Source organism: Lepidochelys kempii, chromosome 14 (genome assembly GCF_965140265.1).
Source record: "Lepidochelys kempii isolate rLepKem1 chromosome 14, rLepKem1.hap2, whole genome shotgun sequence".
NCBI lineage: Eukaryota > Metazoa > Chordata > Testudines > Cheloniidae > Lepidochelys > Lepidochelys kempii.
This window is the reverse complement of record NC_133269.1, coordinates 9,665,884-9,737,972: the sequence shown is the minus strand read 5'-3', so window position 1 is coordinate 9,737,972 and position 72,089 is coordinate 9,665,884.

Below are 72,089 nucleotides of genomic sequence, written 5' to 3'. Positions count from 1 at the left end.
ATGTCTAACTGAAAACTCTTTAGTAGCCATAATTAAACTCTGATTATTTATAATTATTTAACTTGCTTTTTCTAAAGGGGAAGAACATTCAACATTTCCTTACCAGAGTTACCTACCTCAATCACAGCAGGTAATTGGGAATGTGCTGCTCTTGAAAATAAATATTTCACTTACTTTTTTTTTTTCACACAGTGAAACCAGTTATTACTGAACTTACAGAAATAGTGTATTGCATGGCACATCCACGGTGCACAGGAACTGAACTCTGGTCCTTTCCCCTCTATCTCTCAAAATACTCCAACTTAACTCTCTTTGGATTCAAAGCCCTTTGGAAGCACCAGTCAATCACTCCATGCACCAACTCTGGGATGAAAGAATTCTCCATACTGAGCTAGATTGTACTTGGATTTCTTATCCATGCAAGGAAATGAAAGGACAAGCTGGACCATTGGGCCATGGAGTACCCAGTTAGTCCCCAAAGCAGGTGAGTGTGGAGTGGGTAGTGACGGGCAAGGAACGGGCAGAATCTAGATGTCACCTCACACTTCACTCAGCACAGCGTGTACATGTCGGTATAGGCAGGGCTGGCTCCAGCGTTTTTGCCACCCCAAGCAGCAAAAAAAACAAAACTAAAAACCTTGCCGCCGAACACAGAGGCAGAGTGATGGTGCGGCCACCGAATTGCCGCCAGTGACCGAAGAAGAGTTGTGTCCCTGCCGCCGAACTCCTGCTGCCACCAAGGGCGGATTGACGCCCCAGAGCCCAGCGTCCTGCCTCCCCTTTCCCCTTGGTTCGCTGGTGCCTGGAGCCGCCCCTGGGTATAGGGAAGCGACTAATTACTGTAGTCTTTCCCCCTAAGCAAGGAGGATGCAGAGAGAAACTGTGATACAGAGAAGTGTCTACAGGTCAAAATGGTTCTTGGGATGGTGCAGCTTACGCACCGCTTCTTGCTCAGGGCTGTGCTGAAAATCACCCTCTAGCCCTAAGGACTTACCTGAGGTGACAGAAGATGGCAGCCTCAGAGTTGAAATAAGAACTAGGGCGCTCCGGGCGTAGTGCTGTGCTCGGCACTAGCCCTTGCCTTGCCCACAGATGCAGCTATACTTCAATATATATTTGTTCTCTTTTTGTATGGGTGGCTTGCATCACAATAAATTCTCAACAAAGATACGTTATCAACTGCCAGTTTACCCCTGTGCTCTCTGGGTTTTTTCCCCTAGCTTGAGGGCTACTATAACTTACACTCCACTTCCCAGAGCAGAGAGTAGCTGTCAGGCAGGGCACACTAGTATGTACCTAACATGTCTCCTATGCCAGGGTTTGACAGGGGGGCCAGTGTAGCTCTATATTGGCTGTAAAAAATCTCTTCACATGGGTATTGGTGGGTGGAGGGTTGGGGTGGCATTCCTGCCTATTTTAAGCCACCTTAATGCAAATACGGAATTAGTATAGGAACCCATTTAAAGGTTATATTGGGTTTTTATAAGATTTAGGATACATTACCAAGTCACCTGCATTTACTAGCTTCAAAGTAGAGCTGAATGAATAATTGATTTTTTGGTTCAGCTTGCAAACCAAAAAATTTGGAAAAATACATTTGTTTCATTTCCAACCAAAACTGAATTTTTTTGTTGTTGTTTTTCTCTATGAATTAAAAGAACAAAAAGAAGTTGTTCAGGTTGAAGAAAGCACTTTTGACATTGCATTTTGAAAATGGTGATTCAAAATGACAATGTCAAAATGGTTCATTTTGATAATTTTGAGCTGAACCACTTCAACATTTCCGAAATTTTTGTTTTCAGGATTTTTTTTTTTTTCAGTTGAAGCCATCAGCCAAATTTGACCCAAATTTGTAAATAGTTTTGTTATCCTGTGTCAATTACATTTTCAATAAAAATTCCAAAAAAGTGTGAACTTTTTAAAAACAAAAAACAAACAGACAACTGAAAACAACTTTGATTTGAGTTAGATTTTAGCTAGGATAGTGGGGTCAGCACCCTTAGTCTTAGGAAAATACCTGTACTACTTAATACATATCTTAGAGGATTTCTCCATAGATCTCAGAGCACTTTGCAAAGAGAAGGGTTATTAGTCCCATTTTACAGATGGGGAAACTGAAGCACAGATATGTTTATTGACTTGCCCACAGTCAAACAGTGAGTCAATGGCAGGGCTAGGAAAAGATTCCAGATCTTCTGATTTACAGTCTGGTACTCGATCCACTGGATCACATTCCTACAGGATTTTGACTTTTATTCTACATCTCATCCCGACAGCAGCATCTCCATCAGCACAGTCTCCTAACACCATGTTGGGCAAGAAGAGCGCCACCTACTGAATTAGCAACCCCTCTCCCTTTGGCAGCTGGATGGCATCTAGGAGGTTCCCTAAGTCAGGCAGGAAGTTTGGTGCTTAGTTTGGGGGAGCGGAGAAGTTTGCATCATGAACTGCCAGAGCTGCAGTTAAATCAGAACATTTTATACCCTCACAAGTTATTATCAGCCAGAATTCTTGAACAACACGGTGTGCCCATGCGTATGATTCCTTCTCATTCAACCTGTACCAGTTAGTAATAGAGAACAGCTCAAGCTGCAAAATAAAGCTCTGGAGATTAATCCTTCACCTCTCCCATATTCGGCTCTGATGGTTTTAGACTCAGGTCCATCTCTCATTAGTCCAGAATGTATTTATATACCAGTCTTTGGGGAACAGCAATGCTCAGTTGTCCTCAGATGTTCCTGTGCCTGGGGAGAGGTTTCCAGTTACACCAATTTATTGCAGTGTGACACTTACAGATCTAATTTCTTGAGAGAGATAACTAGATCCAGTGCTTTCTGGCAAGGAGCTGAAATGTCAATGTGACAAGCTGATCGCTTACTGCATCATAACTTAATACATCCTGTGCATGTTTGGGAGGATGTTTTTGATGAACTAGCAACTTAAATTAGCAAGGAATTCTCAGCATGTGGATGGTCTTCTCATACGTCAGGTATCAGGATTCACCTTGAACTGGGAGATCATTCCATTGTCATGACTCCACTTGCCGTAGCATTGATTTATGTCTCAAAGGTTGGTGGGGCAAGGGGAGAAATAGACACAATTATTCAGGGAAAGATGACGCTCGCCAACAGACAAGATGGCACCATTAGCTTTCAAAACGCACAACCGCCTTCTAAACAGACTAGCAGAAAGACGGATGACAAGTTCTGCTTCTTGATGATTGGGGGCGGCCGGGGGGAGGGGGAGGGGAGGGAATCCCATATTATCCCATGCCAAAAAATGAGTAGAACAATTTCCCCCTGTTTGTGATGCTCTTGATTTCAGACACTTGAGCAAATATCTTCAGGATCATGCAGCCAGCTTAGTGGCTTTTTGTACTCTTCAAGGCAAAGAATCTTGAGAGGAGAACTAAGAGGATACTGTAATGATCAATTACAGCAGGATCAAACAGGATGGTTGATACAGGGTCATTCACATTTGGCACCACAGAAAAGCAGGACTAGATTTGGACCCAATGATTTCTCAATCCTTACCCTGGCTTTATCCAACTGTAATCCGTTGCTGTTTACAAGGTTGCTGCTGGGTTCACTCTACCTCTAGAGACGTGAAACTGTTTACCGTTAGCAAACTGCTGATGGCCACAGCTTTTGTCCCATGTACTTCTCATGTTGCTACCCCATAATCCAAATATAGTCTTCTGTGATAGCCAAAAATCTGCCAAGATCTGGAAGCATTTTAAACAGGAGTCTCCTCCCAAAGGGCAGTACGCAATACAACTTAGAGTTGGAATAGTTTGTCTCTTTTCCTGTTGCTGGCATTCAGGACTCAGAAAGAAACAATCCTTCTGGAGATGAGACAAGAATACACAAACTCACAATCAGGAAGGTTAATTACTAGTATTATCATTACCAAATCTGCACACAATGGTGGGAATCTACCCTGCACTTCACAAACTTAGATAAAGGTGCATTCCCCACACACTAATGAGTTTACAATCTCAAGAAGATATACTCTAACCAGAATAACCAAGATTTCATACAAAATTTTAGAAACTTTTTTGTCTATTTTACACACACACACACACACAGGCAGGTGAAATCTCTTTCTAAAGGCATTCAGATACTACAGTGATATGGGTCATGAATACCTTGATAGGTAGGTAGATTAAAAAGACTTATCCACTTCTTAGGCACGCATATGGGTTTATGACCATAGTAAATTCTCATTGAACATGTGGTCTACAGAGAGGCATGATCATGTATTCTTAGCATATCACCGAGCTCCTGCAGTTCTAATCCAAGCTCTGATAATGATTGCCTCTGTGGCCTTGAGAAAGTCACTTAGCTTCTCTACTTCATTTTCCCCATCTATAAGATGAGTTTTGGCACTGAGTTCAATGGGGCCAGATTTCACCCTGGGCCACTGTTTCCTCCATTCACAATAACATAACCAGTCCCACTCCATTATAAAATTGAAATGTGGCCACGGCATTGTTAGTGAGGGGCGGCTGCTGTTATAGGTGGTCACCTAGTGTAAATAAGGCTGTAATTCTTTGGACTTTACCCTTATGAACGTCTTCCCCCTGATTGGACACACAGGTTTGATACAGAGCAAGGGTGAATACGCTGACATTTCAAACCTCTTGGGGCACACTGACATGGAAAAAGAAATTGGTGTCAAAAACCTAATGTCCACCCTTAGATATGAGATCAAGCTATTTTTGTTCTGCAGACCTCCAATGTGAAAATGTATATATGTAGGCCTAAAAATAAATACAAGGTAACGCTATTAGCATTACTAAAAAATGCCCTATAATATCTCCCCTGACCTGCTCATTTCAATCAATGGAGATATTTTTGGTAATCCATTGACTTCTTTTTTCAGCTTGCTCTAGTGATGAGATCTTCCCCCTTATCACTCTGAGCAGGACCCATTCTGAACCATCTAACCCCTTCCAATTAATGCACTGAAACTGTTATATTGCAAAGGTGCACTTACAGCTTTAAAGGGACCCTGTTAAAACAGCAGCCACAAAATTTGATCTTCCCTTTTTTAGCCCTCCCCAGATTTATATGTTTGCAAAGTCCACATCATGTTGTGTGGACTGGGAGGAACAACAAAGCAGGCCAGTGTTTATGAGCAAATTTACAATAAAAAAATGGCATAACAATTTGCAGAACCAGCAGAGAAGAATGATTCCACATTACCATGCCAGACAGCATGCAGAGAAGGTAAAGTGTAGTTGGTAAGGAAACAGTTTCAGTTGAAAGTTCCTGCGGGTTTTTCTTTTTTTTAATAAAACAGTAGTAAAAAAAATATTTGTAAAATTGTGAAAGCCAGCAGTGTCCGTTTAAGAGAAGGTAAGGCCTGGTCCAAAGCTCATTGGACTACATGCGAGTCTGAATATTGACTTTAGTGGGTTTTGGATGAGGCTCATAGCGATCAAGTCTGTGCAGTTCTGAATATTTGTGCAGAGGGAACACAGTTCAATGACCTGATGTGCTGCTAGCCAGAAAGACCTATCACTATGACTATACTAGTGAACGTACAAGTACACTGTGAATGGTATGAATCCCGTGTACACAAATGCACAACTGATCACATTTTTTAAGACCTCCTGATCCAGATTCCAAATCACATTCAGAGCCAACATTGGTTCCTCAAGTACCTATTGATCTGCTCTCCCTTTTCCTCTCCACAAAATTTGTCCCGACTTGTGTTGGTGATATTGCTACTGGCCATGGGTGAAGTTCTGAGTCAGTTGGTGTGATGCAATTCACACAGTGATGCTACCGATGATCCCTGGTCTCTAGGGCTAGACTAATTTGCAATCCTGTCAGGATGCTCTACCAAGAGGCCTGATAAAGTCAGAGCTGGTAGGGCTTTTTTTATAGGCCTGATCCAAAACCCGGGGACATGAATGGAGTTTATTCCTTGGACTTCACTGTGCTTTGGATCATCCACTATTAGCGCTAGTCCAGTGATCTTCAGATAATTTATCTGATAACAATGCTGTTTTTATTTGATGAGTATAAGCTCTCCACTGGCTAAACAATAACGACTGAATAATGTATTTCTTGAACAAAATCCTGTTAGTTTCCCATATTATTTATTTCCAGCATTATTGTAGCCATGTTGGTCCTAGGATATGAGAAAGACAAAGTGGGTGAGGTAACATCTTCTACTGGCCCAACTTTTTTGGGTGAAAGAGACATGCTTTTGAGCTCCACACTGACCTCAAGCGCTCTGTGGAGCTTGAAAGCTTGTTTCCTTCACCCAGATAAGTTGGTCCAATAAAAAAATATTACTTCCCCAATCTTGGCTTTCTAGTACATTACTTGACAACAACTTTTATCCAGTATTTGACCAGCTGTATTCTATAGAGCAACATTGTAGGGCTGCACAAGAGCTTGATACGAAAGGGAAAATATATACGGTATGTTAAAATTATTTTTTATCTAAAATGCTTATGCTTTTGTGGGATATTGACAGGTAAACAGACACTTATGCACACTGGCATTTGGTACAGTATTATAACAGTGTATAAAAGCGTACAATCATTTTTTATTTGGTCTACAAGTATGTCTAAAAAAATGTCAAGAACCACTTATTCTTTTTCAAGAGTGAAGCCAAAATTTATTCTGTTATTTTGGTCAGCTGCTATTTATAACAGAATACAAAAATACTTAAAAATAGTGCTCAACAATGGCAATCTGGGTTCAAGTTATTTTGAAAATGTGTGTGTATGTGTGTGTGTTGGGGGGAGAGAGAGAAAGAGAGAGAGAGAGAATACCGTAGCCTGAAGTAGTTGGCATCTAATGCCCCAAGCCTGCAATTGACAGCGGGCAGAGTCAGACGGACTGCTATGCCCACACAGAACCTTGCCGATTTCAAAGGGGATCTGCACAACAATCTGCCCACATGCTACCAATTGCAGGAACGAACGTTAAAGGTGGGAGAGAGGATGTGGCAAGCTGCAGAAGGTATTTAGTTACCCTATGTAATTTCAGACAGCAAAACATGGAGACGCTTTGGCAGGAGTTGGCTGCTTTCCCGTCCAGTGGACATTAGGGCACTATATGTATATTAAAGAAAGAACGGATGGTCCACTGTGTGATGGGCAACATCCAATCTAGGCCATTCTGCACTATACTGTAGAGGGGTAGATGAAACCAAAGCATGACACATTCATCATTGGCTGAGAGACTCACAGACACTACAGAGACAATGGCCATAGAAGCCAATAGAAAGCTCAATATCCTTTACATTACTATTGATGGTGAACATTGTTCTTTCAATAGCATTGTGCACAAAGAACCAGCTCCTGCTCCCCTCCCATCAAAACCAATGGCAAGGTCCCCACTGGCTTCCCTGAAAACCAGGCCCATAATGCTAAAAAGAAAAAAGTGAACTCAGAAGCTTTAAAAGACGCCAGAGGGGGTTTTAAGATGGTCCCTTATTACTTCAGAAGCAAATGGATGATTTCTTTGGAGGCGCAAAGGGAGAATTATTTAAAAGACAGATTCTCCACCCCTCCATGCCATCCCTAAGCTTCTTCTGGATGGGGACAGGAAGGAATTGTGCCCTGTGCAATGCAGGTGACATTTAGGGCTGGTTATCTAACATTTTAGTGGCCCCTTTGTCCTGGGCACTGTGCAAACACCTAGTCAGAGACTGGCCCCTGCCCCCAAAGAATGTACAAACAACACAGATGAGGAATAGGAAGGGAAACAGAGGCATAGAGGGGGAAGTGACTTCTCCATGGTCATACATCAGGTCTGTGGCAGAGAATGGACTAAACCCGAGGTCTTCTGACTCCGAATTTTGCCTCCGGATTCTCAGCTGCTATAGTTTGGCTCAGCTCTACTGACATCAGAGTCACTGGAACTGCACAGATGTACACCAGCTGTGGAGCCGGCCCCCTGTGTCTTAAATATATTGAGGAATTAAGTGGTGGGATTTTCAAAGCAGCTAAGGACCTTAGACGCCCAAATCCTATTGAAAGTCAATGGGATCCAGCCACTTAACTCCATTAGACTGCTTAGAAAACCCCAGCTGAAATGGAGATGTCAAAGGATGGCTATTCGGCACATGAACAGGTCACCAACTGTTTCTATAAAAAGCGTATTTAGTGTTCACAGCTCTGTAACAGGTTAGTCTCTTCGTTAAGCTTTTAAAACAACCCTGTTTTTAATGAAAGGTTCTGCAACCAGGCCTAAATCCCGCCCTGAGCAAAGAAGAATGGCCACATTCCTGCTGCACAAGCAGGGGTAGGAGGAGCATCATGCTGTGGGGGCTCCCTGTGCCCTGGGGTCGAGGAGTGTTTTGTGGACGGCAGGGAAGAGGACGGGCAACTCTGCAGATTCACCAGCCAACCCCTTCGTGTCGCAAGAGCAAGGAGTGCAGCTGCTGCAGGGGATGACTGACGTCAGGGCCAGAGAGTGAATGGGAAGGGGCTCACCCCCCTGGCCATCCCCCAGGAGTCCTGTACTGGGTCCAAGGTCTGGCCCCCAGGGAACAATTTCAGCCAAACAAACACCTCTGGCCCCAAAACTTTATTTCCATTGACTTAAAAGGCAACGTTATTTCCACCTAAACTGCTGCAGATGCTCTTGAAAACTGCCTCTTTGCTTATCCTGAAGAACACGGGGGCCTAGTGCATACGGAACAAAATCCACTTCTGTGCAAAGGACCAGCTCAAGGTCTATGCACCACTCATGGCCCACAAATGGATGCAGAAGTCTTGTCTGTACTCTCTGCACACAGCATCAATTGCATGTATCTGTCAGAAAAGGCCTGGCTTCTGGAAACTACTGGTCTGGTATAACACAATGCCCCTCTAGTGGCTCTCAGCTCCCAGCACAGCACAGTCTCTGGCTGCCCACTATCCCCGCAACCGTTTATCTGGAAACCCTGCTGCTCAGCTTTTTCTTTTTGGTTGTTGTTAAATGGAAGTTGTGGGAACTTTTAAATATTCAAACTCAGGCACAGCCCGCCAGATTTCAGAAAAAGCTTGGAAAACACCAGCTTTTCACAGGGTTGGCTTAGCCTCCTGTTTTTCTGGGATGGGTTCCAGGTACCTGAGGACTGAAAAGCAGAAGAAAAAATGGAGAGAGTCAACAATTCACGTTTTTCCAGGACAAAGCTCAGATAAGCCCAAGCAAATCAAGTCAGCCAGGCACTCTACTAGGGCTTATTTGTTTCGGCTCTTAAATATTTTTAGCTGACAGTATCTTTTGAGTTCTAAGGGAAAATTAAGAGTGTCAGTTGTTTTAAGAAGTCCTTCTAATCTCTTTCCTTTGATCTCCCCATGTACTCTGCATGGGTGTGTTCTCATTAAAACTAGGAAAGACCTGAAGATCTTGTTTCTAAGCTCCTAAGTATGGGGCAGGTTTGAATGCCAGTCAGCAGAAAATGGAAACAGAAGAGGTCCAGACAGTGAATGCTTTTGCCATACTACTTGATTCTGCTCTGAAGGATGCAATCACATCTGGGTGAAATTGACTCTGGAGCAGAGGGCCTGCACCATATACGTCCTCCTTAAGCCCCTGGATTGTGTTATCAGCCCAGTTTATTAGCTGGTCAAATCATTTGAAAGCCATACATGTTGGATAATTATTTCAAAAAAACAACCTGGCTTCCGGGTTCCAGCAAATCACGTATTTGATGAGTATTACTTGACCTGCTCGCAGGATATTAAAAGCTCTTGTGGAGCTTAAATGGTGCACAGGCTTTGTGCTTGTGTTCTGCACAGAGATAACTTGTAGCTTTCCTGAGCAAAAAGCCAGAACCCTCCCAAGAGCAGCCAAGGTGCAAGGATCATTAACGCAGGTCACAAAGCCCATGCATGGAATATGCAAGAGTGTCTTCAATTAAATATGCCCAAGCGTTTCCCTTGCATTAAATCTAGAATAATTTAGCCTCGCCTGCCAGGGTATCGTCCACAAATGGTCTGTGTGTTTTTGTTGGTAGAGATGAGCAGTTTTCATGGAGTCTGAAAGGTCAGAAGGGACCACAATGATCATGCAGTCTGACCCTCTGCATAAAACTGGCTATAGAATTTCATCCAGTAATTCCTGTAACACATGGAATTAATCTTCTCTAAATAAGTAACTGATCCTCATCAAGCCAAGTAACTTGTGCCTGAACTATGGCATATCTTTCAGAAAGACCTCAGCACCTAGCACCGTGGGGTCCTGACCCATGCTTAGGGCTCCTTGTTGCTACACAACTAATAATCTGAAGACTCCAAGTGATGATGATTTTGCTTCTTCCTTTGGCAAGCTGTTTGTTGAGCCGTTATGGTTACAACTCCTATTATTAAAGAGTTGTACTTTATTTCCAACTTGAATTTTTCTAATCTCAACTTCCATCCCTGGTATTCGCTTAGGCTGCAGTCACCATACTAGCATGGGAGGGATTGCTGCCATTGATCCGGGTGCGTGAAAAAGTCCTCGTATGTATCAGTAAGGGTGAGCTCTCACAACTTCCATTTAACAAACCCCTCCCAAGTCATTCAGCAGCGAAGGAAAGCAACACAACGGTGGGAAACAATTTCAAGCCACAGTCCGAAACTAAAATCCCAGTCAGAGAAAAGAAATCAATAGAAGTCTAATTGTAGGACAGGATTTTGAAACTAACAACAGGGAATTACCTAGCAGAAGTTTTGATCTCTCCATAGGACAGGCATTTTGCTTAATTAAAGAAGAGGAGGCTAGCATACCCAGTAAGCACCACTAGGGAGCTTCAGTATAGACACTACAGTGATGGAGAACCCCTCCCTGAGAGGCGGAAGAATTCTTCTGTCGACCTAGCACTGTCTGCATCGAGGGTTAGGTCAGCAAAGCTTCGTAGATTTTTCACACTCCTGAGCATAGGTGCCGACTCCAGGACTGGAGCACCCATGGGGAAAAAATGGTGGGTACACATTGGAATTTACCAGTTTAAGATTGTTGCAGTTCTCAGGGCCAACAGGTCTACGACCTTCAAGGGATTTCAAGGTCTTGCCCCATGGACTAGGTGATTTCTTTTTAACAGGCTACTCTGTTAAAAAGAAAGAAAAAAAACCAAGAACTAAAATAGACCTTATTGTGGAAACCTTGGAGTGGTCAAAAGGAGATTCTGACACTCAGCTGAAACCATCAACTTTCACATGATTATTTTATAGCACTCATAATGTTCACAGCAGACTAATGCAAGCAAGGACTCATTTCTTTTACATTCAAGAAACTGTTTATGTTGGCAGAAAATGTCTCTCTTCAAAGCCTATTAATGGTGAATTACAAAATAAGACAAAACAGTAAGTTACTTAAACTGGTAATCAAACCTGTTTACCTTGATGAAAGGAATGGTTAAGGGCAATGAAGGGTGTAGCAACACATGAGAGACTACTACATTGAGTCCAATCCTTCAAACACTAACTCTTACACTATGAGTAGACAAAATTCAGGATCATTTAGATGGGTATGAATACACATGGAAGACCTCTTTTTTTTTTTTTTTTTTACCAATTGTACTTAGTAAGGTTAAAACTGATCACATTGTCTGACGAGATAAATCCGTGTCAAGCACAATGGCATAGGCAAAAATTCTGTGCAAATAAGTACCATAAATATTTGGTTAGTCTTGCTAGTTTTAGGCTGGCAGCCTTATACTTGCTAGCCATAGGCTGGCAATTTCGGAATAGGGTTTCGCGGGAATTGTAACATGGCAGGGATATTTTATGCACATAGATCAATATTTTGTTAATTGTCTGAAATTAATTTAAATCAATAGGAAAGCACTGTGATGAACTGCCGTCACATTTGAAGTTTCATGGAGTAAGGCCAGAGAGACCCCTGTGAGCATCTATTCCAACCTGCAGCGTAACAGCGGCCAGAGTGTTTCACTCAGTCATTCCCGCATGAAATGCATAACTCCTGTTATGAAATGCACAGCTCAGCACACCACTGACTCTAAAAGCCCATTAGCCAATGCAGTGCTGTGCATTTGTTGCTGTTCATCACCCAGATGGTGACCCAAGACGTTTAGTTACTAGGGGTCATTTTTGGCCTGGTAGCCAACTCTTTTTTCATATGATCACTACACCAAATCCAGAGAGGCGCTGCGGACATACAATCCCAGTGAATCAAGCAGAGGTTACAGGGGGTCAGGCCCTTAAGGATTTGGCTTCAGCTTTTTGTAGCAAGTTTCTTATTTACAGTGGGCTTAATCTGGAAGCCCTGACTCAGTTTCTATTGAAGTCAATGGGGAAGGTGGGGAGTTTGCCTAAATAAGGGCTGAGTCAATGCTGAATCAGGGTTTATGGACTTGGCCCAATACACACACATGTGTAAAATAATTGCTCTGACTGTTTGTATATGTTTTCCACACCACTGGGGAGACCTGAAAAATTCCCGTCCTCTGGAAAGATCCAAAAATGCAGGGCTCATCCTTGCTCTCCAGCTCAAGGGCACCATGCAGCAAAATCACAGAGATTGCTCACTTTCTGGGCTGAGAACCCCAACCCAGGGATGTCAGGCAGTGAAATCACAGCTGCCCTTTGATGTATTTCATTGCACACAGTTCTTGTGTGCAAAGAAATAGGATCGCTCACACTCTTTTGTTCCCAAGGATGAAAGCCAATGTCTTTATGCTCTCAGCATGAGTAGGATACCTGTTCAGGGAAGAAACCCTTAGACCTAGATTAGTCATATGCCACTGTCACTTAAAATACCTATGCTGCCTGGTTATCATCCCAGAGAGAAGATATCAGAATACGATCAAACAAATGAAAACTACATAGTTGCAAAGGATAGAGGTTTGGTGTGAAGACCTGGTGTAGGGCTATGGATGTGGGTCCAATCCTCTCCTCCGTACCCAGGCAAAACTCCCACAGAGCGCTCATCTTTTTTAATCGTGTGGGAAAACTGAAGCAGCAACAGGACTTATTGTTCATATTCCTGTTTCATTACTTTCCTACCTGTGACATCTTGCCCTAGCTTGAACAGCCTCCGGCAGGCCAATTACACTCATCCAATGGAGACAGTTCCTAATTGTTGGTACGGCGTGAAAAGATCCAGAGACAGAACACCATTTAAAGAGTTGGTTTTCTTCACAAGATCCCCAAATATGCCTGTTCAGTACTAACCTGGAAACTCATGCGATGACATCTAAAAGTAAAGCCTTTGGCCCAATTCCTGTTTACACTGAGACGATGTTTCACCATTCTGATAACGCAAACGGGCCTTCTTATATCTTCAGAATTTGCTCCCACTTTCTGTTGGGTCCCTTTGCACAACTAGAGCAGAATAAAATGGCCTTTGTGTAAATGAGAAACAGGCCCAATGTATCTGTTAACATTGGCAGGGAAATTTTTATTATTTGTATTTTATGTCAGGGGTCAAGCATGGGCTCAGCGGCATCTCAGCACATTGTTACTATTATTTGCATTGCAGTAGCGCCTAGGAGTGCCAGTCACGGACCAGGACCGTATGGTATGAGGCAGTGTAACACCAACCCCCAGCGCTAAGACACTGAAATCCTGCTGAGCCAGTCAACACTGTTGTTAGATGACTGTCAACCTAACTGTTACACATACGGAAACTCCATTATCTGAGACAGGGCCATGTTCCCAGTACTAAAGGATGGAAGGGCCCCTATTCCATACAGCAGGAGGTTTTGGATACTCTGATAATGGAGGCTGTACTTTATTCCAGTACTGGAGGAACATATATCTGGGTGCAGCCCATTGTAAAATGGACAAGTTCTCCATCCAATTTTTGTTGTCCTGGGCCTTATTATCTTGGGCCTTCAGTTCCTTTGTCTTCTTGACAACTGGTGAGGCCTAGCTCCATCAGACGGAAAACCCCGTAAGATACAGAAAACGTTCTGGATTATTATTATTTGTATGGCAGTAGCTCTGAGAGGCCAGGGACCCATTGTACCACATGCTGTGTACACACACACACACACACACACACAGACAGAGCTCCTGGCCCAAAGAGAATACGGTCCACAATGTTGCCAATTCTTGCGATTTTATGTTTTGCAATACTTGCTAGTTTGCTTAATCCTCAGTTCCTAGAGTCAAGAATCTCGGCTGTCATTAAAACAGAAAACATTTCTAGCCCTCAAGATTGCAGAGAAAAGTGTGAAAACATATGACCTAAGTGTATCCAAAAAGCTGACAAACAGGACAGCAAAGAAAATGAATCCCAAATTTATTACTTTTTAAAAAGAGCCCAGTTATTTAAAGCCAATCTCAAGGTTTTGGAGTCTTGGCAATTCTGAGTATACAAGTAAAGAGACAACAGGGGGGTCCAGCAAACAGACAGGGGCGCACTGGGTAACAGCGCAGCAAATAGAAGAGTGCAATAAGCAGTGGTCACTACACACCAGCTGCCGAACCACCGTTCGGGTTTTATTAGGCAGCACTAATATGAGCATCTCATAATGGGGACCATGCTCCATTTTCACATTGGATTACCACACTTGGATTCCGCAAGGAATTCCTGGCATCAGAACAGAGCGTGGATCCACCAGCTCAGGAAAAATCCTTTACTGAGGACCCCAGTGGAGAAACTCTTTCACATCCTGAAGAGTGGACGATTAATCCTGACTTTACATTGATGAGCTGTCATGACATAGGCCCCGGCCCTGCAAAGCACTCAAGCACATGCTTAGCTGTAAGCCTGTCGCACTACTCTCAGGAAAGTTCAGAGTGTGATTAAGTGCTTTGTTGGAATGGGACCATACTTTGTAACTGTTCAGCCTCTCTGGTTGTTTGCATGGGCATCAATTAAAATGTTACATTAAATAAAAAAAGGGGGTGTTACATGGAAGGGAAAGGGGAGAGAGGGTAAATCAGTGGTGAAACTTGGTGGCTATGGGAGAGACAGGGGCTGCAGAAAGACTTTCTGGTTCCTAAAATAAGTAACAATTACAAACCTTCCATGGCTCCCAGAAGGGAAAACTCAAATGGTTTGCACTATATAGCTGTGACTTTAGTGTTTATAAAGGTCAGTGTGGCCACAAGTCTGCAGGGCCGGGCTCAGTCAGAGACTTGCTATATGTTTAGCTCTGTGAGCTGTTTACAGCAAATAAAAATAAGCAAGAACAGGGAGCATATTGTGACATTCTCTACTGCAGAGCATGGAGGAGGCTGCCTGTGTTCTGACCATGCTTGCAGCTCAAGAGGAAAGGCCTCTGGGAGGGGCCAGGCATTCATTTAACCAGACCTCCCCAGCCACATCACATTTACATGAAATAAGGACACTAACATGGCTCCTGAGCCAGCCTTGGAGATTGTGGTGTAACTGCACTGACATTAATGGACATCAGCCCTTGGATAATAGGAACCACGAGCAGGGGAAAGGCAATCAGGAGATGCTGTACATCTTATTCACACAAGGGAAAAACAGGGGCTAGGAAGCACCAGAGGGATAAAATCTCTCCTTAGTATAACTTTCTTTGAAAGAGACGATGGTCTTGTGGAAAAGGCATTAGGCCAGCTATTAAGAGACCGGAGTTCAATTCCTAGTTCTACCCCACTCTTCCTGTGTGACCTCAGGCAAGTCACTGAATTTCTCTGTCTCTCATTTCTCCTTGTGTAAAATTGCTTTCTTCATCCGCCTTGTCTATTTTGTTGTAAGTTCTTTGGGCCAGGACTGCCTCTTACCAGCTGTGGGTAGAACACTCGGCGTAATGGGGCTCTGATCTCTAGGCTCTAGAAAGAGTCTATTAAATTAATAAATAATTTGTGCACTAAAGTCTGATCCTTCACATCAGCAAACTATCAGAAGTGTGACCAGACAGCAGCAGTAGGTTTTTTCCCTGGGGATTGAGGGGGCTGTGGGGGACAGGACGGATCCTTGTTTACTAAACGTAAATCCACAGACCGAGTATCCCTAAACACTCCTTGTGGGAAACATAAGCTTTTAATCTAGTCTGTGTGTACAAGTGGGATGAGTTGGGCGGCACAGGATTTATGCCGATGGGGTGGAATTTGAAGATCCTATAGAGAGTGACTCAGACCCCCTGAGTCATTCAAGATCACATGTATGTCTCCGAGAGCAGAATCTAACCCCGTCTTTCTGAGCAAGTTTCCAGATGTGTTGCACTCATCAGGCTGGATCCAGAGCTGTACTGAGCTGCAGGGGCTCAGCATCTCTGAGAATCAGGAACAGCATGGGTGGTTGGAATGACTTCTACCTCCTGGATATTATTCTAAACATGTTACCAAGAGTTATTTTACCCACACTAGCAGCTCTGACCCTTCAGTTCTTTCATCCCTTCCTCTTACTTTATAAGTCCCAGGGGCCAAGCCTTTAAGTCCAGAAAGTTGGACTTAACCTTTTTCTTCTGGAAGACAGACTGACAAGAGTGTTGAAAGCAAGGCTTCTTGGAGAGAAACCTTGCAATGGCAAATAGGCTAGGATCCCCTCTGCCCCCTGGAATTTGCTAATACATTTTTCTATTATTGAAAGCTCCATTCTCAGAAACACACAAGAACCATTGTCAAAATGATCAAATGCCGGGGCTTAAAGTTAGGGACCCAAATCTACAGGCAAGCATCTAAGGTCCGTAAGCATCACAGACACCATGGGGAGTTGAAGTGACTTGCCAAGGTCACCTAGCAGGCTAGCGGAAGACATGGGAACAGAACTCAGCTTTCCTGAGGTCAGCAGGGATTTTCAGCAGCACTCCGTGCTGGCTAACATCTCCCATTGAAGTCAATGACCGATCTCCCCGAGACTTCAATGGGAGCGGAGTTAAGCCAATGCTGAGTGTGTTTGAAAATCCCACCCCTCAATCCGGTGTCCTGTCTGCTGGGCCATGCTTCCTCCCTAGAGCCTTTCAATGTAGACCCCATCAGCAAATGTTTGACCAAAATGATTAACCCTGCCCTGTGCTTTAAAACAGAACAAACTGAGGCTCTATCTGAGGGAGCAAACTTCACAGCTGGGTGCCCTCCGCCAAAAATGCTTACCCGTAGTCCTCAAGAAGGCATGTTTTCATGATCTAGCCTGAATCTCAACCATCATCTACCAGGCAGTAAGTTTCCCTCTAGCTCCCCTGAATGGATCACAACCATTTCCCCTTCCGTACCACACGCTTAAGAAAAAGGCCGCTCTCTACCAATGTAGAATCCTTCCACCAGCCAATACAATACAATTCATACCAAGAGAAAGACATCTAACAAATGGAACCCTTTGAAATAAAACAGAGCTAGACACAGGCATAACACATAAAGCACGTTGATGCAATGAAAGCAACAGATCAACATCCACAGAAGATTTCACAAAGGACTGTATATACGATGTTTATTTATCTATTCATTTAGGTATTGGATCTCCCATTATTCTTTAAGGCATTTTATTACCACATTAATTCTAAAGGTATAAGCTGTTTTGCATTAGATGGGTCATTAAACATCTATCTGTCAGCTGCTGATAAACTGTGGGAAATGTTAACACTAGGTAGGCATCACTGGAATGCAGACAGAGCCACACGAGGGGCTAAGGTGAGATCAGTGGCTGCAGTGTTAGACGAGACAGTGGGAATTCTGTCTACAGTAGATTCCACTGTTGCCACCAGGAGTGGAGCTGAAGTTATTTACAGCTAAAGGTAATAAATACTGTTGCCACTGGATTCCCTCTGGCTGACCAGCCTCAATCTTGGAGAGCATTTGCAATTTGCCCCTGGATTGAGAGCTGACTTTTGCAAAGAGCCCCCATCTCTATAAAGGCCAAAGCAAACCCCAGGCATTTGGTGGTGCTGGAAATCCAGATGCAAAACTGGCAGTTTGGACTCATCCATAAGTACCCGGGCAGAAGAACTGGGGCATGATTTTTAACACCAGATGCGTCTTTCAAATGACACAGTGGAAAGGGTTTCGTCACCATTCTGCCATTTAACAGCTCAGAAGTTGCCCACTATTGTCCGAGTCCAGTAGTTCATGCCCTTGTCAATTCAAGATTAGATAATGGTTGCAGGAATCAAGCTGCACTCATTGTTAGCCCATGTAGTTGTTTGATCTGATCTCTACCCTCACCCCCTCTTCCTTCCTATTGTTTGCGTGTATCTTGCATCATGTCTTAAATTAGACTGCAAACTCTCCAAGCAGGGACCGTCTTGTCTCTGTTTTTGTACTGCCTAGCACAATGGGGCCCCAATCCTGACGAGGCCTTTGGGTGCTACTGCACTATAAATATTTAACAGTGCCCAATCTTATGGTGCCAGAGGTTGCTCCTGGGACAGCAGTGCCACTCTGTGACTGAAGGAATTTTCAGCATGCTGTAGCCTAACGCCGACCAGAGTTGCATGCATTTAAACTCTGTCTCTTACTCATCTCCACCAGTTTGCACTGGCTCTGTCATCAGTCTCAGCTAATTACTCCTCCACCAGGCACAGCATTGCATCAGCTGCGTCTCACTTATCTTTGCAACCTTATGACATGCGCTGTTCTGTGTCATGATTTTGGAACTGCCCTAGCAGACTCAGCGATCTGGCTTTGTGATACTAACAAAATTTCAGCTTTTTACGCTTCAACCTCAAGTATTATTTGTTTCGCTCTTGGCACTTCCTCCATGTCTGAGCTGGAACAGGTCCTGCGCTTGTGAGCATATCCGTGGCTAGCTGCTTCCCACCAGAGACTCCAAGGGCTGTTGGGCATGTCTCGCTGAAATCCCAAGACTGTGAGATCACTGACACCTCCTGGTGGGGTGTCAGAGGAAAGAACAGAGCCTAAACAATCCACTTGTCCATTAAGTTTGTTATTCATCGAAAAACCTAACAAAAAGTCTATACTTATGCTGCTAAATCCGAACTGCCACAGGCATGATGTGCACTGCACCGTCATGGCATCTTCTAAAACATGAACCACCACAGGGGCATCACAGAGATTAACAGCCAGCATCTACACCAGCTGAATGCAGGAAGGTTGCACTGATGATGCTGATGGCAGCCAAGCAGATTCACACAGTGCCTCACAACTGAGCCCTAAGGGAGGTAGAACAGAGTTCCTTTAGCTTCATCATGTTTCAGTGGTCCCTACAGCACCGTTCCTCCCAATGCATTTCACAACTATAGACATACAGCACCACCAGAAGAGAGCATAGCACAGTGTGCTGCACGAAGGGAGGGGGTGGGAAAGGTGGGCTAAGGAGTCTGGGGCTTTAATGTTCACCATACAAACAAGGCCTCAGGCCTGACACTCCTCTGCCTTATACTCTGCCGTAATTCGCGCCTACCCAAAGCCTTTCTGATCCGACGGCGTTTCGCATCCATGCTTCACGTCTGGAAGCGATGTGCAGCGTACAAGGTAGCGCAGAGTCAAGCCCTCTGCTTTGTAAAGACTCCTCCACCACAATGAACTGCCTATTACCCACTGTACCTCAATGACTGGAGTCAGCCTTGCAGGGCTGGGACCCTCAGGTCCCACGGAGGCTTAGAGCACCCAGCCATTCCTTTTCTAGTCCAAGGGTGAACCTCATTCCTGTGCACAGTGTGAATTCATGCCACAATCTATTGTACTCTTCCACCGTTGATGCAAGAGCCTTCTCCTCCGCAGCTCTGGCCATCTAGAGCCACCTCCCTGCAGCTCTCGTCTTCATTCAATCCTCCATTTAACTTACAAGATCAGCTGAAACTGTCTCTTTTCTTCCTAGAATATCCCTTAATATCTCTAATGTCTCAGAGCTGGTAGAAATTTTTCCAATTAAAAATTATTTTGGGGACAAAAAATAGCCTTTAAAAGAATGAAAATGTTCAGGTTTGGGGAGTTTTCAGATTTTTTGATGTAAAAAACCAAAAAGCCTAAAATTGATACTTGAGAGATGCCTCCCTTTTCCTCCTCTCTTCCCTTTTTCCATTTTGCCGCTGAAAAGGGGAGGGAAGGAGGGAGAGAACGAGGGAGGGACCAGAAACCATTTGGATTTTTGGTTTTGGTAGTAAAAAGTCTGAAAATTTCTTAATTTTTCATGAAACACGCTGTTGATTTGTCGAGCTTCTCTCTCTCTCTTGCATTTCCCACAGCAACTCTATACAGCTCGTGAACACACTGCATGCAAGACACTAAAGAAAATAAATTGTATTAGAAATGGGCCACAATCAGAAAGTTCTGAGCTGAAACTTCCTTCAAGTTAAAGAATTGGGTGGGCTGATCCAAGCTCATCTCTGGGAGCCTGAGCCAGCTTTCACTGAAGTCAGTGGAAACGTTTCTGTTATCTTCTGGAAGACCTGGATCAGGCCCTAAATACATCGTAGTGGGGCATATTTCTGACAACTTTGTTTTGTAGTTTTTAAATCAGTTTTTGGCTCTGTTCCAAACTAGCCTCGACTTTCTCTCTTTGTCAAAGCCATTTCCCCACTGGCTTTTGGACCTGAAACAGATTGAATTTCAGCACTGCAAGCTATTTGAACTCAGATCTTGTATGTGTTGCTTGCAATCACTGTAAGGGATCTTGGGGACTTTTGATATGAAATCCTCTGGCTCTAAATCAGCGTTTGCACGCTGCCCTTTCTTTCTTTTTTTTTTTTTGCCTTGAGGTGGAATGTACTTTCTTTGGATCAGAAAAACCTGTCTGCTACCATTAGAACTTCTAATACATTGTTATTAAATCATTTAACATAAGATAATAAGCTGCTACAGCAAATGTAGGTGACATGTCTACTGATTCAAAACAAACACTGTAAATTGATGGCTCAATCCACATGCGGTACTCACCATCTCACCATCTATGTACATGTCCCTCGTGTTATCCTAGGTGAAGGTTTACACTCCAAAAAAGTTATCATAAAAAGGTCTAAATGCCTGCCAAGATTTAGAATACATTGTTATTGAAACACAGTGCTGCAGCACTGGCTAGTGCATTAGAAACACTTCATATTTTTGGTCACATGGTTATTTCTTACTGTTATTAAGAAGCCTCTTTTATTGTAAATATTTCCATACATTATAGCTGTTTACCTGTTCAGAGCTAAGAGATTGTCTGAATTTCAGGCTCTTTTCTCCGAGATGCAATTCATAACCTAGGGAAAATTTAGTTTGCTTAATACATTGGGGGAAGGGGTGGGATCAGGGGAGGAAAAAACCTTCAGCAGTTTTGTAACTAATTTTGCTCTATTTTATTGTTCCTGATTTTTATGGCTGCCTGACTTTGCAGCCCAATTCTTTATCTTTTCCTCATGTACTGCCTCTGGAAAACTCAAACAGGAAATGTCTGATTGCTGAGTTACCAGCATGCCAGTTATTTTCTCCTCAATGTCCTGCAATGGTGGACATTTTAAAATCACTTAAGGGATCTGAAGCCACATGTCATCATGGATTTATTTAGTGCCTCTAGCTTTTTAATTAAGCCAGAGGGGACAGCTTAATGCCCTAGGTATCAGCTTTAGAACACTTTATGGTATATGCAGCTATGAAACCAGAATATCACTTTCCTTTGTGTACTGCACCTTCACATTTCCAAGAATTCACCCTGCGTGTAGAATTCAGCAGCCACTTTGTTCTCAGAGAAATGCAGCCTGTTAAAGAGGAGATGCACACACTATGCTCTCACTCATGAAGAATTTATGTTTGTTCTAAAATAAAAGTAATTCAGAATGAAAGTATATGCATACTCTTTGTGTCTGGGGAAAAGATCATACCCGTAGACTCCCTAGAGCCAAAGGGTCTAGTCTCAGCAGAGTCAACTTAGCTCCTTTATCTTTCCAGAGTAGATACACTGAGTCCAATTGAACTGTGTGTGCACAAGGGTGGTGGATCTTTCTGGCCTTAAAAAGCAGATAAGGCCATAAAATTGATTGTAATCTTTAAACAATGCCTTCTCACTCACCAGATCTGCTTCCTGTGTGCATTCAGAGTCATAACTACTTATTTCAGTAACAAAGAGGATATTTTTACTATTTTCTACTCTTGTTAGTTCAACAGAGCCAACACAGCTATCAGACAACAAGTTATTTCTATTCTTGCTTGCACATCAAAAGAATTTGTCACTGGAGCCTAAGGCAGAAGCTTTACCTTGATGCATAGAGGTGGACACATTAATTGCACTGATAACACAGAGTTGCATTGGGGTTACAGGTCAAATGGACTTAATTTGATCCACCCAGGTGCTGAGTGGTCATTGCAAGTTGTGGGTGCTCAGGACCTTGCAGGATTGAGCCTTTAGATTGTGAACTCCTTGGGGCAGTGACTGTTTTCCTTTATGTGTATAAGACTGAGCACATTAACAGCACTTGGTAAACAGGCTTTTAGGTCAATATGAGTCTTTCCACAAAAGTTGGCCACCTAAGGTGCCACTCTTCAGGAGAGAGACTAGGACTCTGGGAAAGGAAAGAAGCTGTTCCCAAGCTCCAGGAGCCTATCCCTAAAGTATGGAGGAGGAAACAACCTGGCAAGGAGACAAGTTTCCCATCGCAGTGAGAATTTGGGGAAAGATAAGATGAGATGCCACATGGGTGGGAGTGGGAACAGTGAACCTACTTGTTGATTCACAGGAAGGAACAGGGACAAGATACATCTCTTGCCAAGGGCTCCATTACACCGAGCTCCACCCCATTAGAACTCACATGGAAAGAATTTTAACGGCAGGCAGCAAGGCAAGCCAGATACAGTATCTCAGCACCGTGCCACCCTTCTCTAGCCAACAGGCTTGTTGTTGGTTTTTATACTGTGTGCATTCGGAATGCATTCATAAATAAATGCCAGATCCATGCCAGAATTGTCAACCTTTCTTCCACAAAGAAAATAAGCAGAATTAATTAAAAACACCAATGTTCCTCTGACTCATGGTCTCTGAGTCAGCCAGCACCACCAACCCTGGCTTTTTATATTATGATCTGTATACCCATTCACAGGGTGTGCTATTCTAGAGCCTTACCAATTTCGGACAGCCAATAAGATGATGCCATAGTCTTTGAGAGAGGCTTCCAAACATAAAGCCACAAGAGACTCTCGGTCATTCCTGAGGGTGGCTCTATGCACTAGACGTTACTTAGGAACTATATGTGGGTCCTGATCTATTGGGATCACAGGGAGTCAGTGTGCCCTTGTTGCCAAGAAGGCTAACAGCATATTGGGCTGCATTAGTAGGGGCACTGCCAGCAGATCGAGGGAAGTGATTATTCCCCTCTATTCAGCACTAGTGAGGCCATACCTGGAGTACTGTGTCCAGTTTTGGGCCCCCCACTACAGAAAGGATGTGGACAAATTGGACAGAGTCCTGCGGAGGGCAACAAAAATGATTAGGGGGATGGGGCACATGACTTATGAGAAGAGGCTGAGGGAACTGGGCTTACTTAGTCTGCAGAAGAGAAGAGTGAGTGGAGATTTGATATCAGTCTTCAACTATGGGAAGGGGGGTTCCAAAGAGGATGGAGCTTGGCTGTTCTCAGTGGTGGCAGATGACAGAACAACGAGCAACGGTCTCAAGTGCCAGTGCGGGAGGTCTAGGTTGGATATTAGGAAAAACTATTTCACTAGGAGAGTGGTGAAGCACTGGAATGGGTTACCTAGGGAGGTGGTGGAATCTCCATTCTCAGAGGTTCTTAATGCCCAGCTTGACAAAGCCCTGGCTGGGATGATTTAGTTGGGGTTGGTCCTGCTTTGAGCAGGGGGTTAGACTAGATGACCTCCTGAGGTTTCTTCCAGCCCTAATCTTCTATGATTCTATGATTTGCTTGTATGATCCTTAACAGTGGTCCAATTTTCTTTTGCTGGCATCCAGTAACTCCATTTCGTTACACCAGGGATCCACATGAGTCGAGATTTATCATACAAATTTAAAAAACCTCCTTTGTTTTGGATACAGCCACTTCAAAAAAATAAAGACTTTTTATGTTCTCGCTTCAAATGTCTAATGAGCAACAACTGTGGAACAGGCTTCATTGATCATGTGTGAGTGCACACGCCATGTGTCCTCATGAATGTGTTCTGGAGGATGAGAAGGAAAAAGTAATATATTGACACCTCAATGGCATGGAATATTGCTTATATGCTCACCCTAGAAGATGGCGCAAGTGGTCTTCTCATCCATCCTCCCCGTGGAAGGAAAAGGCCTGGGTAGAGACCGTCGAATTGCGGAAGTTAACGAATGGCTATGCAGGTGGTGTCCGAGAGAAGGCTTTGGATTCTTTGACCATGGGATGGTGTTCCAAGAAGGAGGAGTGCTAACCAGAGATGGGCTCCACCTAACGAAGAGAGGGAAGAGCATCTGCACAAGCAGGCTGGCTAACCTAGTGAGAAGGGCTTTAAACTAGGTTCACTGGGGGAAGGAGACCAAAGCCCTGAGGTAAGTGGGGAGGTGGGACACCGGGAGGAAGCACGAGCAGGAACGCGCGAGAGGGCAAGGCTCCTGCCTCATACTGAGAAAGAGGGATGATCAGCGAGTTATCTCAAGTGCCTATACACAAATGCAAGAAGTCTGGGAAACAAGCAGGGAGAACTGGAAGTCATGGCACAGTCAAGGAATTATGATGTGATTGGAAAAACAGAGACTTGGTGGGATAACTCACATGACTGGAGTACTGTCATGGATGGATATAAACTGTTCAGGAAGGACAGGCAGGGCAGAAAAGGTGGGGGAGTTGCACTGTATGTAAGGGAGCAGCATGACTGCTCAGAGCTCAAGTATGAAACTGCAGAAAAACCTGAGTGACTCTGGATTAAGTTTAGAAGTGTGAGCAACAAGGGTGATGTCATGGTGGGAGTCTGCTATAGACCACCAGACCAGGGGGATGAGGTGGACGAGGCTTTCTTCCGGCAACTCACAGAAGTTACTAGATCGCAGGCCCTGGTTCTCATGGGAGACTTCAATCACCCTGATATCTGCTGGGGGAGCAATACAGTGGTGCACAGACAATCCAGGAAGTTTTTGGAGAGTGTAGGGGACAATTTCCTGGTGCAAGTGCTGGAGGAACCAACTAGGGGCAGAGCTCTTCTTGACCTGCTGCTCACAAACTGGGAAGAATTATTAGGAGAAGCTAAAGTGGATGGGAACCTGGGAGGCAGTGACCATGAGATGGTCGAGTTCAGGATCCTGACACAGGGAAGAAAGGAGAGCAGCAGAATACAGACCCTGGACTTCAGAAAAGCAGACTTTGACTCCCTCAGGGAACTGATGGGCAGGATCCCCTGGGAGAATAACATGAGGGGGAAAGGAGTCCAGGAGAACTGGCTGTATTTTAAAGAATCCTTATTGAGGTTACCGGGACAAACCATCCCAATGTGTAGAAAGAATAGTAAATATGGCAGGCGACCAGCTTGGCTTAACAGTGAAATCCTTGCTGATCTTAAACACAAAAAAGAAGCTTATAAGAAGTGGAAGATTGGACAAATGACCAGGGAAGAGTATAAAAATATTGCTCGGGCATGCAGGAGTGGAATCAGGAAGGCCAAATCACACCTGGAGTTGCAGCTAGCAAGAGATGTTAAGAGTAACAAGAAGGGTTTCTTCAGGTATGTTAGCAACAAGAAGAAAGTCAAGGAACGTGTGGGCCCCTTATTGAATGAGGGAGGCAACCTAGTGACACAAGATGTGGAAAAAGCTAATGTACTCAATGCTTTTTTTGCCTCTGTCTTCACGAACAAGGTCAGCTACCAGACTGCTGCACTGGGCAGCACAGCATGGGGAGGAGGTGACCAGCCCTGTGTGGAGAAAGAAATGGTTCAGGACTATTTAGAAAAGCTGGACAAGCACAAGTCCATGGGGCTGGATGCGCTGCATCCGAGAGTGCTAAAGAAGTTGGCAGATGTGATTGCAGAGCCATTGGCCATTATCTTTGAAAACATGGCGATCGGGGGAAGTCCCGGACGACTGGAAAAAGGCTAATGTAGTGCCCATCTTTAAAAAAGGGAAGAAGGAGGATCCTGAGAACTACAGACCAGTCAGCCTCACCTTTTTGGTCCTGCTTTGAGGCAGGGGGTTGGACTGGATGACCTCCTGAGGTCCCTTCCAACCCTGATATTCTATGATTCTATGATTCTACCTCAGTCCCTGGAAAAATCATGGAGCAGGTCCTCAAGGAATCAATTCTGAAGCACTTAGAGGAGAGGAAAGTGATCAGGAACAGTCAGCATGGATTCACCAAGGGCAAGTCAGGCCTGACTAATCTAATTGCCTTCTATGATGAGATAACTGGCTCTGTGGTTGAGGGGAAAGCGGTGGACGTGTTGTTCCTTGACTTTAGCAAAGCTTTTGACACGGTCTCCCACAGTATTCTTACCAGCAATTTAAAGAAGTATGGGCTGGATGAATGGACTATAAGGTGGATAGAAAGTTGGCTAGATTGTCGGGCTCAACGGGTAGTGATCAATGGCTCCATGTCTAGTTGGCAGCCGGTATCAAGTGGAGTGCCCCAAGGGTCGGTCCTGGGGCTGGTTTTGTTCAATATCTTCATAAATGATCTGGAGGATGGTGTGGATTGCACCCTGTCATAAATATAAAGGGAAGGGTAAACCCCTTTAAAATCCCTCCTGGCCAAAGGAAAAATCCTCTCACCTGTAAAGGGTTAAGAAGCTAAAGGTAACCTCACTGACACCTGACCAAAATGACCAATGAGGAGACAAGATACTTTCAAAAGCTGGGAGGAGGGAGAAAAACAAAGGGTCTGTGTGTTGTTGGTATGCTGCTTTTGCTGGGGATAGACCAGGAATGGAGTCTTAGAACTTTTAGTAAGTAATCTAGCTAGGTATGTGTTACATTATGATTTCTTTAAATGGCTGAGAAAAGAATTGTGCTGAATAGAATGACTATTTCTGTCTGTGTGTCTTTTTGTAACTTAAGGTTTTGCCTAGAGGGATTCTCTATGTTTTGAATCTAATTACCCTGTAAGGTATCTACCATCCTGATTTTACAGGGGTGATTCCTTTACTTCTATTTACTTCTATTTCTATTAAAAGTCTTCTTGTAAGAAAACTGAATGCTTTTTCATTGTTCTCAGATCCAAGGGTTTGGGTCTGTGGTCACCTATGCAAATTGGTGAGGATTTTTACCAAACCGTTCCCAGGAAGTGGGGTGCAAGGGTTTGGGAGGATTTTGGGGGGAAAGATGTGTCCAAACTACGTTTCCCAGTAAACCCAGTTAGAGTTTGGTGGTGGCAGTGGATATTCCAAATACAAAGGATAAAATTAATTTGTACCTTGGGGAAGTTTTAACCTAAGCTGGTAAAAGTAAGCTTAGGAGGTTTTCATGCAGGTCCCCACATCTGTACCCTAGAGTTCAGAGAGGGGGAGGAACCTTGACACACCCTCAGCAAGTTTGCAGATGACACTAAACTGGGAGAAGAGGTAGATACGCTGGAGGGTAGGGATAGGATACAGAGCGCCCTAGACAAATTAGAGGATTGGGCCAAAAGAAATCTGATGAGGTTCAACAAGGACAAGTGCAGAGTCCTGCACTTAGGACGGAAGAATCCTATGCACCGCTACAGACTAGGGACCGAATGGCTAGGCAGCAGTTCTGCAGAAAAGGACCTAGGGGTTACAGTGGACGAGAAGCTGGATATGAGTCAACAGTGTGCCCTTGTTGCTAAGAAGGCCAATGGCATTTTGGGACGTATATGTAGGGGCATTGCCAGCCGATCGAGGGATGTGATCGTTCCCCTCTATTCAACATTGGTGAGGCCTCATCTGGAGTACTGTGTCCAGTTTTGGGCCCCACACTACAAGAAGGATGTGGAAAAATTGGAAAGTGTCCAGCGGAGGGCAACAAAAATGATTAGGGGACTGGAACACATGACTTATGAGGAGAGACTGAGGGAACTGGGATTGTTTAGTCTGCAGAAGAGAAGAATGAGGGGGGATTTGATAGCTGCTTTCAACTACCTGAAAGGGAGTTCCAAAGAGGATGGATCTAGACTGTTCTCAGTGGTAGCAGATGACAGAACGAGGAGTAATGGTCTCAAGTTGCAGTGGGGGAGGTTTAGGTTGGATATTAGGAAAAACATTTTCACTAGGAGGGTGGTGAAACACTGGAATGTGTTACCTAGGGAGGTGGTAGAATCTCCTTCCTTGGATATTTTTAAGGTCAGGCTTGACAAAGCCCTGGCTGGGATGATTTAGTTGGGGATTGGTCCTGCTTTGAGCAGGGGGTTGGACTGAATGACCTCCTGAGGTCCCTTCCAACCCTGATATTCTATGATTCTATGGCACTAGCGGGGAAGTGACCTCTTATAATCGATATCGAGGTCCATTCTCGTGGTGAGTGAATGCCCCAAAATTTTCACTGGCTTCAAAGAGTGTGAGAAAGGGCTGCAAACTGGGCCCTCTTTCAGATGCCAGGTTTAAGCCCCATTACCGGTTATTTTAAAAGGAGCTCTGTTCCTCTCTCTTGGTGATGCATCAGCCTGGAATCATTTTGGTTCCATTCCTAACTGCAGGCTTGCGGTGTTTCAGCTGGTTCACTCCCCGTTCCCAGTGCAACGCCTGCATTGACGTGTGGATTAGAGGAGGCAACACACGAAGTGCTGGCATCACACATTGACCATGGATTCCTCTTCCACAATGCACAGTCAATGGTGAAAACAGTCGCAGCAGTGCCGCACCTCAGGATGTATTTGCCAATGAAATCCTGTTACAGGGCATGATGCAAACTTCAGTGAAGTCCAGGGAAAGACTCCCATTGACTTCATTGGACTTTGGATCCGGCCCATTCTGTCCTTCCATAAAACAACCTCATTCTGGGCCTCTTCTGGCTTCCACTGAAGTGAATGGTAACCCCCCCACCCTCGACCCCACCCCAGAGACTTCAAATGGGGAGGGACTGATCCAGCGAAAAAGCCAGATTTGCACACTGCACAGTATTGGAACAACACAGAATTTTCATTGTATTTTGCATCCATCCTGCAGCCCTTCCTCATGCCACACAGCCATTATTTTGAAAGAGAGTTGCCTGAATAAAGGCTTCAAGATTGGGCTGCACTGAATCCAATTTCATTGTAAGCAAGTTCCACTCCACAGTAGTTAGATCATTGGTGTATATTATCTGCCAGTAACATGAGTCACCATCAATGAGCACTACTACTGACTAGGTAGCTATATATAGTGATGTACGTACATCAACAAATACAGTGGGGGCAGATGCTGCCCTGACGAACATCTATCAATTTCCGTGATGGTGGCAAGGGCGCAACAGAGGACCGAGAGCAGCTCAGTGAGAATACAAATAAGGCCAACATTCTTTAGCACTAGGAGATTAACCTGTTGCAAAATGAACCAGCAACTTCACCATCATATTGTTATAAAATCCACATTGCCAAGTCATGACTATGTTTAATAAGAAGTAGCCATCTCCTTATTTAGTAAAGCAATGTGGTTTACAGTTAGGGTTGTGTTAGCAGTTAGCACTTCTGTGATAGCTCCATTTTCTAGGGGATAATAACTTGGCTGTAAAAATTTTACTCTGGAGTGAAATTTAACAGAGACGTGGTCTTGACTCCATTGCAAACATTTTTTTGGTAACGAATTTAAATAATATCAGTTTGAGCTGTTAAGTGACACAAGTACGATATAAGCATAGCCATTTCTGGTGAGGTTTTTTTTTTCTGCACTCATATATGTCAGAACCATATTTCATTACAAAAAGGGCCAAACTCAGTTCTATGACCATATACACCCTGTAAAAACACCTTTCTCACTCACTCTGCCCATGTGAGACTCGATCATCTGGTGGGTCCATTCTGCCACAGCGCGGGAGGCCGGGCATTGATGACTTCTTGAGGTCCCATCCAGCTCTACATTTCTATGATTCTACAGAAACATGTTACTTGTTGAGGAGCCTTGATACCTGGGGACATCCTTACAGTTTTCACACTTTTATTACTGAGAAAGAAGAGCCCATAAAAGGCTTCCCTGGAGCTATTTACTGCTCAAAAATATCCATCGGTTTAGTTCACTTCAGATCCCATCTGAAGAGTGAAGGTCAGAGCCTAACCTCTGTCACACCAGTGCAAATCCAGAGCATCCCTATTAAAGCAAATGGAATTACTCCAAATTTACCCAAGAAGTAACTGAGACCAGTCTGTCTGGAGATGAACGTATTCTGAGCTAGACTCTTCACCCTCAGCCTTGGGAACGTTTTCATAATAGAACATGATGTTTGCGAAAACTAGTCCAAAGGTGGCTTTCTCCGTCTGTAAACATGTCAAGAGCAAATTGGCAAGCACATGACTTCGTCATTGGAATGTGCAGGAAATAGCTGTAACTATACTTATCCTTAAAACAAATAGCTTAATTCCCACCACCAAAATGGTTTCTAACATGTTCTGCTCACAGTAACTTTGATAAAATACCGTATGCCCCTTAAATGGCTTTTAAATCTCAGCCCTAGCATTTCATTATGAGCTCATTAAAAGAGGACTGTTCCCTCAGACTTGCTGTGGTCACGCTGCAGAACACTAGGTAATTAGAACCACTTCCCTGACCTAGGATAAATGTGTAATATAGCAGTCAATGTAAACGTTAGTTTAGGTTGCCAATGTTGCCATACAAATCAGCGCACAAGACTTGGCAGGAAACCTACCTCTGTTATAGTCAAATTTGGCACAAGCTGTAAGTCAGTTGCACAGTTGTTAAGAAAAACAAATCTATAGCTTGGTAGTGCTTTACGGTGCTAGTATTTCTTTTACATTTTTGTAAAATCTGAGGGCCAAATTCTGATCTCATTTACACTGGCACAAATCCAGAGTAACCCCATTGCTCACTGTTACTCTGGTGTAAATATGATCAGAATCTGGCCTTCGGTTTGACTTAATGGATGGGTAAATTAGGTGAGACTAATTCTTCTTACAACTACATCAGCCCCAAAACCTTATTGGTAGAGAGAGAGAGTATTTCAGCAGTCATCCATGCTGCTATAATTAATTGTGTGTCCGAACCTTCATTATAAAACCTCTAGTAAGAAAAGTTCATATATACCTGGCAAAAGTCCTGTTTGGATTGAAGTCTGGCAAACAAGCAAGAAGGCATTTTGTTTTTATTTTTTAATTTTTTTTTTAATAAAAGTTACTTTAGCTATTTATCATTTACATAAAATTTTTCATTTACACCTGTGAAAGAACTCAAAGCCTGGTGTTGATTTTTGTCTTGTGGATTTTTTGAAGACTAATTTTAAGGAAGTTTTTTAGGTTTGATGAATTCTGAAATAGAAAGAAAGAAAGAAAGAAAGAAAGAAAGAAAGAAAGAAAGAAAGAAAGAAAGAAAGAAAGAAAGAAAGAAAGAAAGAAAGAAAGAAAGAAAGAAAGAATACCACTGAGATTTGACAGGTTAAAGTTGTCCAATTCCATGTGAGAATAACCGTGTCAAGCATATTGTAATAAAGAGTCATTTTACTGTTGATTTTCCCATCAAATAGATCCCAACTGATAACTTGCTACATTCAGTACTGTAGCATATTTATAACACAGACCTAATTAACCTGCTCTTAAACCCAGTGGCAACACTCTGGTTGACTTCAATGGTGCAGAATTGAAACCTATTTGAGCAAGATACATTACACTTTCAATGAAGATAATAGGAATGCTGAACTGACGTATGTAACCGACCAGAGTGACACTAGAAAATGCTAATGGAGTTCTGTTTGAGTAAAGAGTGCAGAATCAGATCCTAAGCAAATAATTTTTCCAACAGCAATATGTATTTTTTAGACCTACCCAATTATGCATTTTTCATTTATCTCTTTAAAATATGCAACATCAATTTTCTTAGTTTTAAACATTCACTGAAGTTAGGAGTTGAATGGGGAGGGGAGAAAGTGAGTGGTTCTCTAAGCTTTGCTTACAGAATAAGCTCTACCCACTTTAGATAGTAAATCACGTGTCTTTTTACAATCACAAGAGCTAGAGACTTACAAAAATAAAAGCTGAGATTCTGACGGACCAGGCGGCAACCTGAGAGAGCTGTCAGTACCTTGGACCAGCCCAGTCCACAAAACCTAATAAATTCCAACCATCTGAATTGCATGTCATTGTAGCTTTTTCTGCTCATAAGAGCATGAGTTAGTAATGGAGTGAGAGACCAGTTAACATGCAGGAAGCTTAAAAGAAAGCTAATAGTAATAAAAAAAGATAGTCTAACCATATGTTCAATTACAAAGAGTAATATGACTGAAAATCATGTCTTAGATATAACAAAAAATAGATCAAACAGGAAGTTGCCATCTTAGAATAAACAGTATTTTACAACTGTGTAGAAAATTAGTGCCTTTCATCACAAAAATTCCAAGGGGCTTCCCAAATTATACACAAACAACACTCTTGAAATGCAGCCATCCCTAGAGCATATTGTAGCAGCCAACTAGAATACAGCATGCTGCACAGAAGTAGTGGAAGAGGGACATTTTCACCTAAGTATCAGAGGGGTAGCCGTGTTAGTCTGGATCTGTAAAAGCGGCAAAGAGTTCTGTGGCACCTCATAGACTAACAGACGTATTGGAACATAAGCTTTCGTGGCATCCGCCGAACCGGGTATTCACCCACGAAAGCTTATGCTCCAAAATGTCTGTTAGTCTATAAGGTGCTACAGGACTCTTTGCTGTTTTCACCTAAGGACACTGCTCTGCTCTCTGGCCTAACCCAAACCAACTGAAGTCAGTGAGAGTTTTTCCCATTGATTCCAGAAGGATTTGGACCAAGGCCTGTGTAAACATGAGAGAACTCAGGGCACTTTTAAGAAGAGGAGAGTTTTACCCTATTCATCTTGGCCAAAATCCCCTCTTCTTTAGCACGCTGTGTACTGGCTGTCACCCTACACCCATTTTAGTGCTCCTGTATGTACTGTGAAGTCTAATCCTGTTGGCTGTGGGCAGAACTCCCAATGGAGGTGATGAAAGCTTTGGCCAAGTAGTGACTAAATACTGGGGCCCCTAAGCCTAACCCTGCAACTGATCCATGTGAGCACAGAGGCCTCCCTGCAAGTATCAGCTTGCTGGATCAGGGCCTTAGTTGTAAAGAATCATAGATTTTTAAGGCCAAAAGAGACCATTATGATCATAACAGCACAAGACCTTCTAACTTGACAGACCACCTGTCTCTTCCTGCCACGTTGATGCAGTTGTGACCAGAAGAGGTACTTGAGCTGAAGCCCCAAACTGAGTTAGGAGAGAAGGAGGCCAACGGTAGAATGTTCTCCATAAAGGGCCCTTTGCTCTGGAATAGACCAAAGTAGCCCTGATCTGTTGTCCTTTAAAGCACACTGCGAAGTTCATATGTGCGTGAGGAGTAGGGTTGATGGGACTTGGATTTGAGTCTTAGGGTGAGGGAAACTGCATTTGATTGTGGGGATGGAGTTCTGCTGGTTGTAGAGAAAGGGGAAAGCTGCTATTTAAATTGATTTTCATGTTTGGGACAAGGGCAAGGAGCCTTGTATGTTGCCTCCAAAGAAATAACAAAGATGTTGCCTGGGATACATACAGTGGTCAGAATTTAATTGATATATGGCCCACTTAGTTTCATATGGTAGAATCCTCTTCTGGACCCACAAGGGGGTCTCCCTTGGACTCTCTTCCCTTCCCCTTACTTTTTAATGAAGCCACTTAACAGTACAGATCTGAGTTAAAAGTAGAGTTCACTTGCATGTGTTTTGTTCCTTTCAGCTGAATGTTCAACCCTGAAATTGGAAAAAACTGCCTTGCTATGGAAACAGAAAAATCTCAGCTGATCATAAAAAGAGCAAGTTATGAGCTCTTCAATTAGACCACAGACATTTTACAAGGGAAGGGAGTCAGGGTGCATTTTATTCTTAGAGGCTGAAATGTATGAGGTATTTGCATAGCATTATATAGGATGAGTCTAGATTTAGCTATCCAGCCCTGCAGATGCCTATAAAAATAAATATGGATCTAAAAAAGAATGACATCAGCCATAACTACTTATCCTACCACGGATTTGGCAGGTACAAGTCAGCAAGAAACCAACTGCATTGTGTTGACTGGGATCAGAGCCTATTTCCCATCATGCAGGGCATCATGCCAAATCCTTGACACAATAACAATTTTTGCCCCATGCCAACTATTCCCAGTCTGGCAGTTCAAATGCACAGCCTTCTGTTGAGGTCATGGGACTGCAATGGCATCCAGGCTATCACAAACATCACTACTTTAGGAGGTGAAATGGGTGTTATACATGGGACTGTTTCCACCAATCCAAATCTCTTCAAGCTTAGAGAGACACAGGATACAAACAGCAGAGCAGTACCATTACCATCAGGAGACAGATTGCAGGGACAATGACGGTTTCATTATCCAGAAGGGCATGGCCCCCTCTCCAGCACCATATGACAAATGGATTAAGAGACATTCCAATGGTTGATTAAGATTCCAGAGGAGCCAGAGAATAGTGGTGGAGGAGAATGAGGAACCAGCAACAGTCCTGGTATTGGATGCACGTACCCTGTTTCACCTTGTCTCACTCAAGCTGGGTATTCTGCTAAAACATTCTCCATCAATGTGGCAATGAGAAAAGCACTTGATGGCATTAAATTAATCTCATCCATAGGGATGTTTGCTAGTGGCACAGGAACAGGCTTTTGATGTTTGACCCCCAGCTTATCGGAGCCACAGGAATCATTTCTTCCCCTTGGCTTCCTGTTTAATGAGTACGGCTAGTACTGAATAACGTAATCCCAGTTGTTTTAATAATACACGTCTGCCATGATGACAATGCTAATTAAATACGTCTATATATCTATCAGCTGCTAATTAGCATTTCACGTGTGAATCCTTTCTGTGAGGGAGCCCCCTATGTCCTTGGATGCTAGAAGGAGTGGAAGGAGAGGACAGCCTGCTTGCCTGGTGAGACACCAGACCCCTCCACATAGTTCTAAAAAGGCAGTGCGCCCTTAGTGAGACACGTGGCCTGAGTTATGTTTCTCTGTCACAGCAGGTATATGAATGAGCTGATGGTTAAGTGTCGCAGACGTTAACAGACAACGTTGCAGAGAGAGCCCTCAAGGCAGCAAAGCACTTAAGCATGTGCCTAACCTTAAGCATATGAGTAATCCGATTGGCGCTAATGGGACTGCTCAGGTATTTAAAGTGCTTTCCTGGATGGTAGCCATAAAGCTTAGAACTCTGTTTTCACTCAGGCAAGTCTCTCACTGAAGTCAATAGGACTTTTAACATAAGAACGGCCATACTGGGTCAGACCAAAGGTCTATCTAGCCCAGTATCCTGTCTTCTGACAGTGGCCAATCCCAGGTGCCCCAGAGGGAATGAACAGAACAGGTAATCATCAAGGGATCCATCCCATTGCCTGTTCCTTACCCAAGTAAGGACAGCAGGATCTGCCCCATTGCAAGAAAGACTGTGCCTATAGCAGGAGGGATGCACTGAGATACCGAGAAATGTTTCATCTACAGTTTCTTCTGATATCTTCAGCTGCTCCTTTATTGTGTGTATTTTATCAGCCGTGGATGGGAGACAGCCCACTCCCACTCCTCCCATCTTGGCTGCTGCGCAACCGGTCCAGTCCCTCCCCCGTCTGGCACCAATCCCTGCAGCTGACTTGAGCAGGTCCGGTGTTACTGGCCCTGCCCCAAAAGCAACAGACCTGCTATTTCTGACCACCCCCATGAGTCCAATCTTCTAGTTCTTCTGTCCAGTCCATGCTCTGTACCAGGGACATCAGTACAGATAGATTCTGGGGAGGATTTTGTGTGGGGGGTGCATACATTATATCTGCACATAGAACATTCTCTGTCCCAAATAGCATCATGAAGAGAAAAACTAGGCAATTATTGCTTTCCTAATGACTGCATATGAAGTCTGGGTGAGGCTGCAAGATATAGTGGAGAATGTAGACCTATGACAAGTCTGGGTAGGCAAACCAAGTCTGGGAGGGAAGTCACCTGCCCCTCTTGTCCCATAGCAAATGACATCCCAATCTGTAGCGTCATGCAACGACGTGATGTTAGAACAGTGCCTCCAGTAATGGCTAGGACAGAGCCATGTGAGACTGGGTCATGACGGAGGATACCCACACTGTGTGTGCTGGCAGAAGGAAGCAGGATGGAGAACAAATTGGGTTTGACAAGTTCCAGCAAGTGCAACCCCAGCATTGGGAAGATGCTGTTCTTTCACCTGGGTTAGGGAGGACGCCTCCTTCACTTTTCCTGCCTCTTGGGGCCAAAAGGGAAAAGATTTCTTGAACCAAATAAGTCTTGGGCTGAGAGCCAAATTTCCAAGCCCCTTGATAAAGGGAGACCCATCATTCCTCTGCATTAAATGCACTACAATGTGCTTGCAAGACTATAACACCTGCTTCTTTCCTGCTATGTATAAGTCAGGGGTCAGCAACCTTTCAGAAGTGGTGTGCCGAGTCTTCATTTATTCACTCCAATTTAAGGTTCTGCATGCCAGTAATACATTTTAATATTTTTAGAAGGTCTCTTTCTATAAGTCAATAATAATAATAATATACAATGTATTGTTGTATGTAAAGTAAATAAGTAAAGTAAAGTAAAATGTTTAAGAAGCTTCATTTAAAATTAAATTAAAATGCAGAGCCCCCCGGACCAGAGGCCAGGACCCGGGCAGTGTGAGTGCCACTGAAAATCAGCTCGCGGGCCGCCTTCGGTTGCCTACCCCTGCTATAAGTAGTTCACTCAGGAGCTTTTCTGAGGGTCCAAAAAGGGATGGATGGGCAAAACCTTTTACATTTCTATGGGGCGGGAGGGGGAGGCGTGGAATCCTAGAAACTTCTAGGAAAAGCAAGTTATTGAGTCCCAGTGCAATGTCATTCTGCCTGTCAGCCACCCTAGCTAGGCAGGCTTTGTGCAGCTCTAACAGCTCACACAGAAGCAAGGCTACACAATTACAAACCACTAAAGAAAGATCTACTTCCACATGACGTTTTGAACGTTCAAAGTTGGCTGTTTCAAAGGGTTTAAAGTAGACCCATTTTTCTCTATTTTCACTGAAATTTTTTCATAAAATTTTCTTTAATGATTTTGAAAAAAAAAAATCTCTCCACGAAAGGCATGACTGTTTTTGCAACACAAAAAAATTCAACCATTTTTCACGTCAAAAAATCTGTTTCAGGTTTTCTGAGAGAAAATTCTTTTGGTTTAAAAAATTCAAACCAGCTCTCCAAACAGTCTCAGGATGATCCAAAGGGAGGGAGCCTGACCCCGTGATTAGGACACAGGCCTGAGAGTCAGAAGCTCTGAGTTCTAGTCCCAGCTCTGCACTGATGCCCTGTGTAACCTCAGGCGAAGCACTTCTCTGCTTCAGTTTCGTCCCTATAAAGTGACAACAACACTTCACAGGAGGTTTAGGTCATTCATATTTGTGAAATGTTCCCATACGATAATGATGATCCTCATAAAAGCGCAGATACAGGAAAAGACTTGAAGGAGGAAAGAAGGGGGGAGGAGAGAAAACCGGTTATGAGAGCTCTCTTCCGTGGTCTCTCCTCCACCCTGTAGCTTCCTGGAGAAACACTGCTCCTTTAATATCTTTGTTTAGCCGTCTCTAAGTTTATCAGTGTAGGTTACACAATCATTTGCATGCAGGAAAGCTTGCAAGTTTGTGGGCTTTCCTACACACACAAACAGTTGTAACTGCAAACATTGTGGCTGCAGTTAGAAGGCTGCCTTGAAAACCTGGCCCTTAGCGTCACCTTAGGTTGCTAAATAAACCTGTCTGGGGATTAACCACAGCCCATACAAAAACAGTCACCATCTTTTTATCACTGTTAATGGAGAGGGGCATTGGTAAGAAAGCACATTTGATTTTTTAAATCTGATTCATTAAACCTGATATTTAAAAAAAAATAATCTAACCTCTGTGAACAGCTTCTTCCTGGTAAATAAATATGCAAAGACACAGGGAATGCCAAGTGATCGTTTTTAGAATGTTTATACTTGGCAGGGTAAATACTTTCAGACCCTAAGCAACATTTTTGTGTGTGTGTGTGTGTGTACAGATTTCCCAACTGTGAAAAGAAAACAAATAACAGGGTTTCGTTTATTGTAATCAGTATTTTCCTACATGACTTGGTGTTTAGGATAAAGCCAGATTATCTGGAGCAGTTTGCAAATTCATTGTTTAGGCTTCATTCTCCAGTGGTAAACATCCTATGATATGTATATAATACAAGTAACTATTTTTATACTTCAAAGTCTGGGCTCTAGGTTTAGGAAGGGGCAGGACACAAACAAGCTCTTTTTTCTCCTTTATGCAGGACAGCAGCTTTATTGTTTTTCTGTAAAGAGAAGAGATGGTTCACAGTATCACTATGGACTCCACACACTTGCATTTCTTGGAGGAATTAACAGCAGAGAAAATAAATACAAACAGCAGGCAGCAAATCCCAGCTCAGGGAAACAGCTGTGCTGAGGAGTAGGTGGCATAATCAGGGCTGGCTCCAGGCACCAGCGAAGGAAGCAGGTGCCTGGAGCGGCCAATAGAAAGGGGCAGCACTCGGTCCGTCATCAGGACGGCATGCCCGGGTCTTCGGCGGCAATTCGGTGGCGGGCCCTGCAGTCCCTCTCTTCCTCTTTGGCGACACTTCGGCAGCAGCTCAACCAGGCTTGGTGTTGTTTTTTTCCTTTGCCGCTTGGGGCAGCAAAAAAGCTTGGGCTGGCCCTGGGCATAATGGCCGGGCTATGCAGTCTAGAGCCCTACTGTTCCACTACTCCTTTGGGAAGGTGGTGTCTTTTTATCCAGGAACTACATTACATAAGCAAAAAGTAATATCCAAAGTCCAAATGATGGCACTTTATGTCTACAGAGCCTTCCATCAGAGGAGCTCAAAGCACTTTACAAATAATCCAGTAAGCCTCACAACACCCCCCTCCAGGTAGATTTTATATATCGGGAAACAGGCACAGAAAGTTAAGGACCAGCTTTTCAAAAGTATCTTCTAATTTTGAGTGGCCTACTCCAGACTTCAGTGGGACTTCCAGATGCTCAGCACCTCTGGAAATTCACACCCTTGGTGTCTCACGTTGAGTATCTAAATGACAAGATGCCCAAAACTACTTTGGAAAATGTCAGTTTGCCAAGGTCATGTAAGTCTGTGGCAGGGGTAGGAACAGAACCCAAATCTTCTGGCTCCTCTCCTGTTCCTTAGCCACAAAACTATCCTTCCTCCCGCAACAACTAAATATTTGGGTTTTGTCAACCATTTCCTTTTACATTCCTGTGTGAACTGCACAGGGAAAAAGAAGAGGAGACTTGACATGGAAAATTAATTTTGGAATTGTTAAGCAGTGTCAGTTTGCCAGCTTTTATTTTTCTGGCCAATTCACTTCAGGCACTCACTGCCCTTACTGAAATGCTAGTTTTCAAACTGCCTGCCAGATTTCACAAGTGAGCCTGAGAGGACCTTTTCTGAAAGCCTTTCTTTGAGAAGTAGGATTAATAATAAGGATTCTAATTCTCATGGTGGTTGGGTTTTTTATTGTTCACATGGATGCCTGGAAGTGACCAAAAGCCAACTCTCCAGAGAAAGAACATCAATACTACAACAATAGCCCGTCCAGAAGTACAGTTAGATTAGTTTGAGGGTGTGCACACTATGTCTTTAAATCTGTAGCAAGAAGCTAGGCAGGTAGGGCCTGGGAAGTGTTCTAGGCAGAAGCTTTGCAGTCAAGGGGAAAGCAAGCCATGGACAGAGTAACTTTAGGGATTAATCCAGTTTCTAACAGAGTTCCTCAGCTCCTAGTAGAACCTCCAGGCTGCTAGCCAGTGGATCTGCCTAGTCATGAATCCATCAATACAACTTCCAGCGCTCCACCCTCACGCATCAAATTACAGGCAGTCCCTGCGGAGCAGTGCTCAGTAGCACACTGGGACACCCTGTCTGACTGACTGACTGTCCAGGCTCTTCACAACTTGATCACCACTTCTGCTGCGATCATGAGCCTTCTGTAGCCTTCACTGAGGCTGCCGGATTTGGTAAATGAGGAAAAACAAAGGCACCACCCTCCTTTACTTGCAACAAAATGCCACCAAAGCCTCGAACAGTGAGAAGCAGTCTCCGTTGCACTACTTACTCGGCACTTGACATACTTCAGGACATGCACATTAGAGAGATTTTAGTTCCTACATGGCTATTTCCTGAAGCCAATGGGTGTCTCAGGGAAGCTTCAAAACTTCATTTTACCAGCCAGACAAAAGGAAGCTGAAGCAGGTTTAGCCTGTCCCAGATACAGTTTGTTTCTAAGAAATCTGCTTATTTCTAGCCTGGTCAGGCCACACAGCCTTGTGTTAATAACCACATTGACAGAACGTTGCATCCTGACAGCAGACAATTTGCACATAAGGAAATAAATGTCTGAGAAAGAAAATACACACTATCTATTGCACACTGTTCCCCATTACAGCTGTGTTCCTGCCCACTTTCACCCAACATCTGCCTGGCCATCTGAGAAGAATTGTAGAGGGCATGGTATGTATTTAGAGAATTCCAGAGATCTGGGGCAAGGAGCCTGGTTAGATTCTGCAGCTCAGTCGGCTATGGAAGAACGCTTGGAATTTACAGTTACATCAGCATACATCTGGAGTCACTCCATTGACGACAGTGGAGCCACTCTGCATGCACATGGGTGTAACTGAAAGCAGAATTTGGCCCGCAGACTTTGGGGTACTTCCTGGAAACTGACAAGATTAATTTAGCAACTTGAATATCAGTTGCCAAGATCAAGGTCCAAAAAAGAATGTGCAGCAATACGGAGATTAAAACCAGATGGATGGGCAACCAAGGGTTTGTAGTTTAATTTAACAACCTTGGAATTCTTGGGCCTATCAGCATCTTCATTCCTTGGTATGATTCAGTGAGTGTTATTACTTCTGGGCACCTTCATGGGAAGCAAAGCCAGATACATCCCTCTAATGATACAACGTAAGAGAATATACACATTTATGAGAGGCTTAAGAAGAAAAGGTTAAGAATATTGACTCTAGCCCAGCTAAAGCACTATATAATGAGGACATCTACACACAGCACATTAATATCCACCGAAGGAAGCTGGAATTTAAAATATGAAGAGCGAAAACAGTTTGGGGAGGGGTTTTAGTAGCTGAGCAAGTTGAACGTGATTGACTGCGCTCTGGACGGCTAGGAGCCTCTTCCATTAAGGTAGACTGAGGGATTTGAATGAGATTCACTGTAAGAGCCCTAGGGATCCACTCTAATCCAGTGGGGTCTACCCACTTCATCCTCTCTCTCTTTATCCATCACTCCAAATGCCCAGCAGTAACCCCGGTTCTGTGATCTGCTGTAGTCTCCTTATGTCAGCTCAGCTGTTAGGAAGGGGTCACAAAGGCAACTTAACCAGTCCCTGTGGAATGCCCCCATCCAGGGGCATTCTTGGGTGGTGTAGGGCTGATATAAGGGAGTTTACATTGCCTCCTGCCCCAGGTAGCTGTTAGCAGAAGGGAGTGGCCAGAGACGGAAGCAGACAAGTTCAGAGCACACTGGACTCTGACTGTTCTAGGCCAATAGGCCTTGGTGAGGCCCAGAATATCAGAAGCACAGCAGTGTTGTACAGTTCCCTTTGCTTCCCTCCCCGCAGCACAGCTCAGTAATCCTGGGGCTACTCCACTTGCAATATCCCATCAGAACTTAAAACTCAGCTTTATAGTAGCGTTGAACCAGCCCAGACTATGGGGGTGGAGACTTGTTGAAATCTAAACCCTGAGCTGGATTTCATAGATTTCCCTGCCCTAAAGGGGATGGACCAAAACCCTGGATCCAAACATGCCAGAACTTCAGAGTGTTTAAAAGCTGGACCCAGAACCAATATTTTTGTGGTCTGGGTCTATCGAGAGATTCACTCTCATTCACTGGACTCCTCCCACTCCGGCTGCGCCTCAAATGAGGCTTTCCTGGAATTCTCCTACCATCACTTGAACATTGGTACAGCTGTGCAGGGAACATTAACCCTCAACACTTCCCCTGTGTCAAGGCACATCCTACAGATTTGCACGCATTCCAAGAAGGCACACTGAGCCAGGGCTGTCTGGCAGTAAGGTGCCCAACCTCTTAAAAGCCTCTGGTTGTGATTAAAGTGCCTCCATTTTAAACATGAACCTGTCCTTGTTTACTCTAGGGGGTGTGTCATGTTTAACATCCTGTTAATTAAAATGTGTTAGAAAACCCATTTTCTAGTAGGATATGTCTTGTTAGTGGAGACATGGCCTAGATATTTAAGTTACGTGCCAGCAATGGACAATCATTCTGGCTTGTGCAACAACACTTAGCTCCTACTGTGCTAAGCTCTTTGGGAGTCACAGAAGCACGAGCCATTTGTGCAAACAACAGCATGTGTCTGTTGTACTTGAAAACTGCAGTTCCTTCTTCCTCAAAAAAACTGCATTGATAGAGCTATATTACTCAGGGCTGTGAGTTATAACCAAGAATACACAGAAAATGCATTAACTGGATATACACCTGATCCAAAACCCATTATTGAAATCAATGGAAAAAATATTTGCATCTGTTTTTGGTAAATTAACTTGATTTACATGTTACAAGGTCACTGTCATGGAGTTTTAAAATTTCCTATTCAGTAATATTTCAGGAGTTTGACACTCAGAGACAGAAATCAAAGAGCAGGAGCTAAGTTAGTAATGCACAGACTTCTACACTAGCTGGAATCATCATACCAAAATAGCCCACTGATCCATCTGGTATGGTCTCCTGCTTCTGAAAATGACATGATCCAAAGTATTTGACTTTGGCCTCAATGGGCTTTGAATCAGGCCTGTCACGGATCTCTTACCTGGTCCCATGGAAAGTGCCTCAGTTTCCCTTTCTGGGCAAATGTGATTTAGCACCACAGCCATTCCAGGCTAATGGAGGTCCAGAATGAAACAGCCAGAAGTTAACTGCCTCATCAGGTTCCTTCTCTCAGGTGTTTCTCCTGAGGCCCAACTCATCCTGGTGCCTAGTGTACAGAGATCAAACATACACAACCGGAGGATCTAAGCTAGATAGTATGTGACTGGATCCTGGGTTACCTTGTCCCAAGCCATTGACAAGGTCATAACATGTTCTCACGCAACTGCTGTGGGAAATGGGTGAAGGAAAGGAAAGTTTCCTCCTTCTTCTGCTAGAAGTCCTGACCCTGGGCCCCGAAAAGAAGCAAAGGTCACGTTCTTCACCCAGAAAAAAACCCCTCCAAACAGAGCTCCCTGAAACACCAAAATAGCCCTGATCTGTTAAGGCAAGCTGAAAGATTCATCTGTGTGTGAGGAGGAGGAGGTTGATGGGGCTTGGAGCTTGGATCTGTCTTAGTGTGAGGGAAACCATGTAAAATAAAAACTCCCTGTTTGGGTTTCTCCTTCTTTAATCTCTCAGCAATTTCACACTCTCTAATACTCCCTTAGCTACCTCCCTGGCTCTCACAAACCAATCCTGAGGAGCCCAACCAGCAGCTGCTTCCTCTCCAACATGCGAGAGACAGTGGCTTATATGGCAGCAAGGTCCTCTTTCCCAGAATGCCTTGTGCCAAGGTCAGTGAACTTCAGGACCAGAGGTTTATTTTAAAGGGAAAGAAGTAGGTCTTATTGTAGCATCTTGAATGCTTCAGAGTAAGACACCCAAAATACATAATGCACCTGAAAATACCACCCCATCACATTCAGAACATAATGGTCCTGATTCTCCAGTCCATTACAACAGCCGTACATCAGTATTTACCATTAACGCTGCTGACTTCAACAGAGGACACCTTCTCCCTGCCCCTTAGAATGAAGGGCCTGATTTTCAAACCAGCCTACGTTTTTATGTGCATAATTTTACTCATAATTCCATCCTCCCAGTGCATTCGTGCTTTTTCCTTTTTCCAGTTGAAAATCTGTGGGCACAGTTCATTGCAGGTACAGAACTGCATCTGCCAAAACAGAGGCCTGCTTTGAACAATCAAGCTCAAAATGCATTTGGACAGATGAGCATAGGAGCCAAACCTCAATCTAAAGCTTCCATATGGCAAATATGGGATCAAATGACCTTCCAGAAAAAGACTTCTCCAAAATAACTTGGCTCATCATATTTTCGTTCAGGTTAAATTAAACAAATTGTAAATCACACGACCTGGGAGCTTTCTTCTCTAAAACACTCTTAAGTATCACATTAAGCTTTGAGATCTTTATGTCGGATTCAATCCTAAAAAATGTGTTGAGAAAGAGAACCAGTTGCCTTTTCTTGGGGATGGGCGGGGGGGCGGGTTGACCCTGTATAGATTGCAAAATTGGGATAAAGTAAAATAACTTTTTGTGAGATTGGGAGGTTGGAGTTTCTTCTCTGCAGGTAGCCAGCTAAAAGACGAGAAGGATTGAGGGAAGAAGTGTTCTCTGGAATCAAGTGGAAAAGGCTGATCTCTTTCCAGCAACATTAATCCCTTGCTGTACATGAATTAGAAGCTGATGCCAAGTTGTTTATCTCACACACAAACCAGATTTATCTAATGATCCGTTCAGAATTACTTCCAAGTTACAGTAATCCTGAGCACCCTAGAGGCTTAACAGCACAGAAAAAGGTACCCAGTCTTGAAGGTTTATCACACACAAAGAATTAGCCCACGTGGGCTGTGAATGGACTCTGATGGCACCAGACATCAGCTGTCAGGCTTCTTGTTGAACCCTGACAAACAAGGGAGGTAATGGAGATTAAAATCCTCTCCGCTCAGTCCCGCTGTCCAAGGCTTTCAATCACTGCCCTTCAGTTGCAAAGGCAAACCAGTTTTTGGTTATCAGAATAGAACGCTCACTTCACACATTATTTATTTCTCCTCGGAAGCCCATTTATTGGCATTTGCCTAAGAAAATCCTGCTAACATCTGCCTCCATAGGCGCCGACTCCATGGGTGCTCCAAGGCTCGAGCACCGACGGGGAAAAAATAGTGGGTGCTCAGCACCCACCGGCAGCCCCGCCGATCAGCTCCTTCTCCTCCCCAACCAGCGATGACTGTCCACCGGTGATCTGCTGTTCAGCAGTGTGCAGGAGGAGCTGGGGGCACGGGGGCAGGAAGAGGCGGAGGGAGGGGGCAGAACGGGGCGGGAAGAGGTGGAGTGGGAAGGGGCTGGGCAGGAGTGGAGCAGGGGTCCAGTCCAGCACCCCCGGTGAAATCACAAGGTCGATGTCTCTGCCTCCCCATCCCGTTGACTGGCTTTGGGCTGTCTCACGCTATTGCCCCATCTCCCAAGCCTACTGACTAAGGGTGAGAACCTTCTACAGAGCACACAGCTGGGAAGAGGAGCAGTGTCCCCAGCCCCTGCCTACAGTAACTGGGCTGCATCCACAGTGCAGATGCTATTGCAGGGAATTCTCCCCTCTCCTCACTGGTTTGAGAGACCAGTGGATCAACACAGGTGCTGGCCCACTGCCACACCACCACAGAGAGTGGCCATAGAGCGTGGCTCCCTTGTGCGTGGTGTAATATCAAAAAGCTCTTGTGGGCTTGCCACAGCCTATCAACCCCTCCCCCATGCAGCAGTCAGGACCTTCCCTGCCATGACAGGCCTGGCGTAGTGGAGGGAGGCGGGACTCAGCTGTGACTGGGGATACTCATGTCATTCCATGTGTCATTCTTGGACCTTTCCCCCTACAGGCCTCGAGTCTTTCATTTCCACCTGCCCCAAGCGTTGTATTTTACGGTAGCTCAGCGCTGGCCAATGGATTTCACCCTGCAATTACAGGGAGGCAGAGTCTGAAGGCTCCAAGGCAACAACATTTTCCAAAAAAATCCCTATTCACAAAATTCCCACTGAGAGACACTCTTATAGGAAGAGAGAGGAAGTTTTTTGTATAGTGGCTAGAGCAGGGTAATGGGAGGACTCCTGGGCTCTAATCCTGATGCTCCCGCTAATCCAGTGAGAAGCCTGGAGCTGATCACTTAACTTCTCTGGGTCTCATTTTCCATATCTGTAAAGTGAGTATTAAGATTCCCATCTTGCAGCAGAATTGCACCAAATAACATTCCTAAGTGCTTGAGATCCTTGGTTCAGAGGTGGCATAGACGGGCAAAGGATAATTACTGACATAGGGAGAAATCTACTCATTGGCCCCTGTTGCTGATGGGTTCAGAGTGAGTTAAACTCTGCCACATGCATTCATTTCCAGAGCCCTTTCTAAATTTGCTCCTTCTTATTGGTGCCAATAAATCCTTACATTCCATCCATGCTTCTCTAAAAGATACAGACATAAATTCTCATTTCTACTTGGCCAGATTCGTGACTGAAACAAAAGGACAAGGGGGTTGGGGGAGAAACAACAGTGCAACTGCACATTTAGCCTACAGTGCAATCTTCTCTTGAAACACTCCAACCTCTTTCACATTTAAGAAGAGCAAAGAGCTCTATGGGCAGCAGCTTTAATGGCACACTTATTCAGAAGAATGCAACTTCAGCATCCAGCCAGGATCACAGCTGCAAATAACAATGATTGTACATTTCCTGGATGTAGCTAGTAACAATAATGAAAATAATACTTTGCACTTCTATAGCACATAGGATCTCAAAGCACTTTACAAACATTAACAATTTAATGCTAACCATGTCCCGGTGAAGAGGGCAAGTATCATTTGCCTCACTTTGCAGATGGGGAATGTGAGGAAAGTGGGAAAAGGTTAAGTGACTTGTTTCAGGGCACAGAACATGCTTGAGGCAGAGTCAGGAATAGAATAGGGTCTCCTGGCTCCAATTCTTATGCCTCAAACACAAAGCCATCACATCAGGGCTAGTACATTTTGCCACCATTTCCTCCTTTGCCATAATCATTGCCATGAATTTCTCAGGCTTTGCTCTACCTACTTCAACTTCCTATACAATTTAGAATTATTGTGCCATTCCTATACCCACAGCTCCCTTCTGCTTATATATTCTGAACGCCCTCTTATATATATAGTGAATCCCCAGTATGGGTAGCAATCACGCAGTCATATTGCATCATCTCAGCCCATGCAAACACCAGAAACAATGCCAATCCAACATACTTTCATCATTCAGACATTGTCTGTTGGTAGGAACAGCTAGAATTTTTTACAATATTTTCCACACAGTAGAGCAAGATATATTTCATTAATGAGCTGTGACATGTAACCCACCTTCCCTTCCTGGAACTGTGTAAGTTATTAGCAGTAGCTTTACTCATGCAGGTGATAATTCTTTTGGAGGAATTTGTGGTATCCCTCTCATTAACAGGATTCTGCTCTGCTGTTGTGGTCATTTTGGAGTTTTTTTGGGGGGTTTCCCCAAATAACATACATACTTTTCAGCCACCTGTCTGAAAGTTGTAAGTGATACTCCAAGATGTTCTGCTGACAGGTTCCCTCTCCTGATGGAGTTCTCCCTGTAGACTGAGTGATTGCAGAGTTCAGGAGGCCAAGAGTCACTCTTCCACTCCCCACTAAATATGCCTCTGAGCTCTGTAATTAATCCCCGTGAAATGGAGCACAGCACCCCAACTGGTTCCTCTGGTGTGATGTAAAGAGCAAGCAGAGCCATTTAATATATGACTTTAGAGGTGCAGCTCTTTTAATGCAGAAATCCAATGGGTGTCTTGTTCAAGAACATAATAGAGACTGTGACAGGGTTAGTGGGACTGGAAAGGATTCTGCAGACCTAAGGAGAATTTAAACCACCCTGTGGCATGCTTAATTATAAATCAGAAACATCAATGTAAAGACAGTCCTGTCTCTTTAAAGGGCCAAACACAAATGCACCAGGGCTTCCCTAGTCAAAGTACAAGCTGAAGATGAACAGTATGGTTTTCTTCAGCCCCATCCGAAGCAACAGGCTAAACTGTGGATGACTCCAGCCAAGTTCAGAAGGGGAAGGGAGATATCACCTTTAGCAAAGGTGATGATAAATATAGTTAATATTACATACTAATATTTATATATTTCTTAGTAAATAATATCCACGTAAAATGCTGATTATTAAATCATATTAAAATTGTATGCAATATACTTAATTAATATCCTTGTAAAATGCTATGAGCTTCCTGGGTCAAAGGCATTACGAAAGCATAGGCCGAACCACTGCAGGGTGTGGAGGAACAGGTTCCCCACAACAATTTTCTCACCTATTTTACAGCTGGTCTGTCCCAAAAGCTGTGAGTGTGCTCGCAGCTTCACAAAGCAGCACCGGTATCGTTAAAAGTTGTTAGGCGGCCCTTGCTCTTGTCACGAGTAACTTTTAGAATCAGACTCTACTGAAAGTTAGAGGACAGAGAAGCACAGCGAAGGGGATCTGCCTAATTTCAGGGAAACTGACCATCAAAACTCCTTACATATGACTAGATGGTGCATCTAGGCACCATCATGAGCAAGAGGTGGGTTGTAAGTTATGCCACCCAGGGGGTATCCCTGGCAAGCACTGTGCCTCACAGACATCCATCTGGGGCACAATTTCCCACCTCATCCCCTCTTGCTCTGGGAGGAGGCGTAGCTCACCTCCCTCTCTGTATCCAGCTAGTGGATATGGGAGGGCAGAGTCAAATTTCTGCCTGTCCAACCTGTTCACAGTGGGAGTATGTGGTGGGGATGGCTTGCCCTCAACCAGAGATGTGGACCCAAAATCCAGGATTAAGCAAGGAGTATTAGGGGGCATTACTCCCTAACCAAGGATGATCAATATATGGAGATGAAATTGTGATAATTTACAGACTGGTTTGTATTTCAAGGGAGCAGGATAGAAAGCTGAGATTTTACTGCTACATTTTAGGTAAGGACTTAGTCATCATTATAAATATAGTGTGATTCGAATGTCATAGCTAAGGACATATTACAAGAAGCATAACTTTGAATTTTGCTGCATTAATTATTTTTCCAACAGGATGTGAGACCAGACAGAGTATATGATAGCGAGCAGACAAACAGTCGAGATAATGCATCACCTAAAGACAAGGGATTGGGTTTAACTGGTGTAGCAGTCAAAGCTGGAGTTCTGCTACAGTAGTATCTAGCAGACAAGAAGCTCTTTGGGGACATTTTTGTTCTGTGTTTTGGAGATTGGTTGAAATAATGAGTTTGGGATAAGAAAAGTTCAGCAGCTACTGTGAGTAGAAGTGATTTCCAGTAGAAGCAGTGAGAAGAGTGGAGCGGAGTGTGGGAAGATATAGGCGGGGAGTGGTGGGGAGCTATGGTAAAGATGAATGGCAACACTTCAGAAAAGAAGGAGGCCGTTCAGAAATACAGAGTCAGTTGTACCTACCGTTTGTGAGCTGATGACGCACCAGGAAAGCATAGCAGTGCTGAGGGCAAGTACAAGGGAGTAAAGTGAGATTCGGAGAAAGTATTAGAACATGGTAAAAAACTAGTTTGTGAAGTGTAAGAACCCAAATTCAGCTCTACCATAAATGGGTGCCATTTTCATTTTAGGGAGGAGGTTTGTCACTGTGAACTCATAATAGACTGAGCATGTAACTGATGACTCTCATTTCAACAAGATGAAGTATTTCCGGTGTTGCTTGGGGGAGGGGCAGAAGCTGGAAAGAGGTGGGGTGGGGGTTTGGGGAAAGGGGTGGAATGGGAGCGGGGAGGGGGCAGAGCAGGGGCGGGAAGAGGCAGGACGGGGACTTGGGGGAAGAGGTGGAGCAGGGGCGGCGCGGAGCGGGGCAGGCTAGGGCCAGGTTGCTCATTGCTGCCGGCACCAGGCCCTCCGTTAACCTCCCAGGCCGCCCTGTACCCCGCATCCCTCTGAAGCATGGGGGACCCCAAAGCGCAGGGCCCAGGGTGGTTGGCCCAGGCTATCCTATAGACAGGATGGCTCTGCTTGGACTCGTTCTGGTCACCACCAAAAATTATACAAACCTGGCGCCCAGGCCTACCCCATCAGACCAACCATTATTCCCCTTTACATGGCAGTGTAGTCCTATTCCCGACACCAACTGAGGCTCAAGCCTAAGCCATTAATATTAAAAAATGTGGCTGATGTGCAATTAATTCCACATTGTGGCTGTGTCCTGGGCCAAAACTGTTTGGCTTGTTCATGACGAATGAGAGCACTGACACATAAATCTATCTTCCCTGTTGCACACCAGAACGTCTAACTTCTCCCCCCCATCCCCTTGTATTTTACAGTGCAATGGATTGTTTTACTTCTTTTTATTTGTGCTGTCTCCTAAGTTGTACTTGCTGCCATATGGATTCAGACTCTACTTTACATTTCCATAAAGCATCGCTCAACCCTTACTCCCATCGACCTATGGGTTACAAGCCTCATCCAAAGCCACAGAAGTCAATGGGCGTCTTTTCATTAGCTTCGGATCGGGCCATGTATTCTTTGACTGCTCTCCTTTTTCACATGAGCTGTCCCACTGACTTCAGTGGCACTGTTCTCCTGGAAGCAATAAGCAGGAACTTTAATAGACGCCAAGTGCAGTGGCCAGGCTTCAAGAGTTGCTAATAGTATATGACTTTTCACTTTAGCCAGACCCATCAGTCTTCCCCATTATATTGATAGGAAATAGCTCTCCAAAGGGTACAAGAAATTTAACAGTGACCACTGGATTCTAAAGAGGGTATAAGGAGTGGTCAGTCAATTTGGACCTATTCTACCACTACCTTCCTCCAGTTTTATTCCATTTGTTTTACTCCATTGATTTCACTTATTGAAATCAGTGCAGTCACACCAGCACATGTAAAGCGGCATGGAAACAAGCCCACTGTTCTGAAACTTTACAGATGTCTGCTATCATTACATGGGAGAAGTATTATTCTATCAACCAACATCTATTTTGTTGGGGTTTTTTAATGTGGAAAATGTCAGTGGCACTTCACTCTATTTGTCTTTTTTTCTTCTTTAGTCATATGATAGTGTGCACTTAAAACCAGTGAATCATCAAAAAAAAGTCATGAAGAGAAAAATTGCTCATATGTATGCCTCTGTGGTCAATGAAATCACTGACAACAGGTATAATGGGAATAATTATATATTGCTGAGAAACTTTACCCAAAGCCCAGCTCTGAAGGCCTGTTTCAGAATTGTTCAGCAGTGGGTTCCAAGTTTGTAAGTGCCAGGTTAGGAGGATTTCAGATTTGTGTTATTGCAGTGAAATATCCTTCCCTAGTGCCTGTTATGTGCTGACACATTGTTATACTTAAGCGAGCAATAATAACTAATAGTCTAAACATACATTGATTTCCGTGGGTTTTTTAATTGACTTCTAAGTTGGGAAATATCTTGTCAATAGAAACTTGAATATACAGCTTTTGGAGAATCTGACTCTATTGTGTAACTGATCTTTTTAAGTATTAATAGTTATTTGATTTATATTTTTATAATATTTAGAGGCTGATTCTGAAAGCCCTTAGTCACATGAGTAGTTCTTTACTCACTTCACTAATAACACTGAAGTTTCTGGGACTACTTTCCGGGAGAAGAAGGATGGCACAGTGGTTACAGCACTACCGTTGGACTTGGGAGACCTGGATTCCCTGCTCTGCCACAATCTTCTTGTGAGACTTTGGGCAAGTCACATAGCCTCTCTGTTCCTCCGCTTTAAAATGGGGATAATAGAACATCCTAACTAACAGGGTTGTTGTGAGGATAAATACATTGAAGATTGTGAGGCTCAGATACTACAGTGATGAGGGGCATGGAAGTATCTTACATAGACAGTGAGAGTTTGCAAGATCAGGCCCTACAACTTTTTGATTCTCACACCTATTTCTCCTTCACGTGTCCACTTTTCATTCACTCGGTCATAGTAACACAAGCTCCAATTTAAAATGATGAGCAACTGGCATGTTACTGATTCAATATAATATGACCTAGAAGGTCAGAAGTCAGTCCCTTTGTTGGCTATGTGAAATAAATTGGCCTCAATCCAGTTTAGCGGCAAGGATTCTAGGTAAAAAAACCACCCCTACAGATGGTACTATTACTGGCAGTCTCCATGGAGAGGCTAAGTGCTTAATGGGCATTAATAAACCTCTCAGTCTGATGACTTCCGAACAAGGCTGAGGCAGATAAGTGGAGCAGTGCAGTGGAGCACCATCCCCTGTGGCTGCCTGTTATACAGACAATGAGAGGATTCCAGTGTCCGGTGCTGTCAGCCCTAAGGCCTTCTGTGAATATTCAGTTGAAACAAAGACTAAAATAAAATGAATATACAAAGTCCTCCATGGTGTGAATCTAAACCCCCAAACCAATGCGGCTCTGAGAAATTAAAAAGCAAACATATCCACCGTGGTGAGTACAGCGGTGAAAGCACAAGGCTTTGCTGTCACTGTACTGTACGGTGACAGGGCACTGTTAGGAGTGGCATCCTGGTCACTGCTGCTGCTGCAGCACTGGGAAGAGTGCAGGTTTCACTGAAGGCAATTAATCAGTTTCCATTGGGGGTTACTGACACTTGGGTGGCAACTGCTGGGCTAACGAGGCAATTGGCTCAGTCATTGGGAGGATCTGAGTGGGAAGAACAGGAACCAGGGGAGCTCAGAGGGTGAGCCTGGGCTGAGAAGACTAGGCAATACTTACATACCATAACCTGGCAATACATTCTGTTATACAATGTCAGTGAAGAATAAATACACATGTGATGAAAGGATAACAAGCTGCTGTGTGTTTCTGGTTAAGAGATCAAGGAAGAGAGCAAACAGGGCAGCACACTAGGTAGCCACGGAGCTGCCCTGTGATATGTACCTTTATATTTCTAAGGACTCTCCCTGTGGCCAAAGACAGCAGCTATTTCGTTCTAAGAGTTGCCGCAGTCTGTTACAGAGGATAGACACACTCTGCTCTCTCTTGGAAAATGTACCTGCGTGCTTTCCCTTAATTTAAAAGAAAAGTCCTTTTAGACTTTATGTATGCTCTTTATGTATCAACAAACTCAAAACACAATTCAGATGAATCACACCGACAACATGAGACCCACCTGTCCCCCCTCCCGCCCTCACCAACACTAGTCTTGACCCTATGAGACGCTAAGTGCCCTCAACTCCCATTGACTTGCACTGAGGTAGCTCATCACAATGCAGTTCTAAGCAACGAGATATGTTTCTGAGAAGATCCTTTATGTCCAGAATGATTAAAGCAGTTAAGTGAGCTCCTGCCAATGCTAAGAACAACCAAATGTTCAGCTTACAGTAAAGAAAACCTGGTGAGATCTCAGCTGTAGTGCTATGTCCAGGTTAGGGCATCACACTTTAAGAAAGTGGGAACAAAGTGGAGAGAGTCCAGAGGAGAGCAATAAAAAGTGTGAAGAGGTTTAGAAAACCTGACTTATGAAGAAAGGCTGAAAGAACTGGACATGTTCAGTTTAGAGAAGAGAAGACTCACAGGACGGCCTGATAATAGTCTTCAAATATGTAAAGAGGATGCTGACCAATTGTTCTCCAGGTCTACTGAGGGTGGGAAAAGAAATAATTGACTTAGTTTGCAGCAGTGGAGATTCATGTTAGATATTAGGAAAATCTTTCTAACCATAAGGCTAGTTAAGCTCTTCGACAGGTTAGCTAAGGAGGTTGTGGAATCCACATCATTGGCTGTTTTTAAGAACAGGGTAAGCAAACACCTGTGAGGAATGGTCTAGGCACATTTAATCCTGCCTCAGCGCAGAGGGATGGACTTGACCTTCTGAGATCCCTTCCAGCCCAACGTTTCTATGATTCACTTGAAAAAGCTACTGAAAATGTCCCTTTAAGGGGAGATGAGATGCTGCTGTAGTGTTTCTGGGAAATGTGAGACATTATATGATCTTAATTTATTCCAGAGTTTCCCTTTACTCTTTAACAATACAGTTCAGTCTCTACTGCCTAATGGCTTGTGGTCAGCTGAGTGTATCCAACATTTCTGTGCCAGGTTAAAAAATAAACAAAGCTGCATCTACTGAATGGTACAGTCAGAGGGGTTTGTACTACTCCCTTCCCAAAACCTGCACCATAACGTATGAGTCCTGCTTCAGTAGGGTTTGCATAAGAGTAGCAAATCTGTAGAGCCCTCTGGTATAAGGAAATATGACTTGGATATTTCATTCAGGTGTTCACAGTGAGTATTAGGGGACACAAGTGCTGGGGAAATTTTCAAACTAAAATTATTATTTCAGTCGTGAATAGAGGGAATATCTAGGACATGGTTTAAGGATGCTACCAACATAACTTACTTCCACACACCACCTGAGAAGGAAAAGAGAGGTTGACCTAGAGAAACGTTACACAGAACAGTTACACAGAGGAGGAAGCCCGATCCAACAGCACAACAGTCAGAGCAGCACAAGATTGAAAGAAGGGGCAGAAACTGGTGGTCACCCTATGCATCTGAGGGCATGGGAGGAAAAAGAAAGGGCACAAAGGCCCCACCTGAGATCAGGGCTCCATTGTGATGGGAGATGCACGTACACCTAGGGCTTATCTTCACTGCAGAGTTAACTCAAGTGTTGCACCTTACTCAAGTCCCATTCACGCACAAAAATCTCTAACTCAAGTGTGGCGGTACTTCTAACTCAAGCTGCCTCGCCCGTCGGCGGGTTCAGGCTACAGCATGAGTTAGGCTGTGCTAGCTGCTGCTAAGCTATGCTATCTATGCAGCTCAGGTGTTCCTTCAGAGCATGGGACTAGGTTAACTCAGGGGCAATAACTCTGCAGTGAAGACACACCCTGTATAAGAGAGAGTCCCTGTCCTAAAGATCTTACACTCTTAAAGCACAGAGGTCAGGAGGGGAAACAGAGTGACAGAGAAGTGGAAGTGTAACTTACCCCACGTTAAATACCTCAAAGGCAGAGTTGGGCACAGAACTCATGTCTCCTAGTCCTAGTCCCAGCCAAGGGATCTATCCACTGGACCAGGCTGCCTCCCAAACAGTTTAAAATTTATCTAAAGGTAAACTGAATTGGAACTTCCCATGTCTGCAAAATTCCCTCCAGTGAAGGAGCTTGCTTGACATCTCCCTCCCAGGTGGCCATGCTCATGGACTTCAACTAAACTCCATCCCAGGAAGGAAAAGCCCTTGCATGGCAAAGCAAGGTACGGGGGAGATGGGGCAGCACTTGCAATGAGACTTGTTTGGCTTTCTATTAGGCACACAAACATTTTTGTCTTTCCCTCATTGGTGTCAGCTCTCAAGCAAAATAAAGCTTAAAAAAAAACTGTAGGGCCAGGTCCTCAGTTGGTGGAAATCGGCATAGCTCCACTGACATCAACGAAGCCAGGCTGAGGTAAATCAGCTGCGACTCTTGCCCTTTACGTGCTCCTATCGGTCTCTCTACCTTCATTATATCCTTTCTTGCCCCCTCCATCCCCGGTCCCATTCACTCTTTCAGGTGCCTTTGAAATTTAATATCTTCCATTGTTGTATGCAGTGTAGCTGTAGCCATGTGGGTCCCCAGATATTAAAGAGAGAAGGTGGGTGAGGTAATATCTATTACTGGACCAACTTTGAGAGGGGGGAAGACAGAGAAAGACAGATGGAGATGGAGGAGGAGAAGGAGAAGAGCTCTCTGTGGCTCAAAAGCTTGTCTCTCTCTCAACAGAAATTGGGCCAATAAAAGATATTACCTCACCTACCCTGTCTCTTTGAAATGTAAAGCGGTGCTGGAGACCCCCACAGTCATGTACATGGAAATATAATCAGTTATTCCGTACATGGAAGCGTGGCTCTGAGGGTCAGTAAATTACAGACAAACTCCATGGAAATCTGGAGGCATGAATCAAGATGAGCCACTCTGACAGGTGCCAGCATACGGAATGGAGCCTGTGAGGCAGGCACGGTGAAGCCAGAACGGAAACCATTCTTCTAAGCAGGGCCAGACATAGGATAGCCAGCTCAAAATGTCAGATGCTCATGTGCCATGCCAATCCACTCTTGATGCATACATCAGTAAGTCTTCTCATTTGGCATCAGCACCTCTCCACTGAACACTCATTCCCTCTCTAAGGCCTATGAGGATTAATCTGTATTTGTCATGATTCATGATGAAAGACAGTCATTGCTCAGCCCAGAACTGGCACTTCAAGGATACAGATTCTACTCAATCTGCCTGCACTAACCCTCTTCCTTTGCCCTGCTTCCTGTGTTAAATACCATCCGCCAGCTGAAATATCTGGTTCTCCAGAACCATCTTTTAATTGAATTTCAGCAAACTTGACAGTAACCATTTAAAGCTGGCTTGTGGGTTGCGTATTTTCAAGAAGAAACCACTGTGAGAGACCTCGAAAAGTTTCCATTTGTTACTGTATTGCTTCTTGGTCCTTTTGTGCCTTCTTTACTTTATTGCTTTACCAGTCAGCTCGCCATGCCATCTCCATGCAAAATGCAATGGGTCCCTCTTCACTCAGTCTCTCTCTGACTTAATGGTGCTAATATGAAAGGCAGAACATCACTGAGTGTGACATTCAAAACAGAACTGCTTGTTCCTGCCCATAACAATATTTTGAGTGCAAATGTACTATTAAAGCATTTTCCCCTTTCTTTTTTACACAAGAATCGCAGAGTAAAAGTGCATTGCTTTTTCCCAGAAAAAAAGACAAGACACTTTACTACAGCTCTCTTCTGCAGTATTTTGTGGAGTGGCTTTTGAAATCTGTTACAGCAAAGGCACAGAACTGATCTATAGTACCATCAAAGAAATCTCCTCCAGCCAGTCTGTTATCTGGGGTCTGGCTTCCTATCCAGAAAGCCTGTCTGCTGCTCTTAAACAAAGCAGGGGTTTTGTTTTTTTAAAAAAGATCACCATTTAATGTCTTAAAATATATTTTTAACATATTCTCCCCTATGTCAGACAGACTGGGCTGTACGCCAGCTTTGACTGTAATGGAATCTTCCCCCCATCCCGTATGAAAGGCAGAGGTTAACTAGTTTTCAGTCCTCTGGTATCGCTTTCACATGTGTTCAGCATATATTGTTTCTTCGGTTACACTCCTGTATTCTGCAGCTTAATACATAATTATATTAATGCTTTGTGCTTCTGCAGCACCATTCACCCCACAATTCCCAAACTCTTGACAAACATTAATTAATTAAGCTGCACAGCACCCTGTGAGGTAGTTGCAGCTGCCCTCTGAGGGGGATCCAATACAGCCCTCCAATTACGCACCCAACTCACAACTAGAGAGCAAACGCCCTCAGTCAGAGGGAGATGCGTTAGCCTCAACAGTTGCTTCCCCCAACCTACCAACATCATCTGAGTCTTATCTGGACTGAGCTTCAGCCAGCTAGCTCTCATCCATGCCCAATCTCCCCCAAACAGAAAAGGATGGTCTAGTGGTCAGAGCACTAGCTGAGTTCAAGAATCTGCTCCACCACAGACTTCCTGGGTGACTGGGCAATTCCCTTAGTCTCTCTGTGCCACAGTTCGCCATCTCCAAACTAGGGATAAAAGCCCTGCCCTATCCCACAGGAGTGCTGTGAGAGTAAATGCATCAAAGAATGTGAGGCGCTCCAATACTGAGGTAACAGGGGCCATATATGTACAGACGATAGACGTGGGCTCGGCAGGCAGCAATACTGGCTGAGCTGGGTGAACTGGCAGTCTAGAAGGGGGTGTCGTGCACATGGGCAGCAGAAAAAGTAATTTTCTTTTCAACCTTTTGTTAGAAACTAGCTAACTGGTCAGCGTGGCCAGTTTTGTCGTCAGAGCCTCAGTGTAAGGAACCATTGCAACAGGAGGGCTGAGTCCCCCCTAACCTTTGACCTCTTCTCCATACCTTGCCAAAAGGCACATGCTACCCCTATGGAAGCTCCCTGTGCCCCTGCCAATGATGCAGGAACATCAGTCTCATTCATGCCATGGAGAGCTACAAACACACAGATGAGTAGAAGCCAAGACTCATCATTCTTTTTTTTTTCTTTCATGGCTCTAATTGTCAAGTTACACGAGTCAGGTCATGTTACATGCACAACTACAACACACAGAAATGCAATATTATTTCTATAATACCGTTACTACAAAGCCTCCATCAGCCTTCCAACGAGCTTGTTATCTCGTCCTGGTCGGTACAATGGGGCTGAAGCATAAGCACAAATTGACTCCCAGGTCTCAGCTGTAGGCACAGCCACGACACATAAAACGAGGATCAACAGATGATCCAATCTGAAGATTGGAAGCAGGAGCAAAAAAAAATAAACCACTTTGGTTTTTTGGTTCTCACATGCACGCTCTGTTTGTTTGCAATGAATCCCATACTTCCTCCCTGAAAACAAACCAGAAACCAAATACTTGCCCAAAGAGCTGGCTCATGCAGTTCAGCATGGAGAGGAGGCATCTAACGGGCATTCAACCCTTGGCATCTCTTTATTCATTATCCATGGTTATCGGGTGATTAAAATGTTGAACCAGGCTTTCTTACAATAAATATTACTATAAAATGAAGCAAAAGGGGAAGGTGGGTGGGACAGAAGATTGTTAAATTTCAATTCCTGCTCCAGAACCCCCTCTCTCTCTCTCTCTCTCTCACACACACACACACACACACTTCTTGCCAAATTTGAATTTTCCAACAATTGCACCAGCTGTTTTGGATTAAATATCAATGGTGGTGAGTGAAGCCTGTTTATGGTTGGTCCCTCAGCTGGGCTACCACAAACTCTCCAACTTCGTGCATGCTCTTTCCGAATTTTCCATTCTCAAAACAAACTAACAAAAATCAATCTCCCGCCTACTGACTTAGGGCCCAATCCAAAAGCCCATTGAAGTCGATGGAAAGTCTCTTAGTTGGGATTTGGATTAGGACTTTTGGGTATCCAAAAATGCCCTCAGGTGTGCAGCAGAGTACACTGACTGAAGTGAGAAATGCATCTATGAAGGCAGAATTTTACTGTAGGGTCCAGAGCAAGCTTGATCAAACTGTGGTCCCTGGAAACTTTCTTGATAGTCCACCAAATGAACCTACTTGAGAACCAAGCAATGGGGAAATGGAAAGGGAGACAGCTCATGACAAGACCTATAAAGTAGTCCACAGAATAAAATAGCTGAAATACTACTATTCTTACTGGGTAAAGGACAGGACTGGAAGCCAAGAGATTTGGGGTGAAATCCTGGTCTCACTGAACTCAATGGGAGTTTTGCCGTTGACTTCAAAGGAGCCAGGATTTCACCTCTGAGATATAACCTCAGCTGATCCACTGACTTCATCATTTGGACCCATGGAAAAGAAGCCCTTGAGGAATTCCACCGTGATTTCAATAATTTCCATCCCACCATCAACCTCAGCCTGGACCAATCCACACAAGAGATCCACTTCCTGGACACTACTGTGCTAATAAGCGATGGTCACATAAACACCACCCTATACCAGAAACCTACTGACTGTATTCCTACCTACATGCCTCCAGCTTTCATCCAGACCACACCACACCACACAATCCATTGTCTACAGCCAAGCTCTACGATACAACCACATTTGCTTCAACCCCTCAGACAGAGACAAACACCTACAAGATCTCTATCAAGCATTCTTACAACTACAATACCCACCTGCTGAAGTGAAGAAACAGATTGACAGAGCCAGAAGAGTACCCAGAAGTCACCTGCTACAGGACAGGCCCAACAAAGAAAATAACAGAATGCCACTAGCCATCATCTTCAGCCTCCAACTAAAACCTCTCCAACACATCATCAAGGATCTACAACCTATCCTGAAGGACGACCCATCACTCTCACAGATCTTGGGAGACAGGCCAGTCCTTGCTTACAGACAGCCCCCCAACCTGAAGCAAATACTCACCAGCAACCACACACCACACAACAGAACCACTAACCCAGGAGCCTATCCTTGCAACAAAGCCCGTTGCCAACTGTGTCCACATATCTATTCAGGGGACACCATCATAGGGCCTGATCACATCAGCCACACTATCAGAGGCTCGTTCACCTGCACATCTACCAATGTGATATATGCCATCATGTGCCAGCAATGCCCCTCTGCCATGCACGTTGGTCAAACTGGACAGTGTCTACGTAAAAGAATAAATGAACACAAATCAGATGTCAAGAATTATAACATTCAAAAACCAGTCGGAGAACACTTCAATCTCTCTGGTCACTTGATTACAGACCTAAAAGTGGCAATACTTCAACAAAAAAACTTGAAAAACAGACTCCAACGAGAGACTGCTGAATTGGTATTAATTTGCAAACTGGATACAATTAACTTAGGCTTGAATAGAGACTGGGAGTGGATGGGTCATTACACAAAGTAAAACTATTTCTCCATGTTTATCCCCCCCACCCCCACCCCCCACTGTTCCTCAGACGTTCTTGTCAACTGCTGGAAATGGCCCACCTTGATTAACACTACAAAAGGTTTTTCCCCTCCTGCTCTCCTGCTGGTAATAGCTCACCTTAAGTGATCACTCTGGTTACAGTGTGTATGGTAACACCCATTGTTTCATGTTCTCTATGTATATAAATCTCCCCACTGTGTTTTCCACTGAATGCATCTGATGAAGTGAGCTGTAGCTCACGAAAGCTTATGCTCAAATAAATTTATTAGTCTCTAAGGTGCCACAAGTCCTCCTTTTCTTTTTGCGAATAAAGACTAACACGGCTGCTACTCTGAAACGTGACTTGTTGTGTGACCTTAGGCAAGTCAGCTAAACCTCCCAGGGCATCAGTTTCCACTGCTGTGAAATGGGGATAGTACTGCTACCCTACTTCACAAAGGTTTGGTGATGCATAACATTTTACAAAGTCCTCCCCTGAAAGCTGCTATAGAGGATCAAAGTACGATTACTCTCACAATATGGGTACATGCACCGTCTGGATGTGACAGATGGTTCAGATTGCATAGTCACTTGGAAAACATGGATTTCACAAGTGCACACATAATGCAATTACTTATTACTTGAACCAGCCCTCTGGGACTTGAGTACATATTGCTATTATCTCTCCATAAGCAGTTTGCACATATGTGCATAAGGACAGTTGCTGGCATTATAAGAGTCACCTACTGAGGGTGGGAGTCTTATGCTGGAGGGCAGGACCTTGAGGTGGTTTGTCCTTCTCTTTCTGTTTAAGTACCTTGACATACAGAATAATGACTCACATTAGGTAAGGTCCTGATCCAATGCATATTGAAATCAATGTCAGTCTTTCCATTGACTTCAACAGGCTTTGGATTGGTGCTTGAATGGTTCTGAAAGCCCTCAGCTTATACTGACTTCAAATGGAGTCATGAGCACTGGCACCTTGCAGGATCAGGCCATGATAAAGCCAATAGAAGCAGCCAGAATGGAATGGGAGCACAAATCTGAAAAGATCATTTTATAATTAACCTGGAGTCCGATTCATCATGCAGTAGGATTGAAAGAGGTACAGAAAAATGCAACCAAATGAAAACTAGTCTCAGGGGCTGCACTATCAGCAAAGCTAGATTGGTTGGTGTCCTTTAGAAAAGATCAGATTAAGAGGGCATGACTGAGCTACACAAATCTCTGGAGGGATCCTGAGATGGTGGAAGCCACTAGACTTTGGGATCAAGCAGTAAGTCTGAGGACGTGACCTGAAAATAAGAAAGGCGAAGGCGCAGGTGGTGTTTAGCAGAAATGTCTTGTTCACAGAAATGTTAAGGGATAGTGAGTCACATGAAAGACCACGCGCTTACTGTAAGTGTTACCCGAGATCATCGACACAGAAACAACGCTGTAAAGCAGATGACAGTGATTTCTGGACTTTAACCAACAGGAAGGACAGCCAACATTCAGAAGGAATTTCTCAACTGGTGCAGGCAGTAAATAAGGTTCTCAGGAATGGTGCCAAATACAAAAAGGAAAGAACAGAGAAACCAGATCTGAGAGAACGCTGAAAGATGTTTACATGAACAATACCTTTAAGCTTGACAATGAGAGTGAAGAGGTTCAGAGGAAGCCCATGGTTAGACATCACTTCACCAGAGCTCTTCTCTCCTGCCTGCAAGGACGTGTTTACAGATTTACAATGGAAGGGTAAAGAAGGATATTGAGATTGCTGCTACATGATAGCTGGCAAAGGCATTACAAGAACCATTGGCTGGAAGCTGAAGCTAGAAAAATTCAGACAGGAAATAAGGCAGGAACTCTTAACTAAGGCAGGAACTTAGAGTAATTAACAATGGATAGTGCTTACCAAAGGATGCAGTAGAATAGATTCTCCATCACTTTAAATGTTTACGGCTCCAGTTTTCAAAAGGACCTTGTGGATACTGGGGCGCTAGTTGTGAATGTTTAGAGCAGCTGCTAGGGGGCACAGAACAAGGAGGTATGTGTCTATGTAAACAGGAAATAAAGATAGTCTTGCATTCACCCCATCCATCATATTTGCTGGGTTTCTACAGTCTCTACAGATATTTGAAATTCAGTGGGATTTGGGCATCTAACTCCATTAGGCTCCTTTGACAATCCCAGCCACAATCAAGATTGGACATCTTTCTAAAAGATATGTTCTAGTACAGCCACAAACTATTGGGCTCAGTGCAGGAATCACTGGTTGAAATGCCATGGGCTGTGCTGTAGTCAGACAAGATGATCATAATGGTCCTACAGGATCTTAAAATCTGTGAGATACAGACAGAGTAATTAAGCAACCTCACTACTGGACAGGATGTTGCTTTCCTCTGCTGAAAACCTTCATCTGCAGCTGGCCCCTTCTCACTCTACAGATATGCTCTGGGGTCCTCACCATGACGATGGAACAAAACGTAAAACCAGCAGCAAATCAGAAAAAGATGTGTGTGTGAGACATCGCATGGAGAGACAGGAGAAAAAGCCAAGGGATTAGAGAGCAAATCAAGATGAAAGACATCATGGGGTTTCTGTAGCTACAAGACAACCATGTTGCAAGAAGATGAGACACACTTACTACAGATGGATGACCAAGGGATGGTAGGAAAACTGGCAGCTGAGAATGATGAGAGCTGGGCTTGTAGCGTCTGTAGAAGCTTTGGTCCTAATTCAGGAAAGCATCCCTGTTCAGGATAGCACTTAAGCACGTACTTAAACTTATCCATGTGCTTAAGTGCCATCTTGAATACAGAGGAACTTAAGCGCATGCTTGTTCTCCTAAATCGGGGCCTTTGGGCCGATATTTGCAAGCTAAGGAGACAAGTAGTATATTTCTCCTCAAGCCAATTTTTTTTAATGAAAAGAGAAGAATAAAAGTATCACAATGTAGGAGAAAATCATGCTCTTGGATTCAAGCTAAAGACCCATGTATGCAGAATGAAGCTGCAGAGATGAGAGATTGTAGCTTTGTTACGAATTTATGTGTATTTTTCTGTAAACAAAAAAATGTTGAACAAATCCAAAGGCATTTTGTGCTGCTGAAATAAGGACATCAGGTAAAATCAAATACAATGTTAAGTAATTAATGATTAAACATTAATTAATACAAAGGAATTGAATACACTGCACAAGTACAGCATCTTTCACCTAAAGGTCTGAAAGCAGAATACAACCACCAATTCCTATGAGCTAGCTGACGACTGTTGTTCTCGTGTTCCAGAAAAAGAAACTGAGGCACACAAAAGTTGTGACTTACCACAAATCCATGTTGGATCTGGGAGCAGAACATAGAGAGGCTGTCTCACTGTACTGTGTTCTACATAAAAGCTCATTGCTTGCAGTGAGAGACTTATTGTGACAGATAAGGAGCCCCTTCCTTGGCAATGGAAAGCATGCTGTTTTGCCTGAGTCATGACTCATGTGGCGAAGTCTTGATGATACCCTCTATAACATATGGGCCGACCATGTCTAATAAAGAGATCAGAGAAAGTCCATGTATCCTGCAGATCTCAAAGTGTCATCTGAAATGAGTTTGTGACAATTCAGGCTTTATTTAAACACATTGTTTAGATACAGCTTATCCCTCTTGGTGCAGGGTTCTCTCTTTAAACTCTAAGATGTTCTTTCTTGCCCTGAAATGTTCACACATTTAGAAACATTTTGGAACCAGAATTAAACGCAATCAAAATTGCTCATATATCTTAACATATTTGCTAATACCATGTGCCTGTTTTTATGAAGCATCACACTACAATATGTGCGTGTGTACCTGCTTACACGCTCAGTGCCAGAGCAGTGTAAATGCCTTAGTGTAACTGATGATCAGGTCCATATGAGTTTATAGAATGCTATGCAATACGCATAAAGTACATAGGCACTCAGCTTCAAAATGTATAGTGAAAGCTTCCAGTCTTCCAGAGCCAGGAGAGTTAAAAGCAAATTCAGTAACTCAAGGACCACAGTGTCTTTCCCTTTTTATATAACATCTTACTTCACTGTGGCAAACAGCATCTCTCTGAAAATCGAGAGCTCAACACAACATGAGGGTTTTTCTCTTGGAGATGTTATTATATGTTTGCATTCAAGAAGGCTCTTCCTGTTGTTGCTGTATTACTCCCTCCTAAGTGAAATATCTGGGCTCTCAAGAGTCTGTTCAGCTCAGCAATCCATTGTAAACACTAAGTTTTGAGCATGAACTTGTCCAAGAGTAAAAATTTTCAAAAGTGCCTAACTGATTTAGGAGCCTAAATCCCACTTTCAAAAGTGATTTAGGGCCAGATTTTTAAAGGTATTTGAGGGTTAAAATTCCAGACAGGCACTAAGTGGGATTTTCAAAAGTGCTTAGGCACCTAACTCCCACTAGACACATTTGAAAATCCAATTGCATCTTTAGGCACCTAAATACCTTTAAAAATCTGGCCTTAAGTCATGCACAAGCCTATGTCTCATTGAGTGTCAATCGGATGTAGGCTCTTGAGTGCCTAAGTCCTTCCTAAATTGCATCAGCCTTTTAAAAAATCTTACCCCAGGCCTGATTATTTATTCCTACTCTTAAAACAAACATGAGTCACACTTTCTACTATGGGCATCTTTATGACTAGCTTATAAAGGACAAATACCTGTGTAACCCTTCTGCCAGGCCGAGTTGATAGCAGCAAGGGCCAGGTTCAGTACACAGGGGTTCCCTCTCATCAAAGCAAATGCAAAACTGGCTCGAGCCCCCACCCAGTGACCTGGGAAAATCTTACACACACCCCTGGGCGCCTCAAAGAGGCAATACTTCCCCTCTCGCAAGCACAGAGTCTCGGTGTAGCAGAGAATCTTTAATAACATGAGGTAAACAACATCACCATTAAATTGGGAAAACACCACAACTAGGGTTCATCAACCAAACCATGAGCAAAGACCCACCCCAGCAAATTGGGCCATGTCCTTTCCCTCGGGTTCTTGAGTCCCACAACCCAAACGTCTCTTGAGTCCAGCAATCCAAAAATCACCCAAAGTCCAAAAGGTCCAACAACCCCAAAAGTCCAGCCCCAGAGTTCAAAAGTTCATCTGCAGAGTGTAACTCCGCAGTCTGGGTAAAAATGTGCATGTGTGTGTGGTGGGGAAGAGGTAAGGGACACCTTACGTGACCTGAAGCTGACTGCCCCACAGCTCCACAGGGCTTCACTCTGATCCACTCCACAAGCGTGCTCTGCTCTGCTCCGCTCCGCTCCGCCAGCCCTCCCACAAACGGCCCCGCTCCGCCAGCCCTCCCACGAACGGCCCCGCTCCGCCAGCCCTCCCACAAACGGCCCCGCTCCGCCAGCCCTCCCACAAACGGCTCCGCTCCGCCAGCCCTCCCACGAACGGCCCCGCTCCGCCAGCCCTCCCACAAACGGCTCCGCTCCGCCAGCCCTCCCACGAACCGCTCCGTCAGCCGTCCCACGAACCGCTCCGCTCCGCCAGCCCTCCCACGAACCGCTCCGCTCCGCTCCGCCAGCCATCCCACGAACCGCTCCGTCAGCCGTCCCACGAACCGCTCCGCTCCGCTCCGCCAGCCGTCCCACGAACCGCTCCGCTCCGCCAGCCATCCCACGAACCGCTCCGCTCCGCCAGCCCTCCCACAAACGGCTCCGCTCCGCCAGCTGTCCCACGAACCGCTCCGCTCTGCCAGCCGTCCCACGAACCGCTCCGCTCCGCCAGCCATCCCACAAACGGCTCCGCTCCGCTCCGCCAGCCATCCCACGAACCGCTCCGCTCCGCCAGCCATCCCACAAACGGCTCCGCTCCGCTCCGCCAGCCATCCCACGAACCGCTCCGCCCCGCCAGCCGTCCCACAAACGGCTCCGCTCCGCCCCGCCAGCCATCCCACAAACGGCTCCGCTCCGCCATCCATCCCACAAATGGCTCTGCTCCGCCAGCTGTCCCACGAACCGCTCCGCTCCGCCAGCCATCCCACGAACCGCTCCGCTCCGCCAGCCGTCCCACGAACCGCTCCGCTCCGCCAGCCCTCCCACGAACCGCTCCGCTCCGCTCCGCCAGCCATCCCACGAACCGCTCCGCTCCGCCAGCCCTCCCACGAACCGCTCCGCTCCGCCAGCCCTCCCACGAACCGCTCCGCTCCGCCAGCCATCCCACGAACCGCTCCGCTCCGCTCCGCCAGCCATCCCACGAACCGCTCCGCTCCGCCAGCCCTCCCACGAACCGCTCCGCTCCGCCAGCCATCCCACGAACCGCTCCGCTCCGCCAGCCCTCCCACAAACGGCCCCGCTCCGCCAGCCCTCCCACAAACGGCTCCGCTCCGCCAGCCATCCCACGAACTGCTCCGTCAGCCGTCCCACGAACCGCTCCGCTCCGCCAGCCCTCCCACGAACCGCTCCGCTCCGCTCCGCCAGCCATCCCACGAACCGCTCCGCTCCGCCAGCCCTCCCACGAACCGCTCCGCTCCGCCAGCCATCCCACGAACCGCTCCGTCAGCCGTCCCACGAACCGCTCCGCTCCGCCAGCCCTCCCACGAACCGCTCCGCTCCGCTCCGCCAGCCGTCCCACGAACCGCTCCGCTCCGCCAGCCCTCCCACGAACCGCTCCGCTCCGCCAGCCCTCCCACGAACCGCTCCGCTCCGCCAGCCATCCCACGAACCGCTCCGCTCCGCCAGCCATCCCACGAACCGCTCCGCTCTGCCAGCCCTCCCACGAACCGCTCCGCCAGCCATCCCACGAACCGCTCCGCTCCGCCAGCCCTCCCACAAACGGCTCCGCTCCGCCAGCTGTCCCACGAACCGCTCCGCTCTGCCAGCCGTCCCACAAACGGCTCCGCTCCGCTCCGCCAGCCGTCCCACAAACGGCTCCGCTCCGCCCCGCCAGCCGTCCCACAAACGGCTCCGCTCCGCCCCGCCAGCCGTCCCACAAACGGCTCCGCTCCGCCCCGCCAGCCATCCCACAAACGGCTCCGCTCCGCCATCCATCCCACAAATGGCTCTGCTCCGCCAGCTGTCCCACGAACCGCTCCGCTCCGCCAGCCATCCCACGAACCGCTCCGCTCCGCCAGCCGTCCCACGAACCGCTCCGCTCCGCCAGCCGTCCCATGAACCGCTCCGCTCTGCCAGCCGTCCCACGAACCGCTCCGCCAGCCATCCCACGAACCGCTCCGCTCCGCCAGCCGTCCCACGAACCGCTCCGCTCCGCCGGCCGTCCCACAAACGGCTCTGCTCCACCAGCCGTCCCACGAACGGCTCCGCTCCGCGTCACACAAGCAGCTCCCGCCGTCCCATGAACTGCTCCACCAGCCCATCCACAAACAGCTCCGCTGTGCTCTAGATCTTCAGGCGCCCCACTACTTGACACAGTGCTCAGTGATTTCAGCTCTTAGTAATTTTAGTTCTTTAGTGATTTCAGCTTGTAGTAGTGGGAGCCTTAGCACTGGTGCACCTCACAAAGGAGCCCACACCACCAGGTACTAATACCTGTCTCAAGCCTCTCTCAATTCACAGAGTTTTGGAACCCATGTCCCTTGCCTAGCGAGTGCTACTTAGTTGATGGCGAGTCCCTCCATCATAACAAAAGGCCAAGTACAGTTCCACTGTCCTTGATTCCCATAATCAGGGTAATAACAATTTACTCTTCCTGCCCCAATAACAGAGACACTGGGGATCCCACAGCAGCCAAAGTGACCATTTGGGCAGCTATGGCCTCATTCTAAGCAGGGTGGGTGTGCCTATGCAAATGAGATCGGCCCCTGAAGTTCTTTTCCACAACTTGCCACACCTCACCACCAGATGTCAGGGTGGAGCTCATCCTGTCTCTGCTTACATCTGTTTAATAGAAGTTATAAGCATGTTACAGGCATGAGCAGTATGTATTATAGATGATTATGAGCTCATCAACAGAAGATGCTGTAGACGGTCTAAGCAACCTATTGATCTGGAAAATGCTATAATTGTAACAATCATTAATTAACACATCTATGAATAATTTATTAACCTCTGTAAGCTATTTATAAATGTGCCTACTGCAGGGGTTACTCGAAGGGTTGTGACTGTTGTTAGCCTCAGTAGCAAGCTGTATCGAAGAGGAGAGGGAAATGAATATTATATCTGGGGTGCTACTCGACATATTCAGCTATTGTTTTAAACTTTCACAGAGCATAGCATCAGGCAGAGCAAGTGTTGATACAAATGTCAGCACTCACTTCTCCTGTAGCTTCTTCAAGTGACAGAATGAAAATGCTGGTGGTGCTGATGGACACGCAGCACGAGAGACGTATGGACCTGAGAAGTGTTGGCCCTATCCATGCTTGCAGAGAGTACACTGAGACTCTGGGCTCTACATTTCATCCCTAAAGGATGGGCAAACTGGCTTCAATAAATAAGAACCTTCCCCCCTACAGCCCCAGGGGTCAGCAAAGCATTTAACATGTACCTTGGTCCATCCCTATTCAGCAAAGCAATTAAGCACATGCTTAACATTAAACCCATAGGACTTCAGCATGTGCCTAACGTTAACTTTGTGCTTAAGTGCTTGGCTAAATGAGAATGGACTGCTGAATGGGGTCGTAAGAGCCAGATTCTGCCACCTGCACGCGTATTGAATGGTATCTTACCGTGCAAGTAGCTCTGCTGAGTTCAGTGGGGTCACTCCAGTTGAACTGTGGCTGTGGACTCCAGCCCTGTAATAATGCTTAGCCTCTATACAGCACTCTGTGCTATGCAAACATCAACTGTTAAATCCAGCACCACCTCTTGAGATGGGGAGTAAGTACTAACCCTGGTCTATGGATGGAATGCAGAGATGCAAAGGGCGAGATTGGGTCTAGCCTTACATGGATGTGAAAAGGGGAGAAAGGGAGCGAAGACCCTTCCCCCCACCTCCCTTATATCCTGCTCAGAGACCAGGCCCATCTGCCTAGCTGTCCTCCTTGCATGCAAGGATTGGGGGAGCCTAATGCAGAAAGCAATGCTACATGCTGCAAAGGAGTGAACCACCCAGAGGAGCTGAGCTACTGTGAGAGAAGGAACTATTTGGCCCTGTGCTTCCCAGTGCTTCCCCAGACACACTGAGCCTGGCCACCCTCTCACACCAGTATAAATGGCTATGGTTAAGGATAGGATAGCGGTTAAAGTTAGGGTTCAACAAAGCAACATCAATATAAAACAGGTGAGAGAGAGAGATCAGAATCAGGCCCATTGTAACTGCCTCAGAGACCATTTCTCCTGCAGAGGCAACTGGCACACAGCTCCCTCTCACACCATCACTAGGAGCTTGCATGAGGAGCCATTTGGCCTAACCTCTCTAATGGTGGCTGGAGAGTCTTAGCAGTGCCAAGCAGCAATTGTTTGGACCAACCTATGGATCTGAGTAGTGGTGATCCTATCCCTGGCGCAGGAAAACCGAGACTAAATCCCTTAGTGTACAAGCTCTTTCACAAGGACTGTGTTCTGGCCATGAGTGCAAGACAGGAATCACCAGGGAAACCTCCACAGCAAAGAGTCACAAAATGTCACGAAAAGGAGTGAAAAAATCTCCAGCATCATGAGGGATCAGCAAGGGCTTGTGAGTCTCAGGGCTCCAGGCAGCTCTAAAGTTTACAGTGTCCAATGTAACAGCTTGCACTTAGCTGGCACCTTTCATCCAAAAGGAACAAAAAGGCTTCAAACACACATAAATAGATACGCTAACTATACAGAGAGATCACTTCATCTGCCAGTTACTGCAGCCACTTCTGGGATGAGGAACGATAATAGTTTCACCACAAGAGTTTACCAGCAAACAGTAATACTACACAGTAGTTTAGGACAGGAAGTGAATACCTTATCTAAATGAAACAACAAGAGGGAACACAGTTATCCAAGCTGGAATCCGACCCGACATCTAGGGCAATACCATCCTCCTTCCAAAAATGCAGTGTGCTCTTAGACAGGAAGGAAGGGCTTGTTGTTAAGGCATTAGGGCGAGCAACTCAGGAGACATAGGTTCAATTCTTTGTACCACCACTGACTTTCTGTATGACTTTGGGCAACTCCCCACCCAAAAAAACCCCCCCGCTTTGTGCCTCAGTTTCCCATTTATAAAAGAGGAATAATAATTCTCTTTTGTCTGCTTTCTCTATCTAGATTGTAAGCTGTTTGGGGCAGGGAGACTGTCTTTTAGTGTGTGCTTGAACAGCACCTAGCACAATGGGGCCCAGTTTGGTTGGTGCCTCTAGGCATTTCTGTAACACAAAGATGAAATACAGTCATGAGAATAATCTTTAATGACCCCAAATGGTGACAACCCCTGTTTTATGTCTTCTCTGGGCATCGACATTTGTCAAATACTTGCAGAATGTGAGGCTTACATACTAATTTACAATATATATGAAACACTCTGAAATATTTTTACCATGCCCAGTTTCTGTCCAATACATTCCCCAGTAACAATCAAATCCCTGTATTTTTGGCCTTTAGAGCTGCAGCAAGCTATTCGCTAGAGTTATGGATTCTGGCAAGGCACCCTTCCAGCAACCTTTCACCCAGCAGGCTCACACTTAACAGCAAGCCAAGAAAAGTCCCCAAAAAAACACCGAACCAGTGGGAAATTCAAACAGCAGTTCCAAGGAGCAGAGGAGCCAATGGGTCAGACTCTCATTGTAACTGGAAACTTTACCATAAAAGCAGTGAGCCCCGTCCCAACTGGTATCTTTCAGAATCCACCCAAAAGAGGAGACCAGAAGGGAAGGAGGAGGTGGTGAGAGGAAAGAGGGAGCCAGAGGAGAGTGGGGGAGACTCTCAATTGAGCATGATATCCAAAACAGCCTCACTAAATTGCTTTTCATATCTGAAAAGTGTCTGCGAGAGGAAGCGATGAGGGATGGGGAGGAGCAGGAAATGAGCAGTAAATCGGTCACAGCCCTGGCAAACTTGGAGATGAGAGCACACTTCCTTGCCAGATCCATTTTCCTAGGGATAGCCTAGCTTTCTCGGATGGGTGAATGCAACTCCTCCAACTTCACTCATATGCTATAAATTACATCAGTACGTTCCTGGAGAAGCCTGCCACAAGCTAAAGTATGTTTACAATGGGCCGAATTCTATCATTCCTATCGTTCCCAAAGATCATAGCCCTCACTTGGTGAACTCTTTCTCCCTGATATTCTGAAGAACAGGCATTGTGTACATTAAGGGCTAGATTTCCAACAGACTGAGCTCTCTTGAAAATCTATCCCTGACTGCAGGTGTTAAGTTAGTTTGCAAATCCAGCCCATAGGACCTAATCCAAAACCTACTAAAGTGAAAGGAAATGTTTCTATAACTTCAGTGGGTTTTGGCTCCAGACCATAGAGAAGCAGCTCTTTGCCCTAATCACTTGTAACAGCTATTTAATTTGCTTCTTGTATGTCCCCAGTGTTATATTTCACATCTCAGGGCCTGCTCCTACTGTCACAAAAGCCAGCAGGAGATTTGCCATTGACTCCTATGGTAACTGAACAAACGCCAAGGACAACACCATTTTAAGATTAGGGCAGATAAAATATAGGTTTGTGTATGTGTGTTCACCGTAAATCAATACTTCATTTAAATAAATCACTCTCTGTTATACTTCAGGTACTCTCCCCACCCCCACCCCCCGTTATGATGTGTAACATTTAACATAGAACTATTGATTGTTCTATAGTATTTGTTCGGTCCTGTAACATGAAGCCCATTTAAGTACTAATGAAAGGAGTTTGTTTTCATTTAAGATCTTACTGGATGTTAAGATGTATATAATTACACTGAATTAATGCACTTAGGGCTGTCAACCTGAGAGCTTAATATCTGGAAATTGCTGCCCAGGCTACTTTGAAATATTTATTTAATGTACCTTTCTTTTCTGGGAAAATACCATTAAAAGGAAAGAATGTTAGAATAACCTAATGTAAGCAGCACAGTCCCTTTAATGGAAATAATTATTCACTCTAGTCTATACTTCCTTTTTTTCCTGCAGTACCTGAAAAAAACGTACAC